Here is a 72,089-nt window from a genome sequence, read left to right on the forward strand (position 1 = left end):
TGCCAGTGCCTCACCCACCCAGTGCCGGTCCTACCACTAGGCAAACTAGGCGACCGCCTGGGGCGGCATTGATTTGGGGGCGCCAGATTTTTAGATATTCTAGCAAATTTCTGCTGATCAGTGTGATGATCAGTGATTCAGTATGCTTAAGGGGTGCTGTTAATAAATGTGAGCTCTACGATTAAAATCTTTTGTAGAAGCCAGTAACTTGTAATAGTAGAATAGGAATTTATTGGAAGAGTATTTAAGGAAGAGGAAATTATTGGAACATTTTTTGGTTGGACTTAAAAGCACTTTAGAGAAGGCATGAAATAATTTCGAAACTATAATAAATAGGTTTGCAGTAATATGTGTACTATATAGTTAATTACACTATATTTAAGCTCCAAAACTTTACTATTCTAGTTATTATTTTCGTACATTCTTTCGAAGGTGGATTTCGTGAGTTTGCTGTATTACGGGCAGGCCATGATGCGAAATGGTGGTCTGCTAAGGTTAGACAAGATTCACCAGCACTGCAGAGGCGTGAAGAGTAACGGGACTCGGGAGTTAGTGTTTCGTCATTTGTGTTGGTTTGCAACCCCAGACTCTACTGTATTGGTGAGTTTTTAACATTTTATTTTCAACTGCTAGGACATAAGATGAAACTTTTGTGTTGCGATTGTTTGTCGTGGTGTGTGGGGATTGGGTTCGGGCTGAGCCATTGTTGTGTTTTGTGCAACCTGTTTAAGGCCACTACCATAGTTAATATTTTACCAATTGTGATTTAAGCATTATATATTTCTGATTCTGAGCAGTCCTATGGTGTATCGCGAAAAATTTAAAGAGGAATTGCACAAATTGTATTAATACTTATGTTTGGAATAGGCTATCTCCAAATTTAAAGATTTATGTTACAAAAGGGAGATGAATATTGGAGTGTTTTAGGTGTACATTTACAATTACAGTGAATTGTAAATAGGTGTTTTTTTTTTTTTTTAGAATTACAGAATAAAACCAGTTATACGAGGCAAACAATTATTGTTTAATTAATTCTCATCTCTTCCACAGCCTAATCAGTGATGAACAAGGTAAAATGGCTACTAGAAGAAAACCGTCTGGGGCTGAGAGTCGTAAAAGAAAAGCGAAGAAAGAGGAAGAACAAGCCAAGCTAGAGGGATCTTTCCTGAAGTATCTTAAGCATCATTCGAAGGAAGAGGAAATAATATTCCCACAGCATCATCAGCATGTTGAAGATACCCCACAGCGTATTCAGACTACTGCTGACTTTTCTTGTGCTAGTAGATCAAAAGACTCAGTGAATTTTATCCACGGTGAAAGATTATTGACGGGTGAGGGCAGTTCACAGCAACAAACGGATCAACATGACATAAAAATACCCTCTGACAGCACATCCCCAAAGGCAGATACAGAAAATACAGAAAGCGATGTTAAAGAATTAAGTAGCAAGATTTATGATTATGTCAGTTTTCAAGTAACCGAAACAGAAACGGCAAATACCCTGAATTATGGTGACCCAGCTACTTGGCCAAAATGTGATGATAACGTCCGATGTTTGTTGGTTGAGCATGGCGTGGATCAAATACAAATTTATGATTTTCCCAAGGACGAAACAGGCAGGAAATTCTCTACACATCACTACACAAGAACACTACCCAATGGTGAAACACTTCAACGAAGCTGGCTGCAGTATTCCGTCTCCAAAAATAAGGTGTTTTGTTTTTGTTGCAAAGTATTTAAAAGTAAAATTAATGTTTCTTCACTAGCACAAAATGGCTCAAATGATTGGAAAAACATAGCAGCTATTCTCTCTTCTCACGAGAAAAGTATTGACCATCTAGAGAATTTTCATCAGTGGAAAGAAGTTGAAAAACGATTGAAAACTGGGACACCTATTGATGAACAAAACATTAGAGCACTGAAGCAAGAAGAAGAGTACTGCCGTCAAGTACTAGATAGACTGATTTCATTAGTGAGAGTTCTTGGTGAGCAAAACCTCGCATTTCGTGGAAGTCATGAAAAATTATACACTCCTCATAATGGTAACCTTTTAAAATTTGTGGAATGGCTAGGTGAGTATGACCCTGTTATGAAGGAACATCTTCGCAAAGTAAGAAATCAAGAGACACACGTCCATTACCTTGGGAAACATATTCAAAATGAACTAATTCAGCTCTTGGCAAATGCTGTTCAGAAAAAAATTTTGGAAGCTGTTCGTAAGGCAAAGTCTATCTATCTATCTATCTATTGCCAGACGCCTCAGTCCCGTTTGGGGTGGCCACAAACAAATCGCCTCCAAGTCGCCCTGTCCCCCGCCATTTCACTGCCCTGCTCCCAACTCACACCCCCCTCTCTCATATACCTCTCCACCCCATCCCTCCATCTCATCCTCGGCCTCCCCCTCCCTCTTTCCCCCTCCACCTCACTCACATACACTCTCTTCGTCAGTCTTTCACCCTCCATCCTCTCCACATGGCCAAACCACCTCAGTATCTTCCTCATAACGCTCCTATCACATCCACATCAACACCACAACGCTCCTTTATATCCTCATTCGTCAGCCTGTCTCTCCATGTGACTCCACAGGCTCCTCTTAAATAACTCATTTCCACTGCTCTCACTCTTGACTTGTGTCCTTCCAACAACGTCCAAGCTTCACTTCCGTACGTTAGAGCTGGTATCACAATACTGTCATGTAGTAACTTTTTCACTTCCATGCTCACTTCCCTGTTTCTTATCACTGCTTTCAAAGAACCAGCAACCTTTCTTCCCTGCTGTACCCTTTCAAGCACTTCACCCTCCAAACCTCCATCCTTACTCATCACACTACCCAAGTACTTAAACGTACTCACATTTTCCAATTCCTCACCATCCAACCTCGCTGTACATTCACTGACTTCACCTCTCTCAAAGACCATCACTTTACTCTTCCCTACATTCACCTTTAGATTCCGTTTCCTACACACTCTCCCAAACTCATCCACCAAGCCTTGCAGCTCCCCTTCGTCTTCACTCAACAACACAGTATCATCTGCAAACAACAGCACAGGGAGTTTCCAAACACTATCCTCTCTCACCAAGGCCACTCCAACATCCACTACCCTACCTTGTTTCTCTTTTATTACCCCATCCATGTACAGATTGAACAACCATGGAGACATGACACATCCCTGTTTCAACCCAACTTTCAAAGAGAAAAATTCACTTAGTTCACCATTCACACGCACTGCAGCCTTCGCACCATCGTACATACTCTTCACAGCATTCAACAACTTCCCATCTACTCCATATATTCTTAACACTTTCCACAATCCTAGTCTATCCACCCTGTCATATGCTTTCTCCAAATCCATGAAAGCCGCATACAACTTCTTTCCCTTCTCTAGAAACTTTTCCACTAAATATTTGAGAATGAATATCTGATCTACACAACCTTTTCCCTTCCTAAAGCCTCCCTGTTCTTCTCCAACTAATACCTCTGTTCTTTCTCTAACTCTGTCAATAAGTATCCTACCATACACTTTTCCTATTATACTAAGAAGACAAATGCCCCTATGATTACCACACACTTCTTTTTCCCCTTTTCCTTTGTACAAGGGAATAATTATACCTGACTTCCAATCCTCCGGGACTCTACCTTCCTCCCAGGCCAATCTGCACATCTTCCACATCCATTCTACTACTATCTCTCCCCCATGCTTCAGCATTTCACCACACACTCCATCAATTCCTGGGGCTTTCCCTGATTTAACTTTTTTCATTGCTTCCACAACTTCTATCCTACTGATTTCTTCCTGTCTTCTCACCTCCCTCCTTCTCCCAGCCATTCCCCAGCCACTTATACTCGCATTACTTCCATCCTCCACGTTCAACAATTCCTTAAAGTGTTCTCTCCATCTGCTCACTTTTTCTCCCTTCTCCACTAGTAATCTACCATTTTTATCTTTCACTCCCCTGATAACTTCACTTCCACCCTGTCTTACTCTTTTCACCTCTCTCCAGAACATTTTCTTACAGTCCCTCCACTTTACACTCAAATTCCTTCCAAATTCCTCATCCACTCTCTTCTTACTCTCTCTTACTAATCTTTTCACCTCTCTTTCTTTCTACATATAACTCTCTCTTCCGCCTCTCAACCTCTTCCACGCCCCTATTCCTCATCCATTCATTGTATGCTTTCTTCTTTTGTGCCACAGCCTGTTTCACCTCTTCAGTCCACCACGCTGTTCCTTGCACCCCCCTCCGTCTTCTCTTCCTTCCACACACCACATCACATGCTGCACATATTTCTTCTGTAAATATTCTACACACACCTTCCACGTCCCCCATCTGCTCCAATTCATATTTGCCCAATCGTTCCTCCACTTCTCTCTTATACTCTGTCTTTTCTCACTCTTGTAACCTTTCCACTCTCTTTGCAACTACTCCTTCCTCTCGTCTTTCCCTTCTTCTGTTCCTCCATCTTACTTGGACTTTAATTCTGGCCACCACCAAGTAGTGGTCAGAAAGTCCACTCCCCCCAATCTCTATAAACTCTTGCATCCTTTACACATCTTCGCATCCTTTCATCCACTCATAATCAATCATTGCCTTTCATTCAGTTCACCACCCACCCTTCTCATCACTCGCCATGTATACCTGTGGATCATTTTATGCCTGAAGAGGGTATTGGCTATCGCCAAGCCCCTCCCAGCACCAATGTCAACTAACGCACTGCCATTCTCATCTATCTCAGCAGGCACACCCCACTCACCAACTATTCCATCCACCTTCACATTCCCAACTTTACCATTCATATCACCAATCAAAAACACTCTCTCATTCCTTCCAAACTTTTCCATGCACACTTCTACATTTGTCCAGAACTCTTCTCTCACTCTTCTAGCACGATCTTGCGTTGGTGCATACACACACACAATCGCCCACATTTGTATTCCAACTTTCAACTTTACCCACACAATCCTTGATCCAACTGATCCATACTGTCTTATGCTCTTCTTCCATCTTTTACTCACAACTATACAAACTCCTTCCTTTGCCCTCTCATTCTCACCTACTCCTGCACATATACCCCATCCATACTCCCATTCTCTCACACTTTCTCCTCTCCATTTTGTTTCAGTTATTCCACATACATCCACTTTCGCATCCTCAAGCACCTGGACAATCTCTCTCTCTTTCACCTCATCATTCGCTCCCCTTACATTCCACGTTCCAATTGCAATGTCCTTTGTCCGGTCCTTGGTCGTCATCGTTTGGTCAGTCCTTGTCCGAGGCTTATTGTTTGTTTTTTTAGTTAGTTGTTTTCCGGGGAGGGGCACTAACCCTCCGCCAACCCTTTTAGTCGCCTTTTATGACAAGCAGGGATACTGGGGGAGTATTCTTGAAAACCCCCCCTACCCCCAGGGGGTAGTATTTTTCGATTATTCTAGATTGTACACCTGACGTAAGTCATGTGGAACAGATGACACTGATAGTTCGTTATGTGGACATTGCCAAACCAGATATGGAAGGTAATGAGATGCAAGATTCACTGGTGAAAATAAAAGAAAATTTCTTGGGTTTCATACCATTAAAGGAAACTACTGGTTCTTTCATGACGGAAACTATTTTGCAAAAACTAGATGAATTGTCACTGTCAGTTGAAAATTTACGAGGTCAAGGTTATGATAATGGGAGTAACATGAGAGGCAAGGAAAACGGAGTACAGCGTAGAATACTGAACATTAATCCCAGGGCATATTTTGTTCCATGTAGTGCACATAGTTTGAATTTGATTGTTAATGATGCTGCAAGATGCTGTTTGGATGCTACTAAATTTTTTGACCTCGTGCAACATATTTATGTCTACTTCTTTGCATCAACTCGCCGTTGGAACGTTCTTACATCGCATGTACCTTCACTAGTTGTTAAACAATTGAGTGTAACAAGATGGGAGAGTAGAATTGATGCTCTGAAGCCCCTTAGGTATGAGCTTGGTAAAGTTCTTGATGCATTAACTGAAATAGCCAATGACTCTACCCTCATAGGATCAAGTGGTACGTCTACACGTGCAGAAGCTGAATCTCTCGCAAATAGCATTTCTAAGTTCAAATTTGTTGCCTCATTGATTGTTTGGTACAACATTCTTTTTGAAATTAACTTAGTAAGCAAGCATCTGCAGTTAACAAATGCGACATTGGACTCAGCCATTAAACAACTGGAGCATTCTAAAAAGTACCTTACTGACTGCAGAAGTGATAAAGCTTTTGAAGAGATGCTCGTAGATGCTCGTGATTTAGCTGATAATCTAGAACTATCAAGCGAATTTGAACCTGAGCCAATCCGCATCATAAGAAAAAAACAGCAGTTCTCATATGAAGCAAGAGATGAACCTATCCAGGACCCCAAACAGAATTTCAAGGTGAACTTCTATTTTGCTGTTATAGACACAGCAATTCACTCACTTTCAGAACGATTTAAACAAATTTCACACCTTGAATCTGTGTTCGGCTTTCTTTACGATATCCATTCTCTAAGGGACAAGTCAACACAACAACTAATGGATATGTGCCAGAAGATGGAGTCTGCTTTGCAGGGAAAAGATTCTAAAAATATAGATGCTCAAGATTTATGTAATGAATTGAAGGTCATTGCAAGAAGACTCGAAAAAAGCTGTGGGCCTCTGAACGTACTAAAGGATATTTGTGAACAGAAACAGGTAGACAGTTTTCCAAATACCTATGTTGCTCTTCGGATACTCATGACTCTACCTGTTAGCGTTGCTAGTGGAGAACGAAGCTTCTCAAAACTTAAATTAATAAAGACATACCTAAGATCCACAATATCACAGGAGAGACTTTCTGGACTAGCCACTCTTTCAATTGAGCATGACATTGCTCAAAGACTATGTGTAAAGGAACTGATAACAGATTTTGCAAAGCAAAAAGCTCGCAAAGTTAATTTCTGAGAAAGATAAATTGTCATTGCAAAGGTTTATTTTTAGTTCATGTGCAGTTGCTTTTCATTTTCATGTCAGCAAATAGATAAAGTGTTATGGATCTTGATGATAAATAATAAGTTTTATTATGAGAATAAAAACATACTTTTTTTTATACTTTTATGTATATAGATATTGTACATCAGTTTTATCACAATTAGCTTCAAACTAATGTGTACAGGAATGTTAACAAAACGTCACATCATTCACATGTCTGCTATGCAGAGGGGAAATGAGATGTACTACGTACATGTTTATTAATATTGCAATAAAAATGCACCATAGTCATGTTTTTCTCTTCCAAGCTTGTGTGCATAAAAATTCAAGATGGGTGGGAGGGTGGGGGGCGACACCACCAGTTTGCTTAGGGCGTCAGATGTCCTAGGACCGGCACTGCACCCACCTTCGCACAGTGGTGACGCTTGTTCTCATCCTCTTCGTTATCATTCGGAACGACAGCCCGCTCAGCCACAGCAGTATAAACATCTCGTTCAGCAATAACGGTTTTTCTATGGGTGCGGCAGTGTAACATCCCCGTCTGTGTAAACCAAAGCACGTGCACTCGAAATTGTTACTGAACAGATGACTCGGACGTAAAACTTATTTGCAGATGTATAATATATTAAGGTATCCCGTGGAAAGCATAAGTTATCAAGCATAAGCCGGTTTTTAACTATAATGATACTGTAACAGCCACATGAGGTTTGCTTCAGGGCCAAAGCTGGTCGAAGGAAGAGTGGAAGCCAAACGTTTCTCATTCCAATGCAGGACAAGTGAGAAAGGAGACTTAGTGTCTGTAATGAGAATCGTACATGTGAAAATTTTCCGAAATAGCGGTGTGTGTGTGTGTGTGTGTGTGTGTGTGTGTGTGTGTGTGTGTGTGTGTGTGTGTGTGTGTGTGTGTGTGTGTGTGATCAGTATGAAACAACAGAGTGGGAACGCATACATGCATTTGAAAAGACAAACTACCATTACACACTTTTAATGACAGTCGAGGCTTACATTTCTAACCTTAGAGTCAGTATTGACATAGAACGAGAGAAACACTCACCCACCTCGCTGTTGTAGCTACTAATTTTGAGTGATAAATCCTATATTAGTATCAATCCCAAATTGCTATTAGGGAGCTACAGTTACTGATTGCCTTATGGAGAAAAAGTTTAATGTTACTCATAATTCCCCAGTTCACTCATCAGGAGAACAAGAACTGTCATCTGGCAAAAGATTAACGTTACTGTGTAAATGGCAAGGAAGTCACCAATCAAACATCCCTTTCTACAACACGCAAACACTGGCTTATAAACTAGATCCCCTTTTTAATTGTAGGTTCTGACAGGGTAAGATAAAGAGACTCTGCCGAATAGAATGTTACTGTGGAGGAAACGCTCACCAAAATTATTGCTAGGCTTGCCGTTATATTGCAATGTCGAAATGGGTTAGAAGAAGAGTTAGTTGGATAGGAAGTGATTTTCATGACAGAGGACGAGTGTCAGACCTTAACTCCACTTGTGCTGAGAACATTTTGTGGATAAGGAGCATTCACACACAATTACATAGTAGTGTGTGTGAAAAGGAATGCACTCAAAAACCATTCCCTCAGACTACAATACACAAACGTTCCTTTACAAATCCATGTACATTTTCATTTCTAAGTCCGAACAGCCTAGGCTAAGAAGAGTCTGCTCAGTGGACTGGTTAACCGCGACATCATACTAGGAACCATTGTGTTTCGGACTACGACCCATTTTATCACAGGATTTAGGATGGACTTTAGCATCTATAACTAAGCGATGAATATTTTGATTATCGCCATACTTTCCATAAATATCGTGTATCTATCTATCTATCTATTGCCAGACGCCATAATCCAGTAAGGGGTGGCCATTTGACTTTGAGTTATTTGTTTTACAGGGAGGGGCACTAACCCTTCACCAACCCACTTGTTGACACGTAGGGAGCACGTATGGTTTGGTTATATGATTACCACCCAGCGTTGTAAATGGATTCTTGGCTTACAGGAAACCATTTGGCTTGTCACTCAATGTAAAGCCACCTATAAAGGAAAGAAAAGCAATAAGAAGTGACAGGAAAGATGGGAGAAATAGGCAGAGAGGAGGACAGGCACAGAAAAAGAATGATAAAGGCTAAGGAAGAAGTAGGCAGCAATACATCGTGTGTGGATGATAGTCGCCACCACTTACCACGATAAATATCGTACCAAAGGATACTAACTAGCCATAATCAAAAGCAAATTACTAAGGAGGAGGTATTTGGAAGTTTCCTTAGCCGTCGAGAATACGAACCTACGTGTGCTCGCGATTACACCACCGTTGCTGTTTCTGAGAAGGATAGCCCCAGCAGCCAAGAATGAAGGAAGGAATGAGGAGGCCATGGGAAGAACTAGGTTTATTGCCCTTATATGCCTGTGCAGTATTTTGTGGGTCAGGCACAAACACAAACCACATAAGTAAGACTGACAAGGAAAACATGAAAACATTTCCCCAGATTAAGACACGCAACTGGCGCTATACATCTAGGTCCCTAATTCATCTATAGATACAACAGACTAGAATAAAGGCAACCGTGTCTCAAGGTCTCGTGATTCTCCGGGAATCGAACTTTGGACTTCTTTCCTGCGATGAAGTATGGTTCTGATATCACAAACACCACTCATCACAGTGGCCATGATAATTCATTACTATGGTTATGAATCAGGCGAAGAAATCTTTCTCATAATTTATCCATAATGCCACCAGTAAAAGTAGCTCTCCTCATAAGTGAACCATTATGTGTTCATAGAATTGTACTCCAAAGCAGTCGTAGAATAAGTTCCAAATGTTTTACACTTTTTGTGAGGCACTCTATATTTTCGATATTGATCACTAACACATTTTACTATACCCTTGTTATTCAAATCTGGCCTAAAACTGCCCTCTCTCCATCTGGACTGCTGACACGTAGTAAGAAATAAACACAAAAAAACAGCGCGAGTCAGATGTATTGAAAGAACGTAGAGCCGTAATATTATCTTTTTAGGCTTCTGGGTTTTGTGAATTAAACTGCAAAGGTACGAAAATCTGCGATAGAGTAAAAAGAGTATATTGACAATCATCTACGCTATTGTCAGTGAGCTTTGAATCAGATGCATTTGTTTATTCTGAGGAATAAATTTCTCTGTTCTGCTACTTGTATTTATACGCAGCTGGTAAAAATTTGAAAAAATAATAACAAGAATAAATAATATTAATTTGTGATTCAAATGTGCTTTTGCTAAGCAATGTATCTTGACCACAAACGTAATTAATAACTTAAATGTTCCAAAGATACTCCAAGCCATATCAGTATTACATAACAGCTTTTTCATACTAAAGCCACACCACCACCACACTAACACCGACAGCCAAACCAGCACCATACTAACACCGTCAGCCACACCACCACCACACTAACACCGACAGCCAAACCAGCACCACACTAACACCGTCAGCCACACCAGCACCACACTAACACCATCAGCCACACCAGCACCACACTAACACCGTCAGCCACACCAGCACGGCACCACACACTTAAGACTTACCAGCAGAGAGGCGATGGTCAGGCAGTCGGCCGGGCAGGGTCAGGCGGCCAGTGAGGGGGACAGGCCAGAGGCTCATTATTTGTCTGTGTCAGCACACCCACACTCCCCTACCGCACAGCCAACACGCAGCCGTCAACAATGCATCACTGTATATTGACAATTTTCGATTTTCCTAAAAATCATACCTTTCACACACACACACACACACACTTCTGTGCTTTTTACATGGTTTTTATATTGATATACTGTGCATCAGTGACGTACAAGAGATAATGGGGTGTAAGGTGCGGAACAAATCGCTGAGTATAACTTATTACGAAACCAACAATGTCATGTAGGCCAGTAGTCCCGTCCGGTAAGGGAGCTTCCTAACACCTCTTCCTGTGCAATTTATTTTGCCTATTACACTTTAAAGCCCTATTCTGTGGTACATAAATCCTTCTAATATCGCCATGCGTCATTGACGGAAAACATGTCGATTTAGAAAGTGATATAATCTGCACCGACAAGACTTTTTGGGTGTAATAAGTAAAATAAATCGCTTAGGCAGAGGCGCTATGATGCCTCTTGACTTACTACACGACCCTTAAACACCAACACTAATACTTTTTCCCTATTAATTCAAACAAACCTTGTACAAAATTGGAGTCCATAAAATGTAGTTACTCATATTACCTTTATATATAATGATTGACTTAACTTTTGTATGAAGGTATATATAATGATTGACTTCACTTTTGTATGAAGGTATATTGAATAGCCGAGGAAAACAGCGGGATCAAGCCGTGTATTCGGTTTTGCAATGTTTACTGAATATACAGAAACTTAATTTTTTGCTAGACTACTCTGTAAACAAACTGATGCTTGATGAGAGGCCTATGTCTGAAGTCAATGATTCTGTTTGAAGAAGTCGTCTTGCTGAGTCTATTTTCCTTGTTATTTGTGATCCATAACTAGATGACTATGTATAATATCCTCTCTGGTAGTCGGAGTACAGTATATTAAAGATGTTCGTGTGTGTGTGTGTGTGTGTGTGTGTGTGTGTGTGTGTGTGTGTGTGTGTGTGTACTTACCTTACCTACTTACCTAATTGTATCTTAACAGGAATGAGTGAAGCTCGTACTGTCCCCTGTCTTAAACCATATTTATCGTACATATCCTTAAATTTGTGAATTGTTTTGGCACACACTATTTCATTTGGTAGTGCATTCCATTGATCAATTGCTCTGTTTGGGAAACTGAATTTCCTTACGTCTTTATCACCTCTCTTCTTATGCAGTTTTTTGCAGTGTCCTCTTGCTGATGCTTCTCCATATGTTAAGTAATCATTTATGTCTATTTTCTCCTTCCCATATATGCACTTATATAGCATTATCATGTCACCTCTTTTCCTTCTCTTCTGTAGTGTTGGTAGATTCAGTTTATTTAGTCTTTCTTCGTAGGTTAGGTCCCTTAAGGTTGGTATCCATCTTGTAGCGGCCCTTTGAACTTTTTCAATCTTGTCTATGTGCTTTTTGAGATGAGGACTCCAGACTACTGATGCATATTCCAGGGTTGGTCTAATGAATGATGTTACATGTTCCGTACCTTCTTGCTGATGTGGTCAGCCGGAGATAGTCTGTTATTGAAAATCACACCTAGGTCTTTCTCTCTTTCTGATGTGTATAAGGTTTTATTTCCTAACTCATAATCCCAATCAGGTCTTTTTCCACTTTTACCAAACTTCATTACATGACACTTGTTCACATTGAATTCCTTTTGCCATTTACTACTCCATTCATGAAGTTTATTTAATTCTTGTCGTAGCTCTCTACAAGAGTCTGTGTTAGTAATTCTCCTTTGTATTTTTGCATCATCTGCAAACATATTCAGATAGCTCTCATTTCCAGTGTTACTATTTATATCATTTATATACACTAAAAACATGATTGGTGCCAGCACTGAACCCTGTGGTACTCCACTAGTCACTTCTTTCCATGATGAGTAGTTTCCTTTTAGTACTGTTCTCATTTCTCTTTTTATGAGAAAGTCTTGCATCCAACAAAACATTTTGCCTCGAATTCCTCCTTGATGGTACAATTTCCATAAAAGTCTTTGGTGTGGTACTGTGTCAAAAGCTTTCTTGAAATTTAAATACATACTGTCCACCCATCCTTCCCTTTCCTGTATTGTGTTTGTTACTCTGTCATAGTAGCTGAACAGATTAGTAACACATGATTTTCCTTTTCTGAAACCAAACTGTCTTTCTGTTATCATACTGTGTTCTTCTAGATGATTTACCCAAGCTTTTCTTATAAGCTTTTCTAATACCTTGCTTACAACACTGGTCAGTGATATTGGTTGGTAGTTGAGTGGATTTTGTCTATTTCCTTTCTTGAATAAGGGGACAATATTTGCTTTTTTCCAAATATCAGGTAGTTTACCTTGACTCAAGGATTTCTTGAAAATTAAAAATAATGGTTTACTTAACTTCTTTGCACATTCTCGTAGTACCCAATATGAAATTTCATCAGGACCACTTGCTTTTCCTCTGTCTAATCTACTTAACTCCTCCTGTATTACTTTTTCTGCTATTTGTATAACTGGTAGTATGTGTGGACATGCATGTTCCACATACTCCCTCTCAAATTTTTTTTCTTCTGTAAAAACTAATTGGAAACTCTTATTTAGTGCTTCACAAATATCTTTCTCTTGTGTATATGTGATTCCCTCGTCCGTAATGGATTGTATTATATCTTTTACTTTGGTTTTGCTTCTGATATAGCTGTAAAACAGCTTTGGTTGATCACTACTTTTATTGATTATATCCTCCTCAAACTGTTTTTGGGCTTCCCTCCTTATTTTTGAATAATCGTTTCTTGCCTGTTTTTAATTATTATACGCCCTTTCACTATTATGTCTTCTGTATCTATTCAACAACAAAATCTCTTCTTTCTTTTGATTTTTTACATTCTGTATTGAACCATTTCTGTATTTTCTTATCTCCTTCTTTGTGCTGTGGGATGTACTTCTGGACTCCTATTTCATAATATTCACAGAATTTTTTATATACAGCATTTAAATCTTGTCCTCTAAGCTCATTTTCCCAATCAGCTTCTAAGAAATACTTCTTTAGGTCTTCATAATTTCCCTTTTTATAGTTTAGGCTCTTTTTGTAACTGTCATTGCTGTTTACTATGTCATATCCTATCCTGAAGTTATAATTTAGTACTGCATGATCCCTTTTGGCGAGTGGAGGGTGATATATTGAACTGTCAATATCATTTTCTTGCCTAGTAAATATTAGATCTAGCACTGAAGGTACATCAAGTCCTCTTTTTCTGGTGGTTTCCCTCACATGTTGCGTTAGGAAGAACTCTTGTACGAGATCCAGGAGCTTTTGGTCCCAACAGCTTTCTTGGCTAATTATATCTAGAGTATTCCAATTTATATTTGTATTGAAATCCCCAGTTAGTATAAATCTTTCTGATTTCTCTTCCATTTTATGTAGTAATGATCTTAAATTCTGAATTGTACTCTCTGCCAGGTCCTCATATTCATCTCTTTCCCATGTGTTTGATCTCGGTGGCATGTACAAATTGGCTACAATTACTTTACCTTCAGAAGTGTTGATCTCTACTGCAATCTGTTCTACCTGTGATGGTATATCTAGTTTTATTTCATTGACTTTTAGATTTTTCTTACTTAATATTATAATTCCTCCTCCTTTTTTTAAATTTCTGTCTCTTCTCCATATATTGTATTCCTCTAAGTTTAGTATGTCATTGGATATCCTTGGTGTTAATTTTGTTTCAGTTAGGCAAATTATTTGTGGTTCATTTTCTCTGACATAATCATTTATCTCTGGTAATTTAGATACCATTCCATCCACATTTGAGTACATCAACTTTATCATCTTCTTTATATACTTGTCATGACATGGTTCCTCTACCTTCCTCCTTTTTATTCCATCCTGTTTGTGTACCACTTTCGTACATGCAATCCTATTACTTTGTAAAAAAATTTATTCTTCTCCTCATCTGATCTTCTCTCATTTTTTGTTTTTGCTTCCTCCCTTTTCTCTTTCAGTAATTCCAGTTCCTCTTGTGTTAGGCATCTTTTTATCCATACATTTTTGAACTCCTCTTTTTCCATAAGATTCTTTGCATTTTTTAGTATCTCTTCCACGGTGTTTACACTCTGGAAAGTCATCTTCAGAGGTCTTGTCTTGCTTTTCTCATATTTCCCTAACCTTTTGTGTTCCTCTATGTCTTTACTACAGATTTCCTCTGATACTTCTTTCAGTAAGCTCATTACATTTGCCATCTCCTTTTTGTCTCTTGTGATCTTGTTTTTTACTTCTTCCTCTTCTATACCAGTGATTACTATAGATTTGTTTATATCTACTGAATATCTGACTAACTTTCGATTGTTTTGGATTATTCTTTTCACTTCCTTTTTAATGCTTTTTTCCTCCACCCTTGTTTCTAATTCTTTCTTTACTTTCACCATTTCAGCATACATGGTTTCCACATCATTTTTGTAGCTTTGCACAGCTTCATTCACCTGTGTTATCTTCTCCTCAATATCACTGCTCTGGTCAATAAGACTGCTTACTTGCCTAATTGTCTCTGTGTCATTTTTGAACTCTTCCATAACACTCTCGTGTTTGACTACTGTACTTGCCATTTCACTCATTTTCTTCCTAAGTGTACTCAATTCCACTGTTAGTTCACTGATGGTTGTGTCTTTCTTATTGGCCTCCCTTCCTACTTTTTCTGTTTCTTCCTTTTGCAAGTGCATCTGCTTCTTTATTTCATCAATTTCATTTTTGAAAGCCATTTCTAGTTTGTTTACACGTTCAACGAGTCTATTGTGAGTCTCCACTTCAACCAGTTCTTGGTAGAAATCATTATTTTGCCTTTTACCTTTATCCCTTTTCTTTTCCAAATTTGCTTTACTAAAGTATGTTTCCATTTTGCAATACTAAAAGTACAGAGTATGTACTTCCAATCCCCGTGTTGTTGTAGTCTAAACAAACCTCAGATGACTCAGCATATTCTTTCATCTTGGTTCTCTTTCCTGTTTGAACAAGTCTTGTTTAAACCTATTATTTTTTTCCTTTTAATAATGAAAAATCATTTAGTCTAACCTGGTACAGAGCTTGACTCATACAAAGATACTAATTTAGGTAATGCCACTGGCCGTGTTGGTTCTGTACGGAGCGCCGATGTCGCACGTCCGCCTCGATTGAATCCCTGTGTGTGTGTGTGTGTGTGTGTGTGTGTTTCGGCATTCTGAACCTATTAGAAATAATTAACGGTATATATAAGGAAACAACCCAAGAAAATATAAAAATTCAATGAAAACATTCAAAAGTAGTTACAGTACAATTTTACTCTTCGCCATAGCAAAGCAATGAAGGGTACCAGAGTACTTGAGTTTTCAGCATGCGATTAATTTTCACAGTTTATTCTTTCCCTTTCCAGATGCTTTCATGCAGCATAGCAATGGATTCCTTTGCTGGACAGGAAAATGCTCTGAGTTTATTAGGAAATACAATGACATGCCGATATTTTTTAGTGTATCCTTTGTTACTGTCAAGGGAATGGTGAATGAGCAACTTAGAAGTGTGTATGCGAGTGAGGTGGTTTGCGAGAGGAGGAGGGGGAGAACAGGGATGAGATGGAGGAATGGAGCATAGAGATATATTTGAGAGGGGGTCACGAGATGGAGGAAGAACAGCCGGATGGCAGAGGACAGGAAGACTTAGAGGTGATTTGTTTGTGGTCACCTCTTACTGGAATGAGGCGTCTGGCAATTGATAGGTAGATTGATAGATGGACAGAGAGACATAGATAGTAGATCCTTACTCTGTCGAGGCTGTTTTGTAAAGTTTAAGACAGTTCTCGTATAGAAGGGATTATAAAGAATCTCAAGTATCCTTTTCTTTGTTAAGGAATCTTTGATTAAATGTTTGTTATTATTAGACGATTTTATTTAGCTAAGAATATACAGCTTTTCTTGTACTAAAGACGTTCCAAAAAAACACCCATTAGCTTTTTAACCTATTCAGACCGGTGACATTTTATTCTATTTTATTCCTGCTATCACTAGGCAATTTAATTCCGCTTCCGGGAGACGTGGTGAAGATCAAGTGATAAATGAAGGTCATATGTAACCAGCTTCATTTCGAGAAGCTTGTTTTAAGGTAAATAAATCATCTGTAGCAAGGATGAATATGAACTGGTTAAATACATTAATACCTCTCCTATTTTGCCTTTGCCGTTTCTAGACGGTTTCCTTCAGCTCAGAAGAGTTTCAGAATGTATTCAATCCCATTTCAGATCCTCCGCGTCTCCCAGTGAAAGCTTCTTTAACAGCAAAAATTTCGTAAAATAAAAATAATGCTTGAGCTGAAGAAATTAGTTTTTCTTTTCTTTCTTCTTACAAACTCGATCTCGCAACATTAGTAATTCAGTCCGCAAAATATCTAGTATACAACTTGGTCTGTAACTTACAATGTGAAACCCCAAACGCAGGTGGATAACTGATTCGACTCTGCCACTCCAACAGCCTCCCATCCTTCATCACGGACACATTACCGGAGGTGTGAGTAGATGAGCTCGAAGCAGAACACGTGAAAACTAATTGCCAGGCCAGCCACGTAAACCACCAGTGTTCCCTGCAATGCGAGAGAATATACTTTTAGGAAACTGCATCATATTTAGTACATGTATTACCAGTTCACTTAATATATATGGAGAGAGAGAGAGAGAGAGAGAGAGAGAGAGAGAGAGAGAGAGAGAGGCAGACAGACAGGCAGACAGACAGACAGACACAGGCAGACAGACAGACAGACAGACAGAGATGGATACGTGGATGGATAGATGGATGGAACGACAGACAGATAGACAGATGGATGAATGAGTAGAAAGTATGTTTCACGAAAGCACAGTGAGGAAGTTACCCATATATTGGAGAGGCTGAGTGAGGATTTGACGGCCATGGTTGTGGGTGGGTTGAGGCAGGTGGTCATGTTGGGGGTGTAGCTGTTGATCCAGTGGTCGTACATACCTGCTTCTCTCACTGTTATGATCCTGGAAACACGTGATTATAAATATGTTACCATAAATTTTTAACTTGGCCCAGATTTTCTACTTTTTGTAGCTTTGTTCACGTAAATATTCCCTCATGACTTGCACAATTCTAGTGATAAGCAGCGATTACAATTCCTCATTAAAAATGCAGAGATGGCAATGTTAGGCTAAGTTAAGGCACAAACAGAATACCAAAGTGATAACCTATTCAACCAAATAAACTTTTTAAATATTAATTTTGATAAAGCCGAATGATGGTAATCACCTCAGGAGTAACCAGATCAAGAAGATACGGTAAAACTGATGTATAATAGCTTACCTGCGGCTGACAGCGTTGATAAGTGGGCTGTCTTTGGGCCCCGCCATGGCTGGCATTGAGTTTAGGAACTTCTCACGTGCTATATAGAAGTCACACTTTCCTGTTGACACAAAGAAAATAGTTAAACATAGGCAAAATTAGTGCCATGAATATTCTATATGATCTATTTGGTATATCTGTTACCGGTCTGACGATATATGAAGTAAAATTATCGTAAAATACTGGATGATAAAAAATGTAATCATGGTCAACAAAATACAAGCCGGACTGACGCTGCATCTACCAAACATTGTCTCGGAATAATGCTGACTACAGTTCTTTTATTATGGGGTCCATTTTCTTAATAGTAAAAAACAAAGGATCACAAGTATATTTCCAGGCCAAGGTCAACCTAAAAATTGTCTGACGTCTCACATATAAGAAAAGAAAAAGCAATGTTTTTATTCTACGGCAATAGGGTTAAGAGGACCCTTTTTTCGATTGTTTCTGATACTGCTGAGCCATTTTTTTGGAATTTAGGTGAGTCCCTAGTTCACTGTGTGGGTGTTCTGAGGTACATGACACTCCCATCACCTCATATAGATATGTTAGTGTAAGGGCGAATTAATGATACACACACACACAAACACACGCACACACACACACACACACACACACACACACACACACACACACACACACACACACACACACACACACACACACACACACTCTCTCTCTCTCTCTCTCTCTAACCCACCTGTCACTGAAAAGTCCTGTGCCATCATCATCTTGAGCACGTCGTCCACGTCCATTAGGGTGTGGTCCCCCCTCCTCACTTTGACATCCAGGTTCTCCGCCAAATCAGAGGCGTCGAAGGTTTGAAATCTACCTTCCTTCTTCAGATTACTTATGTCTCGGAAAGCGCCACTCTCAGCTGTCTGCAGGTAGCAAAATGACTGTCTTAAAGGCTGTGTTTATATGGCCGTTCTTTACAAGGCTAGAACTTGACATAATTTTCACGCAAAGTGGTCGTTCGTGTTTTATGTCGCGGAATGCACCAATGTTAACCATCTGGAAGTAAAGGATGAATGTCTTACAGTGTGGTTTATATAGCCTTTCTACAATTACCCCAGAACCAGATATACTGTGACATAAATTCCTCAACAGTGTATGTTTATATAAAAACTGGAGGAATAACCCGTATAATCTGTTTGTGTTGTTGGCATATGGCTTCACATTGTCCCCTGCAGTAAGTCTGGTACTGACCTATTGATGCGGAGTATCTTTAATTTTCTATCTTTATCGTGTCCTGCATGATCAGACAATTTACCTCAGAATATGTCCGAGCCTGGCCATAGTCATAGTAGGTCCGTTGACTTAGAGAGCCAATAAATACATCAATGGCCAATAACATTATGTGCTACTATACGAGCCTTTATGGGATAAATACTAACCTGAATAGTGTAAGCCTGACTAGTTCCCTTCGGCACTAAAAATGTAATAGGATTATCGACCACATCCATGCGTGACTGTATGGGCATTGGGATGTATCTGACGGCCAGGAGGGACACCAGGTTGCCCGAATAACTACGTGACAGCACCACAGTTGTCAACATCCACACACCCAACAGCACACGCTCCCATAACCACCATGTCCTGACAGGAGTGACTCCTGAAATAAGCACAAGAATTTATTCCAAATTAAGGTATTACTGAATTATTACTTCACCCTGATAGTTCTCTCATGTGGTATCGTGTTTCCTATCTGTTTTTGTAAACATACTTAATAGGATTATTTTGATAGCTATATGCACCAAAATATTGTTTTGCTCTCACGTACCCTTCCTACATTGCCTTCAGCGACAACTTTATTTAGAGTGCTTGGGTTTGTCTTGAATGGTAAATATAAAGAACCTATTGAAAATTGATAATATATGTTTGTATATTAGTTGTGATGTACTCCAACCGTTAACAGTCAGCATGAGACAAATCAACGTGATATTATTATTTAAGGAAATGATATCCCAGCTTCGGAAATGCAATTGCAAAATTTTTCTTATGGGTGCTTTACCACAAATTTTGTCACAAGTTTTGTCCTGCTGCACTGCTGAGTAGTAACCATAAATCAAGGCTGGCTCGCAACTCATTATGGTCATTTGCAGCACAACGAACAGTTTCTTTATAATATTGATCTCAGGAGTCCACACAGTGTGAATAACAGCTACCAGTGTTACCTACGAAACCATCACGAGTGTTTTCATGGGGGGATGTCTTTCATTCTCAGTAAGATAATGTGGTGATAGAAGTTGTTTTTATAATAATAATAATTAGTACTGCTTACATATGTATGTAAATTACTGCATTATAGTTATTCATGATACCTATTCTATCTCTGCCACCACGTGAAATCAAAACAAAACAAAATGCTGGAATGAGATTTTATAATTAAAACACGGAAGTGCTACACCTTGATGCAATAGTGCAAGTAAAGAGATATTGTTGTTAAGACTTTGTTGCAAGGGACCGAGCAAATGCAATTAGATGCTTTGATCAATTTGTCCAATATAACTGTACGACCACACATGGTGGTAAAATGGCAATACTACCCTAAAAGTGACGACTTCCACCATAACATATAGGACAAGCTGGAGGTCTAACCTTGTTGTAACAGCACTCGAACGCAGCTGGATGCCTTCACCATTAGACCTGTACGATGAGAGGCCTGGGTTTGAAGGCAGGAGGGAAATATTGTCATTACTGCAAGGACAACAAGCAAAGCCGTCAAAAGCGCTGCCCAAACACGAGGACCCAGCGGTAGTAGGAAGCTCCAGGGGCTCACCTCAGGCTTGCCACGACCCACGAGCATCCTGTTATACATGATGTCGACGGGGAAGGTGAAGTCCACTACCTTGGCTCTCGCGGGTGTGGTGTCAAAGAGGCCAAGGCTGATGTCCACTTCCTGAAGTTAATCAGTATCTGAAGTGCAGTTTTATTCTTTTTTGTGAACTACTCTGGGCATAGGCTTCACAGCCTGCTCCCAAGGCCCGGTAATCCTCCTACATACCATACACCTCTGCATGTCACCAGTTCGGCGCTAACACCCACCGTACATATTGAATACATGCTAGGGCTGTCTCGTACAGGACTGGTGTATTGGTATTAGCGGGGATATTTTTACATGTCGGCGGGTCTTCTGGTAGATCAGTAAAGCCTGATTTTATGAAATTTAAATCCTTAAACTGTTCCCTGCCCCACCGGGGATCTCAACCTGGGTCCGGTAGGACTGCAGGTCACCGGTTGAGCCACCGCCTCCCCACTGTGAGATACCTCAAAATCACACATATCTTCGAACCTACCTGTCTTTATTACAGTCTATGAGGGCTGTTTTGTGCTGGCCGTTTTATCTATCTAGCCTTCTTTCAGACTGTGTATGTATCGTTAGTAACAGTTTAGACAAGCTGACCTTCAATGAACTAAGTTAATAGCAAAATATAAAGAAAAATAACGTGATTTAATCCACATTCGATGCATAATGATACAAGACCGTAAATGGACCTACTTCCCGCATTGACATTCCTATCATGCCGGTCCAGGACCCGTCAGGCTGTTCCACTCCCCACGCTCTGTCAGCGGGAGTCACATAGTCGTATCTGCAAAGTTAGTGACAGGGAATGAATCTAACACCACTCCCAATTTAATTTCATATATATATATATATATATAATATGGATATAGATAGATAACAATAATGATAGTGTAGGAGCGTGCGTATGTGTGTGTGAATGTGTGTGTTGTACTTACCTAATTGTACATACGTAATTGTATCTTTACAGGAATGAGTCAAGCTCGTACTGTCCCGTGTCTTAAACCATATTTATCGTCCATATCCTTAAATTTATGAATTGTTTGGCACACTATTTCATTCGGTAGTGCATTCCACAGATCAAATGCTCTGTTTGGGAAACTGAATTTCCTTACGTCTTTATCACCTCCCTCCTAACGCAGTTTTTTGCAGTGTCCTCTTGCTGATACTTCCCCATATGTTAAGTAATCATTTAAGTCTATTATCTCCTTCCCTGATATGCATTTATATAGCATTATCATGTCACCTCTTTTCCTTCTCTCCTGTAGTGTTGGTAGATTCTTTTTATTTAGTCTTTCTTCGTAGCTTAGATCCCTTAAGCTTGGTATCCATCTTGTAGCGGTCTTTTGAACTTTTTCAATCTTATCTATGTGTTTCTTGAGATGAGGACTCCAGACTACTGATGCATACTCCAGGGTTGGTCTGATGAATGATGTTATTATCCCTCTTAGCATGTCTTCATTTATGTATGTGAATGCTATTCTCATATTTCCAAGCAATGTATACATGTTCTGTACCTTCTCACTAATGTGGTCAGCAGGAGATAGTCTGTTATTGTTAATCACACCTAGGTCCTTCTCTCTTTCTGATGTGTGTAGGGTTTTATTTCCTAATGTATAATCCCAGTCAGGTCTTTTTCCACTTTTACCAAACTTGATTACATGACACTTGTTCACACTGAATACCATTTGCCATGTATTACTCCATTCATGATGTTTAATTCTTCTTGTAGCTCTTTACAAGAGTCTGTTTTAGCAATTCTCATTTGTATTTTTGCATCATCTGCAAACATATTTAGATAGCTTTCATTTCCAGTGTTTCTATTTATATCATTTATATACACTAAAAACATGATTGGTGCCGGCACTGAAACCTGTGGTACTCCACCAGTCACTTCTTTCCATGATGAGTAGTTTCCCCTTAGTACTGTTCTCATTTCTCTTTTTATGAGAAAATCGTGCATCCAACAAATCAGTTTTCCTCGAATTCCTCCTTGATGGTACAGTTTCCATAAAAATATTTGGTGTGGTACTGTGTCAAATGCTTTCTTGAAATCTAAATGGATACTGTCCACCCATCCTTCTCTTTCCTGTATTATGTCTGTTACTGTCATAGTAGCTGAACAGATTAGTAACACATGCTTTTCCTTTTCTGAAACCAAACTGTCTTTCTGTTATCATATTGTGTTCTTCTAGATGATTTACCCAAGCTTTTCTTATAAGCTTTTCTAATACCATGCTTACAACACTGGTCAGTGATACTGGTCGGTAGTTGAGTGGATTTTGTCTATTCCCTTTCTTGAATAAGGGGATAATATTTGCTTTCTTCCAAATATCAGGTAGTTTACCTTGACTCAAGGATTTCTTGAAAATTAAATATAATGGTTTACTTAACTCCTCTGCACATTCGCGTAGCACCCAACATAAAATTTCATCAGGACCATTTGCTTTTCCTCTGTCTAATTTACTTAACTCCTCCTGTATTTCTTTTTCTGATATTTGTTTATCTAGTAGTATGTGTGGACATGCATGTTCCACATAATCCCTCTCAAAATTTTTTTCTTCTGTAGAAACTGATTGGAAATTCTTATTTAGTGTTTCACAAATATCTTTCTCTTGAGTATAGGTGGTTCCCTTGTCCGTAATGGATTGTATTATATCTTTTACTTTGGTTTTGCTTCTGATGTAGCTGTAAAATAGCTTGGGTTGATCACTACTTATATTGATTATATCCTCCTCAAACTGTTTTTGGGCTTCCCTCCTTATCCTTGTATAATCGTTTTTTGCCTGATTGTAATTATTATATGCCATTTCACTATTGTGTCTTCTGTATCTATTTCACAACAAATCTCTTCTTTCTTTTGATTTTTTACATTCTGTATTGAACCATTTCTGTATTTTCTTATCTGCTTCTTTGTGCTGTGGGATGTACTTCTGGACTCCTATTTCATAAAATTCACAGAATTTTTTATATACAGCATTTAAGTCTTGTCCTCTAAGCTCTTTTTCCCAACCAACTTCTAAGAAATACTTCTATAGGTCTTGATAATTTCCCTTTTTATAGTTTAGGCTCTTTTTGTAACTTTCATTGCTGTTAACTATGTCATATGCTATCCTGAAGTTGCAATTTAGTACTGCATGATCGCTTTTGCCGAGTGGAGGGTGATATATTAAACTGTCAATATCATTTTCTTGCTTAGTAAATATGAGATCTAGCATTGAAGGTACATCGAGTCCTCTTTTTCTGTTGGTTTCCCTCACATGTTGCGTTAGGAAAATCTCTTGCACGAGATCCAGGAGCTTTTGGTCCCAACAGCTTTCTTGGCTAATTATATCTAGAGTATTCCAATTTATATTTGTATTAAAATCTCCAGTTAGTATAATTCTTTCCGATTTCTCTTCCATTTTATGTAGTAATGATCTTAAACTCTGAATTGTACTCTTTGCCAGGTCCTCATATTCGTCTCTTTCCCATGTGTTTGATCTGGGTGGCATGTACATATTGGCTACAATTACTTTCCCTTCAAATGTGTTGATCTCTACTGCAATCAGTTCTACTTGTGATGGTATATGTAGTTTTATTTCATTGACTTTTATATCTTTTTTAGTTACTGTTATAATTCCTCGTCCTTTTTTTAAGTTTCTATCTCTTCTCCATATATTGTATTCCTTTAAGTTTACTATGTCATTGGATATCCTTGGTGTTAATTTTGTTTCGGTTAGGCATATTATATATGGTTCATTTTCTCTGACATAATCATTCATCTCTAATAATTAAGATACCATTCCATCCACATTTGAGTACATCAACTTTATCATCTTGCTTATATACTTGTCATGACATGGTTCTACTACCTTCCTCCTTTTTAATCCCTCCTGTTTATGTATCACTTTCGTACCTGTAATCCTATTACTTTGTAAAAAAATGTGTTCTTCTCCTCTTCTAATCTTCCCTCATTTTTTGTTTTTGCTTCCTCCCTCTTCTCTTTCAGTAATTCCAGTTCCTCTTGTGTTAGGCATCTTTTTATCCATACATTTTTGAACTCCTCTTTTTCCATAAGATTTTTTGCATTTTTTAGTATCTCCTCCACGGTGATTACACTCTGGAAATTTACCTTTAGAGGTCTTGATTTGCTTTTCTCGTATTTCCCTAACCTTTTGTGTTCCTGTATGTCTTTACTACAGATTTCCTCTGATACCTTTCAATAAGCTCATTACATTTGCCATCTCCTTTTTGTCTCTTGAGATCTTGTTTTTAACTTCTTCCTCTTCTATACCAATTATTACTATATATTTGTTGATATCTACTGAATCTCTGACTAACTTTGGATTGTTTTGGATTATTCTTTTCACTTCCTTTTTAATGCTTTTTTCTTCCACGCTTGTTTCTGTCTTTCTTTACTTTCACCATTTCAGCATACGTGGTTTCCACATCATTTTTGTAGCTTTGCACAGCTTCATTCACCTGTGTTATCTTCTCTTCAATATCACTGCTCTGGTCTATCAGACTGCTTACTTGCCTAATTGTCTCTGTATCATTTTTGAACTCTTCCATAATACTCTCGTGGTTGACTACGGTACTTGCCATTTCACTCATTTTCCTCCTAAGTGTACTCAATTCCACTGTCAGTTCACATATGGTTGTGTCTTTCTTGTTGACCTCCCATCCTAGTTTTTCCATTTCTTCCTTTTGCAAGTGCATCTGCTTTTTTATTTCATCAATTTGATTCTGGAAAGCCATCTCCAGTTTGTGTACACGTTCAACTAGTCTATTGTGAGTCTCCATTTCAACCAGTTCTTGGTAGAAATCATCATCTTGCTTTCTACCTTTATCCCTTTCTTTTTCAAATTTGCTTTACTAATGTATGTGGCCATTTTGCAGTACTAAAAGCACAGAGTACTTAAATTCCCTGGGGCAGTTGTAGTCTAAACAAACATCAGCTGACCGAGCTCATTCTTTCGCTGCTCGGTTGTGTGTGTGTGTGTGTGTGTGTGTGTGTGTGTGTGTTTGTCTGTGCGTGTGTTTGTGTCTGTGTGTGCCCACGCTCTAATGTTAAACAGTAAGGTCACTGATTGGCAATTCATGATTTTGAATTTGACACCAGGTTCCTTACACAATAGCCTCCTAAGCGATAGGTAGGGGCGCTCACCATTCACACACATAATAAAATTATAAGAGGAAAATGTGTGCGCAGATATCCATGCTTGGACCATGTACGAAACATTGTCTTGATTACATTCGCATGCACGATCGAAGCACCATTGTCATGGACATTATCATAACGTTGTATAGAAGCATGTTGGCAACCGTGGCTTGAACGATTCCTGCACGGGGCATGAATGTTGCTGGCTAGAAAGTTAACTAAGTACAACAGATGGTGAGTGGGGATTGCCTCATCATCATGAAGTGGTCCAGGGATCAGGTGTTATGATTAATAGAGCTTTATCAGGCATATCATGTGTTTTGAGATATCACAGACTCAGAAAACAAACAGGAGATTAGGAAACTAGACACATGGAACGACATCAGTGACACTGTCGGTGGATCTTGCCGATGTCATGAAGATCAATATTTTGATTGGACGGTTCAAATAATAGAGCATATAAACAGAAAATCGTGGCAAGATGCAGACAACGAATATAGGGGCTCATGGATTGCTTGAAAAGCCAGAGCTTCCTGCTGGACAAAAATAAGCCATGCACCACAATAGTTGCTGAACTTCCATTAAAAAATATCCTGTGCAGCAGAAGTCCTGTATCATCGTGTATTATATCATTGATTACAATCTGTCTATGCCCACTCCTCTTTTCATGAAGGGCATAATTAATATTGGCCCAGAAGTTTTGCTTCCTGTCCACAAATCACCATTGATGCAGCTGCAGCAAGGAAGAGAATTTCTTCTGCCGATAAAATGGAAGCAGTGCTACAGACATGTGTCTGTGTGGACTGCATGTCAGCTTCGAACATGCTGAAGCTGTTGCCACGAAATTTGTAGTGGAATATTGCTACGGACATGTTTGCAGTATGTTCAGCATCAAGATTCTAGCATGTTGATAAATGTTTGTTTCAGTATTTCTAACAATTTAGACAGTGTGGGCGTCCAAGCAAGAAAAGCATGTAAGGAAGCTGAACAACGAAGAAACTACTGTACAAAGGATCAACTTGCATGGCGGAAATAGGTAAAGAGAAACATGTTCCCGACTTTAGTGTCTGCTGCCACAGTGCCACGGAGATTGGTGGTGATGAGCCTCTGAAAGAGGAGCAAGGTAGCATGCAGGTGAATCAGAAAAACTGGAGCAGGTGTGTTTCTCCATCTTTATGATGTCACAGAAAAGTACAGCTGCGACAGGAGAGACAACAACAGAAAAGAGCGTCTCCCTCTGACGAGAGGTAAAAGTAATCTGATCTGCCTCGCTGCCCGCCCTGGGAACCAGTGCAGTTCAGCAAAATTTAGAGATGCCACTGTGTTTCAGACATAGGTGATATGTACATGAGTAGGTGTAAGTTACAACTCTACCATGCACATAATACATCTCAATAAGGCAGTATTAAATGCATATGCAGTATTAACAGGTATGTATATATTTCCCCAAGACTTAGACATATACAGAATTTATAGCCTTCTCTCATCCTCCTTTACTTTCCGTGTACGTCTGAAAGTGCTGGTCTTTGCATATCTGGCCACTCATCTCTCTCCCACTCCACACTCACAGTGAAGTTGTATTTGGTTATTCATTTCAACACTATAATACATATTCTTTAATTATGAATAAACATCCCAGTACTTAATAAGTAAAAATACTGTGAGACTCATAACTCATTAGTGAAAGTGATGCCAGAACAAGTATATTGCTTGGCTACACCTTTTTGACGTCCCTGTCGACATTGTAGTCCCAACTACCATGTAGCCTAACCAGTGTGTAGGGTAGCTAACTACTCACGCATATCCACTTGTAATCCGTGGGAACGGACCCATGGTTTTAGTGGGTTTCCCTTTTTAATGCCTTTCAGGTAATAGCCCCCAAAACAAACACAGGACAAGAACATAAGCAGTAGAAGGCCAATGCCAGGACCAAAACAGGAAGGAGAAAGATATGAAGAAAGATAGGACAGTACATATGGTTTTAAATCAGTCTTGTTCAGGTAACAAACTCCATTCCGATTAACACATGAAACAGCCTGTTCACATTCAACAAACATTGAATGAAGGTAGAAAGAGTCGTAACTGGGACAAGAAATTCACCGACAAAGCTTGATGTTGCTTGTTAGGTAGAATTACCATCTCTTTACTATACAGCTCACTAAAATCGGGTGCAACATAGTATCCGACTACCTTAACCCCTATCCCCCGGCTGACGTGTATGCATGACAGGATTCAGGGCGTGGAGGGCCGCCATTTGACTTGATATACCGCACTCACCTTCCTGCCACTGTTTGAGTGAGGGACCATTTTCTGTGATACCTACGGGGTAGGTAGGACCCCCATGTACTATGCGGTTGCACAGTTCAGTTTGTACTCAGCAGTGGTAGTGAGAGGAGCCATGTCATCTTCCTTGACATTGTCCGATTCCGTCCCACCACATGAAGGGCCGATTGCCTCATCAATCCCCACGAAAGTTCAGCCCTTAGTGCCAGGTAAAGGACTTAGTGATAGTGCCATTGGATGTGCCCTTGATGATACTGTCTCCTCTTGTACACTCAGCAAGAGTAAGTCCTCTGAGGAGAAAAAAACCTACCACGTGGAGAGTGAGCTCTCTCGCCCTCCAACCCCTACTTGCTCTCCGATGCCAGAGAGGGCTCTCCGACTTCTCCAGGAGGAAGGGACAGTCTACGAGAGTGATGATTTCGGCGACGAGGAGGCGCAAGATGACCCAGGACATCGGGAAAGTGACCGAGGACCTGGCGGTCATCTGCGGAAAAAAGCGCCACAGAGCCGTTTCCCCCACACTCTCGCCGCCTGCTTGCCGACGTATCTTCCTCCAGCACTCCCCCACACCTCAGCCTATCACTTCAAGGGCAGGATCTGCACAACCAGGCCCTTCAGGAGTGGTATGAGTACTGAGCAGGTGTGTGGGGATGTGTAAGCAGTGTACAGCAGTGCAGAAGTTTGTGTATTTTCATAAATGAGTGAAATGTGTGATAATATAAGAGAATTATAGAAAGAGCTAAGAGGTAGGTCTTTTATAAGTTCTACAAGTGCATATAAGTGATTTATAGTAAGTGCAATACAGGAGTTGATACTGTTTATTGGATACTGGTTAGAAAATTATTGCATATACCTTGAGTTTGCCTACCTGTTACCTGAAAGAAAACCACTTGTGAGCGGGCCATAATGAACAATTCCTACCTAAATTATTTCACTCAGTACTCAGGGGGAATGTGTCAAATACGAGCATCAGCGAATCTGTGATGTGAAGTACAAATAATGTTGTGTAAAACATTTATATGATTTTCACTCTAAACCTGGTTAGTACAATCAATGTGATTTACAGTACAAATAATTACCTCATGCTTTACGGTCATGCGTGAAAGAGCAACAGCACTTACTTGTCAAAGTGCAATTACCCATAATCGTGATATAAAGTGTAGTTCTAAGTGTCTTAGTAAAGGAGAAATATGATTATTTACGGAAGAAGTGAGTGCAGAAAAACGACGAGATATTTCCTTTCCCACACACCTACGGGGCTTAGTGGTATGGTGGTGTGGGCGGTAAATCCTTGGGTGAGCCACATGAACCGGGTGATGACTCATTTTCACAGCGGTGAGTAAGGAGGAGTAGAAAAAACGAGTGGAATCTTCCGCATTCCAAGGACGCTCGGGCAGTGTTACAGTCACCACTCCAGTCAGTGCTGCCAACGCTAGCCGGCCGGGTCGCGAAATTTTTTTTCCTGCCCAGTTCCGTCACTTTGCACATATTCCCTGTGTTTAGTTTGGCAACGCCGCGCAGCAGTGAGCCATATCGGATGCCAGGTTTAGTATTCATCACAATTATTTATTTTTTTTATGCTTGACTATAAATATAATACCTGACTATCTATATTTTACATGGATTGAAAGAATAATAGAGAGAGACATAGAGGTCATATAGTTTTCGCTGCCTTAGCTTAAATAAATATAAAAAGGGGCCATACCACTGTCTTTACTTCGTCACTCGTCTGCTGAGAGAGAGAGAGAGAGAGAAGATACTCTCTACACTTTGCTAAAATTAGTTATATGTTGATTTAATGAAAATGCGGTACGTCTTAGGGGTGGTACATGACTGCTCGTTGAGAACACTTATCAGTAACATATGTTGTAGACCTATACTACTTTCCCTGTCATTTCTTGTCATTGCTCCCAGACGTACGATTCAATCAGCTGTGTTTACAATCGGCAATGGCGCATCACTGAGTTTATTTTTTTAATTCCTTGTTTCCCTTGATTTACTTATTTTGCACACAATGGTCTATAATGTCTCATGTCTGACCCATTGCCTGTCATCAGCACATGGGAAATAGCATATGGTGCCTGGTGCTGTGTAATATTTAATAAAGATTATACCGTAACAAATAAAGCTTTGCATTTCATCAAATACAAAAACGCTTCAAGCATACTTAACATGAAATAAAGGACATGAGAACATGAAAATAATCTGAAATCTAACCTGACAAATGATTTTACTAATATAGCCTACCTAAGAAAAACAAGAAAATAATCTGAAATCTAACCTGACATATATACCTAAGAAAATGTCTAATGAAACTTTGATATTCAGGCATCATTGATACCAATATTTCCCAGCTTGCAGCAGAAATTACCAAGGTTAACCCTTAAGAATGATCATGAAAAGCGTTTTAGGTGATAAAATATTATGGGTCATTAACCTCTCTCTCTCTCTCTCTCTCTCTCTCTCTCTCTCTCTCTCTCTCTCTCTCTCTCTCTCTCTCTCCTGTAAACACAGCTGATTGAATCGTACGTCTGGGAGCAATGACAAGAAATGACAGGTAAAGTAGTATAGGCCTACAACATATGTTACTGATAAGTGTTCTCAACGAACAGTCATGTACAGTCTCGGCCAGGTGTAAGTATCCAGCCTCTCCCAGTTAAATCAGGCATGTGGCAGCGTCGCATCCATGGATTCGAAAGGTGAAGCAGGGAGAGACATATCAACCTGAGTCGAATCAGTTACTTGAGCTATAGCTAGCGAAACGATAATGGAAGGTGGTGTTTTTCATTGTTACATTATTGTTCCAAAATACTGGTATAATTTCATTGTCAGCTTTACAATATTTAAAAGCACCATATTTATGTGCTTTACACGTCATGCCATCTTTGTAGCAGATGGAATCATGTAAAATGCATCGTGTTCAGGCGCATCATTTACTATATTTTGTCTGTAAGTTCCCATATTGTAGAGCCTCGACGAATGTCGGTCAAAGCGATAACACTGATTGGTAATGGTTCCTTTAATGAACTGTCGCGTTTCAGTTAATTCCCTTAATACAAACACCTGTGTGTGTGTGTGTGTGTGTGTGTGTTGCTCCATCATTCCAACACGAATAGATGACATGGAAATGAATTCCACAGAGGTTGGCATCAGAGGCCATGTAGCCCTACTAGGGTTATTACGGATGGGCACTACCCACATCTCGAGACAACACAGCGGTACCGGGATTCGAACGCATCACCACCAGGTCGCCAGTCGGAAGTGCTACCAACTGCGCTACTAGCCTACTCGCCTCACACGAACTGATGGGGTGACTATGATGCACGCTGTGGATCAGACTGTTCCCCTCTTTGTCATGAACACATCCCATGAGAGATTAGCACGTCGGGGCCGTATAGTCGGTATGCGAGACGCAGGCATGTCTATTTCTGCCATAGCTCACGAGCTTGGAACAACACGAAAAACAGTGAGGATGTGGTTGAACAGATGGGAAGAAAGTGGCAGCCTACTTGAACATCCGAAAAGAGGAGGACCACGAAAAACAACAGAGGAACAAGACAGACAAATAGTGGAAGAGGCAAGGCGTAATCCCATCACAAACGCTGTATTAATTCGTGATCGGCTGCAGTTTGATGTGTCGGCTAGAACTGTCAGACGCAGGCTACACGAACGCGGGTATCATCATCGGTCCCCAGCTGTGAAGGAGAAGTTAGAGGAGAGGCACCGAGAGGGTCGGCTACGATTTGCTGAGACCTATGTGCAAGAGGATCTTTCATACTGGGGTAGAGTCGTCTTCTCTGACGAGAAAACCTTTGCCAGCAACACCCACGGACTTTTACGATGTTGGCGGTTGAACAACACCAGGTAGGCCTATAAATGTTTTGCATGTCTTAATGTTCTCATAGTTATGTTAATCAAACCATTATCTCGTATTCTGTAACTGATTTTTTTCCACTCTGTTCCCTTTCTGCTTACGTCCCACATCTGTCACCTACTCGCCCTACAAATACTGTTTAGGAGTAAGGGGCTTTTCCTTTCATTGACATTAACCATTTATAATGAATATCAGTGTATAACAATTCACTATATTCTAGGTATTCCCGCCAAAATATTTTCGAATCACAACGGAGTGGCCATGTGACCTGCAATGTGTGGGGCTAGCTACATCTCTACGGCCTAGGCGAGCTGACAGAAATTCATGGGCGATTTACTGCTGACCAGTATCTCGAGATTTTGGAAGAGGTGATGTTGCCATCTGTTCGGGCAATGGCTCTCCCCTATCCTGAGCGGATTATCTTCATGCAGGTAGGTGAATGAATTTTGTGTTTACGTTACGTTATCTTATAGGACACTGTGTGTATGAAGCACCTTTTCTGAATATGGGACACAGGGTTGGGTGTCCATAAACTGCGTTTAGAGTATGCGACACTTTGGTGACGTGTTTTTTTCCTGTTACTTTATAATTACTTTTATTCGTACTCTTTTCTGCGGACTGAGGCGATAAAGTATGCAATAAGTTTGTAAAATGAGTGCATGTGTTAATAATTACTTTATCCATATTCAATTGTAATGGAAAATATCATTTTTTTTTTTTCCTTTTATTTAGAATGCCCTCTTATGTCCTGTTTCATTTGGTGGTTTCTTGCTCTAATATATAAATCAGTATCTATAATCCGGAACATGCAACTACCATACATAAATGTAAGCAGCTGCAACTCCATTATCATGCGTTCATACGTAAATATCAATAATAATAGTAATGTCTAAGAGACGTCATTTCATTCTACTTTTACATCTTCACTATCCATTAATCACTGTTTCTAACTAACATTGCATCTTAATATATATCAATTCTATATGTCACTATTGATAACTGCTACAAAGAAGAAAACTAATATGGTATGTTGCTTCAACAGGATAACTGCCCAGTCCACACCGCGCGAATTGTTAAACGGTGGTTTGAGGATCAACGCGATGTAGACCTCCTTGAATGGCCAAGTAAAGGCTGTGATCTAAACCCAATAGAGAACATCTGGGCGAACATAGTGAATTCGTGGGTTCCACAACACGAACGGAGGTCAAACCAGCTGCTGTGTCACACGAATGCAGAATGGGAAGCATATCGGAACAACCACGATGTGATATACAAAATCGTGGCGTCCGTTCCAGACAGACTGCGCGAAGTCATTGCCAGCGGTGGAGGGTGGACCCATTACTGAGTTCCGGTTTACTGTTAGGGCTCCAGTGTTTGTAGGAGTTGAAGGTGAAGGGAAGATAATTGTAATGAATAATATATGTATGCATCACTCACTTGCTAATAACAAATCATGTTGCTTCCTTTCAGAGTTTCTCTTTATTCCATAAGCAAATGAGGCCTCATTTACGGTGAGTAAAACGTTGTGGGCTCTAGTATGAAATGTTTTTTTTTTTTCTATCACTGTATGATATGGCAACGTTATGACATACTTTTAAAAACATATATTTTATTGGCAAGTGTGGAGAGAAGGTCACATTCCCGTGAACTGATACATGGAAAATCAGTATGATGCTGGGATGGGTGGGTGGAGGTGGACGAGATAAACTGAGTGGAGGTGCGGTTGAGAGAGAGAGAGAGAGAGAGAGAGAGAGAGAGAGAGAGAGAGCACACACACAGGTGTTTGTATGAAGGGAATTAACTGATAACGCGACAGGAGTTCATTAAAGGAACCATTACCAATCAGTGTTATCGCTTTGACCGACATTCGTCGAGGCTCTACAATATGGGAACTTACAAGACAAAATATAGTAAATGATGCGCCTGAACACGATGCATTTTACATGATTCCATCTGCTACAAAGATGGCATGACGTGTAAAGCACATAAATATGGTGCTTTTAAATATTGTAAAGCTGACAATGAAATTATACCAGTATTTTGGAACAATAATGTAACAATGAAAAACACCACCTTCCATTATCGTTTCGCTAGCTATAGCTCAAGTAACTGATTCGACTCAGGTTGATATGTCTCTCCCTGCTTCACCTTTCGAATCCATGGATGCGACGCTGCCACATGCCTGATTTAGCTGGGAGAGGCTGGATACTTACACCTGGCCGAGACTGTACCACCCCTAAGACGTACCGCATTTTCATTAAATCAACATATAACTAATTTTAGCAAAGTGTAGAGAGTATCTTCCTTGCATACTCACTTTTTATTGATGACCCTGCATGTTATTATTTTATACTGTTTCAAGCTCTCTCTCTCTCTCTCTCTCTCTCTCTCTCTCTCAGCAGACGAGTGACGAAGTAAAGACAGTGGTATGGCCCCTTTTTATATTTATTTAAGCTAAGGCAGCGAAAACTATATGACCTCTGTATCTCTATTATTCTTTCAATCCAGGTAAAATATAGATAGTCAGGTATTATATTTATAGTCAAGCATAAAAAAGGTAAATAATTGTGATGATGGCTCACTGCTGCGCGGCGTTGCCAAACTAAACACAGGGCAACGTTGCCATATGTGCAAAGTGACGGAACTGGGCAGGAAAAAAAATTTCGCGGCCGGGTCAAGGCCATGGCCAGTGGCGCGTGCTCGGAGCCTTGCACCAAAACGTGAAAAACCACTCGTCTTCAAGTCATCCTTACTCATCGACGGGAAACCTAGAGACCTCGAGATACCTTCATTGGAAAGAGGAAGAGTTGATGAGTCTTATGAACTTTCATTTGATTCCTTAGCTATTGTAGTTTGGCAGATATAAGGGTTTGAAGTAAGGGTATTTTTTCCAAAATATCGGAAATCGCCCGTAGGGAGGAGTGTGATGCAGCCGGGAGCCCCCAGCTGCTAAGGGTTAAGAAACTGGTGTTGTGATGCACAAGTCAGTGTTGCATCCTCTGTCTCAGGATAGAAGTACTGTTTCACATGTACATGAGCATGGAAAACTGACTTCAGTTGGATGGGTTGGAAAATGCACCGCTGCAGTGTAGAGGAATTGTTTGTGTCCAGCAAGGCCATTTTACATTCCTCTACGTCTGACGGTATAAAGACAAAATGGAAAGCAGGACATACATGAAGATCGAGCAAGGGAGCCTTGCACTTCTCAAACCCATCCACGGTTGTTTCTGCTGTGTACCTTTAGTCATCAGACACAACTAACACTTCTAGGCCCTCGCTCAAAATGACAAGTGTATTGTTAGTAGTAGGAAAAGGGAAAGGAATGAACTGCCAGGTATGTTATAGCATTCCTCGTAGATAAAGTCATAAGAAAAAGTATCGTTACCCCAGGAATGTTCGATGTTAAACGAACGTTAGCTGGGCTATGTGGGAGGGTCCTTGCTGTTCGCCCCTCCTCTATCTAGTGTTTCCATATCACAATCCCATTATAAAAGTTGGAATAATGAACAAGAATGACCCATATGTCGGGGAAATATACAGGACATGTTTGCGTTTCCCTGAGCGCCCCGCCGGGGATTAATAATAAAACTCGGCAGGTTTATTGTTTTCTTACTATTCAACACTTATTACCTAAAGACTAGAACAAATAAATTATTTTGGAGAGTATTAAATCTATAGGCATTGACTGTATTTTTTTTTTTTTATGATAGTCTAGCAGGGGTGAACGAGTTCATTTGTTTGCTTTAGATGGGTGGTTAAATGCTTGAGATGGATGCTTCAGACGTCTAGAGGCTGTTTTGGATGCAGGGGATGGGTATACAAACTATAAAAGCAGTGAGACTGAACATGTATTATTATTTTCTTTCTACTCAGCATTTATTATGTGTGGAAAGGAATACATATCATTATTACATTGAAATTTACTAACTTGGCTTGAATCGGCTGAAGTACTATCATACGTCTGGCATGGGTGCACATACTCATTGCCCGTCTGCATGTGTGTTGCCGACTTCAGACTATTCGGTTATATTTTTATTTAATGAATTTTGTGCCGGATACTAAAGTGTATTGTCTCTATGCACAGAGGCCAAACGATCTAATTAGGTTTTATTACTTCTAGCACAAATTCTAATATCTGTCTCACATAACCGACATTGACGGGTTTGAGGTACAAACTCTCCCATCCCGTCATTCCACAACACTTTGTCGTTGTGTCATAGTGCATAGCTCTGAAGGGTAATGATAGTTTTTCTTATGACTGTACCAATATCAGGATGCCATCATGAGTCAACTGGGCCTCTAATAGTGGATAATAATACTCCAGCTGATTTATACCGAAAATTGGCGTAAGTCCATGCTTCACCATAGCTACGTCAAGAGCATTGCTTAAAATATGAGAGGAAGCAATAAAGGATTAACCCTATTCAAACTTGCATCGACTAAACCGTCCACCATATTGGCTGCATGCAACTCCCAAGAGTTGACTGACTCATCAAGAGCATGTAGATACTCAGTGATTAAAACTAAGTTAGTTAAGGTTGGTAGTTTAGTTTGAATATTGTTCACAACTCCTACGAGTTGGTTGGTATCATAATTATCTCGTTAGCCTTGTTAGTGAACTCACCTAGTTGTTCATACGTGTGTACGATTAGCCTGTTATTTGCCTTAGCTGCCAATGCCAAATCATGGATCTGTCTGCCCAATTCCATTACGTCCTTATCTAGCGCCGTACCAAAGAGCTTTTGAGACAGGATACTTAGAAAGTCCACAAGTCCCCTCTTAGCACGTGCATGGACATGCAAGGAAAGATCAGAATCTGCATTAGGTAAAGCGACATGCAATTTAGTAAGCCTGTCTAAGAGCCTATCTATATGTTCAGTCTGAAGCTCAACTAATCCATGCAAGGCTTGTACTCTTTCCATAGCTGTACATGGTCTGTGTAACTTAGGGTTGAACTTGGAAGTTCTTACAGGATTCTGGACAATCACCTTCTGGCCTACCTCCAGCATCTTTTCTTAACTACCTTTGTGTTGTTTCGCCATCATCTCCGCTCTTCAGACTTTTAATCTTTTCCGTACTTCACTATGTATGCATTGAAATTTTGCAAGTTGGAACTTGTTGTAATAATTGGGATTGTAGATTGGAGTAGGAGGTCCAGCTAGCATTTCATAGGGCAATATTTTCTCTTCTCCATAAAGGATGTAATGAGGAGATTTTCCAGTTGATGAACTGTCTGAGGAGTTTATGGTAGCTGCTAGATGTGGTAACCAGTCTTGCCAGTCATTCTCCATCGAATGATCGCTGGCCTCAGGACTTCCAACATTTTCCTGTTTGTTCTCTCCACAAGGCCATTGCTCTTCGGACCATAAGGCATAACAAAGACTTGCCTTACCCGATACATTTGACAGATTTCCAGTAACATCTGGTTACGAAATTCACTGCCATTATCACTGAGCAATATCCTGGGTATTGAGTATGGACAAATCGCGGAGGTTACAAAAGCGTGCGCCGCCTCGTCTGCAGTTTTCGTCTATAAAGGTGCTAAAACAGTGAATCGTGACAAATGGTCCACTGCCACGAACACATAGTGTGAGCCTTGATGACTTCTTGGAAACACCAATAGACCAATAGAAACTTTATCCCATGGTTTTTCTGGCAGGGGATACTCCAAGATGGGAGTTGGACGTCTAGTCGTTCCTTGTATTTCCGCACACTTGACACATTGACTAACGTGGGCTTCTATATCCTTCCTCATGGTCAGCCAATAGTACTTCTTTCTTGACTCACATATGCACCTGTCGTGTCTGGGATGACCCCCTTGAGGTACATCGTGAACAAACTGTAACAAGGCTTGCTGCAGAGTAGCAGGAACAACCAAATGATACACAGTGCACTTCCCCGGTGGTTTCTTATACAAGAGACCTTGTTGAAGGTGGAAGTGAGTCGTCAGTACCAGAAGTTGAGGTAGACATGTCTTGTTGCCAGACTCCAAGGCATAGATGACTTGAGACCACATCACATCCTTATGTTGTTCTGCTTTTACTGTGTCCGGGGAATACCCAGTGAGAGGGATATCCTCAGATATGGCAGCAGCAATGTTTCTACTCAGCACGTCGGCAACTACATTTTGATGACCCAGTAAATATCTGACTTCTGGGTCAAACTATTACCTTGCTGTACCAATGCGCAACCTTACTGTGCAGGTTCTTCCCTTTGAACAAGTCACGTATGGGTGCATGGTCAGTTAAAACAATTATACGGTAGCCGAAGATGATATCCTGAAAATATCCTAATGCCCACACGACTGCTAATGTCTCCAGGTGTGTCACTGAGTAATTCTTTTCTGAGGGTCTTGGTGCCCTACTGGCATACGCAGTGGTCTGCTCTTTGCCTTGCTTGTCCTTCTGCTGTAACACCGCTCCCAGACCCGAACCTGAGGCATCCATGCACAGGTAAAACGGTTGAGTATAATCAGGAAATGCTAAAATAGGTGCTTCAATCATGGCTTTCTTGAGGTCACTGAAGCTTTTCTCTTCCGATGATCACCATTTCCATGCTGCACCCTTCTTGAGTAGTGCCACTAACGGTGATGCGATAGCAGCATACCTGTGGACAAAGCTCCTATAGAAGCCAGTGATCCTGAGAAACGAGCAAACGTCATCCTTGGACTAGGGTGTAGGGAAATTTATCATGGAAGTAACCTTATCTGGATGAGCCTTGATGCCATCACTGTCAACTAAGTGCCCCAGAAATCTAACACATGACTTCAGGAACTCACACTTTGACAGCTAGATTTTCAGACCCACAGACCTTAAGGTTTCCATCACTCATTTTAACTTATTAATGTAAGTGTCCATGTCCTTGCTCACAATTATCAAGTCATCTAGATACGCCAAGATGTCCTGCCCTAGCATGTCACCAAACAACTGATTTATCATCCTCTGAAAAGTCAAAGGAGTATTATTCAATCCAAAAGGCATCCAGAGAAATTCAAAGTGCCCACGGTTAGTGCTAAAGGCAGTGATGGGACGAGGCTCTTTGGTCATTTCCATCTGCCAATACCCTGACACTAGATCCAGACAGGTGAATATGGTACTTCCATTACCCAGGGACTGTAATAAGTCTCTGAGATGCGAAATCAGAAAATGATCCGGTACAGTTACCTTGTTCACTTGCTGGAAATCCACAACAGGTCTCACACCACCGTCCTTTTTAGGCACCAGAAAGAGCGGTGCATTCCAAGGTGAGGAAGAAGGCTAAATGACAGTCATGAAGCATCTTTTCAACTTCCTCTTCCACTGCTTTCCTTTGGCTGTGTGGTAGATGGTATGCAGGCACAGATATCGGATTTGTACCAGGGCACAAAGTAATATGATGTTTCACCCTACCAGTCCTACCCACCAGTTCTCCTGGAAGTGACACCATGTTGGAGAATTCTTTAAGAAGTGCTGGTAATTGTGCTTTATGGTTAACATTGTCTGTTACCTTGTTCTAGCAAACTTCCTCTTCCCAGACGTGTAGGTTCCGACTGAGTCGTTGTTTGCAATGTAACTACTGGAGAGATCACCGGTACATCGTTGACTTCCCTTACAGGTGCACCATAGCATATCAAGTCACCTACACAACAACCATCTCTGAGCTTAAATACGCCACCACTCATATTTGCGATGAAGAGGGGCATCGTCCAATCCTGTCCGACACTGCTCTGGGTGGATTCCAGCTACAATGCCTTATGTTTTACAGTCTCCATTAAGCATGCCACGTCAGTTCCCACCGACACATCAGGTACTTGGACAGGAATTTTTCAGACAGTCTAACTGGGCAAGTGGTGATTCCCACTCACTACAGCCTTAACCTGCTTCCAGCCCATACCCTCTGTTTTGTGTTCGTCTGGCGATTCCCTTGACACTACACCTGTCGGGGCAACAACTGGTTGAATGGCTCCTTGTTGGACGCCAGTATCTCCGGCTTTGGTTGCTGAGGGAACAAGGCCCATGAACTCCTTCCCATTAAAGGAAATGGAATGTCTCTGAGGGTGTATAATCACATTATACTCCTCCATGGACTCAAAGCCTAATAACCCATCAGCTGGCAGAGGGAAGTCCTCAGCCACATAGAATGTAGCATGTAATACAGCAGATCGTTTATCTGCCCTCAGTGTCAATGGTACCTGACTTACGATCTTCATTTTACTCTTGTCACACCTATCAAATCACGTCGGATGCTGACAACGTCCAGAGTGAATGGGGCATCAGATGTTTTAGACTTTCTAGCACTTTGCTAGAAATAACGTTTGCACATGCCCTGGTGTCAACTATCAAGGACACCTGGCCTTTCCCTATAATTCAAGGACTTGACAATAAATCCACCTTTTTTATAGTTGCCACACACGCATCGGTGGACTGTACGACCTTTCGAGTTATTTCTGTATCAGGCTCTGAGCTTCCTTTCGACCTCGTCATGTTACCCAGTTGCTCCCTATTGGCAATGACAATGTGGCAAGTGTCCGAGGAATGAGGACACTGACCGTGAATAGTAGCTGCCATATTACGTACATGCCATACAGGAGTATAAACATGGGTTTGCATGCCAAAACTGTTATTGTTCAGGCCCCAAGGATTAGCATAAGGAGCATTAGGAAATAAATGATACTGCCCCTGCTTTCCAAAAGCCTGTGAGGTGCTAAACATGCTTGAGGTGAAAGTGAGTATGTAAGTGGTTGGATTAACTTCAGAGCTTAGTGGAATTTGTGGACTTGTTAGAGTGTCCAAGGGTGTTGCTGCAGCCTGTTCTCCAATGATTACAGTCTCCTCTGCACTAGGAGTGCCTTCTTCGGTAAGACCAGTGGCCATTTCAGAACTAGGCTGACAATCAGGCACTGTCTTTTATGTACGTCCTGAATGCAAACGCAAAGCGTTCAAGTCTTCTTCACTGCCTAGTTGCCTAGAAGTGTCCTGGCTACCATCAAAATCCCCAAGATTTCCTTCACTCTTATCATCCAAAATTTGTATAATTTTATCTAACTTCTCTACTCTCCATTCACGCAAGTCTAACTCTGATTTTGATTCTAAGTCTGATTCACCAGACTCTAATTCCCACGATTCCTGCTCTAAAGAGACAGCTCCTTCCTCAGTTGATGGTTGTTTCATATCTCCTTTAATCGTTTGCCCCAACCTTTTCAACTTATCCATCTAATCTTTGCCAGCAAATATTCCCTTCCTAGTCACAGGAAGTATAGACTTACATAAATAGATTAGTTATGACTTAGCAATACACAACGGGACACAGACAAGACACACAGAAAACAACACCTTTAACCCGCCCCATCCCGGCCGATTTTCCATTACTGACCCCTCCCAATCCCGGCAGGTTTGGTATTTTTTTTTGGGGGGGTCTCAAACCTCCGCTTTTGGTGAGAAGTGATGGAAGATCACAGAGAAAGTGCTTACCTGATATTAGAAATGGTCAAAACATGTGAGTCACCGCTCACCTGGTATTGTATTCTGTAAAGGCGCTCGGCTGCTGTCCCGTTTTCTATGGTTGAAGTAAATATTGGAAATCACTTAGAATTGGTAGGTATTTATTAATCTGGAACAAAATAACATGTAGTACAAGAATATATTGGTTTTCATACAAAAATATAGGCGAAATAACCATAGTTCCATTGAGTGAGCATAGCGAAATCACTCAAATCGGTCACATATAATTCGCTATGACTGTTGTTTCAACATACATTTCATTTTCTCTACTTACATAATACTTTTCCACTAACATTAAACAGTTTCCACTTTATGCAACTGTTATCACATATTAACAGGCCTTACGATTATATTTAGCATAAAATTAGCGCATATTTATATAGTGAATGAACTCGCTATGACTTTTGTTTCAACTTACATACGCCTTTCTCAACTTATATAATACTGTTCAACTAACATTACACCCACTTCCACTTTACAGAACTGTAATCACATATTTACAGGCCTTACGATTATATTTACCGTAATATTATCGCATATGTATAATGAAAGACAAAACTATTTTCCCAGTTCCGTCCAAAGATAATTTACACCTGGCAAAATACAGTGAAAGCCCAATCTCTACTACTGCGTGTTGCAAATGGTTCGATTTTTCCACTATATGTTCGTCAAGCTTTGGGAAGATATTTGTGTCTTTGTACATAGTGAGTGAACTCGTTATGGCTGTTGTTTGAACTAACACTCAATTTTTCAACTTATATAATACTTTTCCACTGACATTACACCCGTTTCCACTTTATGTAATTGTTATCACATATTTACCGGCCTTACTATTATATTGAGTGTCATATTATCGCATATGTACAAAGTGAACTCGCTGTGACTTGTTTCAACTTGCACTCTATTTTTTAACTTATATAATACTTTTCCACTAACATTACACCCGTTTCCACTTTATATAATTGTTATCACATACTTACAGGGCTTACTATTATATTGAGTGTCATATTATCGCATATGTACAGGCCTTATTTTTACAGTGAGCATCATATTATCGGAAGCACACACAGTATCAGTAATGTAACAAGGTGTGATATTCCCTGTCAGGATGGGGAGGAGAGAGTGGTGGAAGAAGTTGGCGAGGTGGAGAGTGGCACCCTTCTCCACTCGCGCTCCTCTTCCCTCTCCTTTTTCCTTTCCCTTTGCCTTCCCTTCCCTTCCTTTCCCCACATCACAGGGCCGTGGGGAGGAAGTGCGGGAATACTGCAAGGCGAAAGACATGCTAGGGAGCAGCTCCTTCTCATCTGCCTGCTGCCCACGTACACCATGTGCTCGCACTGCATCCCTCTCACCACCACTTTCTCATTCACCATTCACTCCTGCCACACCACTTTCCTTTTCACCTCTTACTCCCACCACACCACTCGTGCCTTCCCCAGATGACACAGAAGGACCATACCTTATTTTCCTTCTTGCCACACCATGTCTGCGTATACGTACCAAAAATCACATGCAAAATTTGAAAAATGTGCAAATGATCAACCTCACAGTTCCAAAATGTATGGATACGTCATTGGGTGTCACCGTTACAAAATGTGGCAAGATATCCATACGTCACTGGGACACCTCGGGTGAAGGGGGGACTGAGAAACATTTATCTTCACACATTTCCTGACTACCATATGCTGATCGGAGAATGTATGTCTTGTGGAATAATATGCATGTACACTAACCTAGGTGTATTTAGATGATGATGGAATCCAGGTAAATCCGCACTGGAACTCCAGGGGAATCGCACACACTCGCCAGGTCTCATCCCTTCCAGCCACACTAAGACATTGCCTCCCTGCTCACCTCGAGGTAACTGCAGCTCGTGTGGCTCGCCTCTCTCTAGCACCTCATCAAGGTTGCTAGATGCCCTCGGATGACGCCACCCCTCTCCGCGCTGGCCTCGGTCTCTCCCTCCTAACAAAGAGAGAGATATCTCGCCGAGATCTCACAAGAGACAGAGATGTAGATCTTGAGAGAATGAGTTCACTAATCCAATTTTTCTGCTGTCACTGTTCTATCCTTAATCTCACTCCGCAGTTAGTCCCTTTGCAAAAGTGAACTTGGATTTCCGCTATTCACCTGTGATTTAGATACAACACGAGTGGTTCCAAGGGTTACTCACATCACTACGTTAAGAGTACCTTATGGCACCTTTTGTATCCCAGCACTAGGCCACCAAATAATGTTCCCGACTTTAGTCTCCGACGCCACGGTACCGCCGAGATCGGTGGTGATGAGCCCGTGAAACAGGAGCAAGGTAGCATGCAGGTGAATCAGAAAAACTGGAGCAGGTGTGTTTCACCCTCTTTATTATGCTACAGAGAAGTACAGCTGCGACATGAGTGAAAGCAATAGAATAGAGAGTCACCCTCTGATGAAAGGTAAAAGTGATCCGATTTGCCTTGCTGCCTGGTCTGGGAACCAATGCAGTTCAGCAAAATTTAGAGATGCCACTGTGTTTCAGACATAGGGAATATGTACATGAGTAGGCGTAAGTTACAACTCTACCAAGAACGAAATACATCTCAGTAAGGCAGTATTAATTGCATATGCAGCATTACCAAATATATGAATTTCCCCAAGACTTTGATATTTACAGAATTTATATCCTTCTCTCACCCTTCTTTACTCTTCCTGTCTACGTCCGAAAGTGCTGGTCTTACAGTAGCATCCCTCTCCCACTCCACACTCACTGTGAAGTTGTATTTGGTTATTCATCTCAACACTATAATACATATTGTATAATTATGAATAAACATCCAAGTATCTAATATGTAAGAATAGTTTGAGACGTAACTCATTTGTGGAAGTAATGCCAGAATCAAAACAAACACTTGAAGGGTGTTGCATCAAATTTTAAATTTGGTTGTCATGGGGATGCTTATTTCGCAGGTGTGTGTGAAGCTGTTTTATAAATAATAATTCAAAAATATATGTGTAATTTTTAATTCAAAGATTTCAGTATGTCAATATTGGTGCTTTTCATTTCAGTCTCCATGTTCTTGATAGTTTTACTTTTGTGGTTTCTCTTTAATAGTTCTGAATATTATTTCACCTCAACTCTTTGGTGGGAATTAAGTTCGGAATGATGATGATGATGATGATTTTTTTTACCTGATTCCATGTCAACATTTAAATAAAAGCACACACATGCGAATGCAAAATGAAAGACACATTAAATTTATTTGTTGAAGGTGAAGGTTTCTAAAACAGTTCGACCTGCTGATATGAGTGTGTTTTCATGTACAACAATTGTTAAAATTTACGTATTTCTATCAGAAAGAGATAATGTATTCATGCCATTACATTAACACACACACACACACACACACACACACACACACACACACACACACACACACACAGTCAAACTTTGGCTCACATCCACACTCACGCCCATACTCACACTCAAACTCACAACACAGTCACAGTCACCGTCACACTCACACTCACTTGCACACACTTGACTGCAAGTCAGATTTCCTACGTGTAGTTCATAGCCTCTGACACAGTTTCGAGCAGTGTGGCTCTGGGGTTCAAGATGATGACCCGCTTCCCCCCAGGCGCATTAGGGTCGTCGACCACCTTTGTTTTGAACACCGACTTTAGAACATGAGCCACCAGCAGACGCGGACCTTTTGCCAACCTGGAAAACTTAGATTTATGGTTCGACTGCACAAGGGACATTAAGGAAAAGGATCAGTATTTGTCATGTCCAGCCAAATGCTGCCAAATTCTGATCGACCTTTAGAATCCTGTCACCAATTTGATAAATATGTTTCAGATTTATGCCTATAGACTACATTATTGATTAAGGAAGTCAGTTTTTATTATCCTAATATTCCCTTAAGAAGCACTTACCAATTTCTCGCATATGTAATCTCAACTACTGACCTCTAATTGCACAAATAATTTCTTCATAATTGGATTTATATTATTATACACAAGAGTTCTTCCTGACTCCATCTTATCCACCACTTTGCCTTCAAGTTTGTTGAACATACTAGCATGACATCTCAAATGCCTTAAAGAAAAAAAAAGTCTGCTAAACTGAAGAATATGTCTTTAGTGACATGAATATGTATAATGGCCATTCCTTAATGATTTTAAGTTAATCTGACTAAAACTCCTGGCCATTCGTTATAACACGTTCACAATGATGACATAAATTTGTATCGTATTCTGGCCATCTTCAGGCAGCTGAAACACAGAAGGTGATGGACTGTACTGTCTTTCATAGTTGTTTGGATATGATGCCTGTGCTATGGGTGGGAGAACGTTCTTCTTTGTGGAGTCACCCACATTCCTTAGTAAGATATAATGCCTACTGGTTTTAGTGTTTTACTTTTACCCCTTTATCTTATGGTATTGTCGCCTTTTGTTCTTTATATTGTCGCCTTTTTCACAATTATCGGCTACAGAAGACCTTGGCAGTTTTGCCACCAGTTTTTATTGACGTGATTCACTTGCTCATCCACATGCTTTTTTATCCCGTTTTGGAAAATTGGGGGGGGTTCCTCGTTGAAGGGTCGGTTATAGCTTTTTCACTGGCCTCCTTATACCAAAGTGGAATTCCTCAGCTGAATAAATTTGCCTGAAGGTATAAAAGAAGACTTCAGTGTACTGAAAAGGTTAAATTTGTTACTGAAACCAGCTGATGTTAGTTTCTTCTCTAATTTAGGAAAAGAAAACTGGTAATGAAGAGAACGCAGTCAGTACACTTACTCCTTATACCAAAGTGGAATTCCTCAGCTGAATAAATTTGCCTGAAGGTATAAAACAAGACTTCAGTGTACTGAAAAGGTTAAATTTGTTACTGAAACCAGCTGATGTTAGTTTCTTCTCTAATTTAGGAAAAGAAAACTGGTAATGAAGAGAACGCAGTCAGTACACTTACCTGTAAAACTTGTCCGGAAAAACTGGGAGGAGGAATGTGGGAGCCAGACCACCTGAATGAGTCCACCAGGCAACTTTCTGTGGTTGTGAGTCTCCCGAGCTGTAGGGCAACTCCACAAACACGCTCCACCTTCAAAAGTAAATACAAATATTTAATTATTCGGCTATGCTCATGTTCCCTAAGCAGAACGGAACTTTGTCTTCTTGGCTTGAGTGGGAGAAGGGATGGAGTGGATAGTTATTTGAGAGGGGGTTGTGAATTGGAGGGATGGAAGCCAAAGGGCAAAGGAAAAGGCGACGTGGAGTTGATTTGTTTTTGTCCATTCCTTGCGAGATTAAGGTGTCTGGGAATAAAGAACCAAAAGCTGCAAAAATTAATTTGTATTTTTTTATCCTTAACATAAGAATATTGACAGTTTTTACGTGTTGGGTGTGTATATCTTTTCCTTGAGTATAGTTTTGTTAAGTCCTCTGACACTTAGCAGTTAAAGGGTGGACTGAAGACTTTATCCTTTACGCATATCGAAACTATCTTTTTAAATATTCCTCCATCCCATTCAAGATATCCCTTTAGTATATCGAGTAGACAGATATCAGAAAAGGAAGATATGCAATAATGAATAGTTAATCAATACGATACTGTGATGTCTTTTGTATTCTACCCTACCAATAATCAAATGACTTTTTTTCATCGTAGGCAATGCTCCAACATGATGTGTATCTCCAAAGCTACAGGCTGGCAGTAATGTGAGTGTACTATTATATGTTTAACCCTTAGCAACCAGGGTGTTCCCGGCCGCCGCACACTCCTCCCTATGGGCGATTCCTGAGATTATGGGGAAAATACCCTTACTTCAAACCCTTATATCCGACAAACTATAATAGCTAGAGATTCAGATCAAAGTTCATAAGACTCAACAACTTTTCCTCTTTCCAATGAAGGTATCTCGAGGTCTCTAGGTGGTCTCGTCGATGAGTAAGGATGAGTTGAATACGTGTGTTTTTTCATGTTTTGGCGCACTGCTCTGAGTGGGAGCCACAGCTGCCACTGGCTGTGACTTTGGCCCAGCCGGCTAGTGTAGGCAGCACTGCCCTCAATGGTGATTGTAATACTGCCCGTGCGTCCTTGGATGGAACGCAGAAGATTCTACTCGTTTTTTCTACTCCTTACTCACCGCAGTGAAAATGAGTCATCACTCGGTTCATGTGGCTCACCTAAGGATTTACCGCCTGCTCCATTATGCCTCTATGCCCCATAGGTGTGTGGGAAAGGAAATATCTCGTCGTTTTTCTGTTCTCACTTCTTCCGTAAATAATCATATTTCTCCTTTACTATGACAGAACCGCACTGTACATCGCCATTATGCGTAATTACACTTTGACAAGTAAATATTGTTGCTCTTTCACGCATTATCGTAGAGTATGAGGTAATTATTTGTACTGTAAATCAGACTGCTTTGTACTAATCAGGGTTATAGTGAAAATAATATAAATGTTTCACACAACTAAAATTATTTGTACTTCACATCACAGATACACTGATGCTCATATTTGGCACAATCTCCCTGAGTATTGAGTGAAATAATTTAGGTATAGCAAAGCAGGTATTTTTCTTTGGGGCTCGCTCACAAGTGGTTTTCTTTCAGGTAACACGTAGGCAAACGCAAAGTATTTTCAATAATTTTCTAAGCAATATTCAATACACAGTATCAATTTCTGTATTGCACTTACTATAAATCACTTATATGCACTTGTAGAACTTAATATAAATGACTTTCATCTTAGCACTTACTATACTTCAGTCATACTATCTCACTTTTCACTCATTTATGAAAATACACAAACTTGTGCATTGCTGTTCATTATTTACACTTCCCCACACACCTGCTCAGTACTCACGCTTGGAGTGATACTCTGAGATGCATTTGGGACATAGGGGGACCTTGCATTCTGCACATTGGTACGAGGTCTCTTTTCGTGCTGGGTGACGGCGTTTGGTTGTACGGCAGACGTGGCACTGCCTGTATGCCAGACAACCTGCTGCTGTTCTCCCGATCTCCACGATCTTGTGCCAACGGAAATACTCAGCACAGCTGAGCCTGTCCACTTGAGCCGCTGTCCCCCACCTAGCACCTGTCACCTTAGCAGTTGAATATTGCTCAAGGAGTTTGCGTGCCAGCTCTCTCTCAATCCTTCGTAAAGAGAGAGGTTTCCTGACAAGCTCCTTGAACAGTATGAAACTGTTCAGGATGGCGATATCAAGAAGGTGTAAGAACGCCTTCTTGTACCACCTGCAGGACTTAAGTAGGTAATCGACCTCACCAATTTGCATGTCCTATTTATCAACCAGCTGCATGTTGATATTGTAATCATTGATCGCATCTGGCATTACCACAGGTTCCCTGGTCCTGTAGTCTGTTTTACAAGTTTCCTCCAGCACACCCTTATGAACTGTAGACATGTTAATCCGTCTCTTGTCATGACAGAGAAGGGCTAACATGTTCCCACATTTCCTTGTCAGAAGGGCTCGTTTCTCAGTATCTGCCAGAAATACTGGGACATTCTTTCTGTTGGCCTTAACAGTTCCACAGGACCCAGTACCATGGTCAAGCAAATACTTTGTCAACGCCGGAGCTGTGTAATAATTATCAGTATACAGAATGTGGTGCCTGTTGAAATACCTTTCCATCAGCATTTTCACTACTGATGCAGAAAATCCGTGAGGATCATTGCTAGGTATATCAACATCTGTTGACGAGTAAACTATTACATCCAGCACATATCCAGTTTTACAGTCACAAATCACAAAGAATTTGAGGCCAAATCTGTGATGCTTTGATGGCACATACTGAATAAATGCAAGCCTGCCCCTAAATAACACCAGCGACTCGTCAATAACCACTTTCTGGAACGGACGGAAAACCCTGGAGAATGGCTCCTTCAGCATTGTCAGGATTGGTCTTATTTTCCATAACCTGTCATTTGGTGCAGGCCTGTAATTCCGATTGAAGTGTAGGAACCTTAGGATTGCCAGGTACCTATCATGGGCCATGTACTTGCCGAAGATAGATGTGCCAACCAGTTCATCCACCGACCAATAGTCGTGGAGCACATGTTTTTTTACAAGCACCATCAGGATGGTCAGGGCGCACCACACAAACATCTCCCCCACCTCAACAGGTATCCATTCATGCATGTGCATGCTCTCGCTTGCAGGTATGTCCAGCCAACATATGCACATGGCCTGGTGGAAATTTATTTCATCCACCAGGTACTGCTTAATTGCAGTCGTGAAAATTGCCTTGAATAGACTATCAATAGTCCAGAGCCTGGGGGGAAGTGCATCCTCTTGCACACCTGCACCCTCCTCATCAAATGCCGGCACAGATGGCCCAAAGCCGGCACCATCCTCCCACACAAATGTATCCACTCTATCCACATGTGGTAGAGCAGGCCGTCTGGCAGTTGCACTGTGTTTTCTCATCATTCGTGCATGACCACGTGCACGGCCACCAGCAGAGGGAAGGGGAAGAGAGGGAGATGGAGAGGGAGAGGTGAGGTAGTAAGTGGGTGATGACTCAGCTGAAGCTCAGCGCTGCGTATCATCACGTGGCTATCGTCTAGGCAATACTACTCCTGAAGGGCCTGGTTGAGGCGATTCTGCCCTTGAAGTGGCAGGCTGAGGTGTGGGGGAGCGGTGGAGGAAGATACGTCGGCGAGCAGGCAGGGAGAGTGTGGGGGAAATGGCTCTGCAGTGTTTTTTCCGCAGGTGTCTGCCAGGTCCACGGCCACTTTCCCAATCTCCTGGGTCATCTTGCTCCTCCTCATCACCAAAATCATCGCTTTCGTAGGCACTCCCTTCCTCCTGTTGAAGTCGGAGAGCCCTCTCTGGTGTTGGAGAGCAAGTAAGGGTTGCAGGGCGAGAGAGCTCACTCCCCACATGGTAGCTCTCTTTACCCTCTGATTACATACTTTCACTAAGTGTCCTAGATGACACAGTTTCGTCTAGGGCAATTCCTATGACACTATCACTATGCCCTTTCTCGGGCACAAAGGGCATGACTTTAGCAGGGATCAATAAGGCGACCGGCCCTTCACGCGGTAGAATGGAATCGGATGACATCGAGGAAGATGACATGGCTCCTCTCACTACCACTGCCGAGTACAAACTGAACCGCGCAACTGCAGGGTACCTGTGGGTTCCGTACTCCGTAGGTATCACAGAAAATGGTCCCGCACTCAAACAGTGGTGGGAAGGAGAGTACGGTATAGGAATTAAACCGGCGGCCCTGGGCACCCTGAATCCTGTCATGCATACATGTCAACTGGCGGATAAGGGTTAAGAGGTTAAGTATGGAATGCCCAGGGGCAATTTTCTTCATGTTAGGGAGGCTTCCAATCTGATGTGTATCTTCTAAACTACCGTCTATATGTGGTGTAAATATACTACTATAAAATATCACAGGATTGAAGACGTTAACATCGGAATGCCCAGAGATGAAGTCCAAAACCTCTCAGCCTAGCCTAGAAATTTCTTAGTATCACTAAAAGAACAACCCACTTTGCAAAGCTCCTACTTACACCTCTTCCAAATCGTTTTGACATGGGAGACTCTATTAACCCGCCCCATCCTGACGTTTTCTGGGTAGTGGTATGCCCCAGTCCCGACATTTTTGGACTTTTTTTTTTTTTTTGCTCAAACATCTGCTTTTGGTGAGAAACATCGAAAATTCATAGAGAAATCGCTCACCTGAGTTTTAAAATACTCGATCTAGGTATGAGTACCTCCTTACCTGACTGGGTTGTCTAACAGGCTGGCACCAAAGAAAACGAGTTCTATGGGAGGGTAACTATTTTATCCACTCATAAACAGTATTAATGTATTTACTTGGTATGAATTTATATGTAGTACAAGAGTATATTGGTTTTCAAACAGTAATATAGGCATTATAAGCATTGTTTCACTCACTAACTCATCACCATTCATGACCTTTTTTTCCCACATTACCTGATCATCATTTCTGACTGTTTCTTCCTCTAATGCTATGTAAACTTTGTCCTCCACATTGTCATCGATTGGGGAGTCACTCTGGCCCTGAATGTCTTTATTGGCCAGGTCACTGGTAATAGGTGAATTGCCGAGACAATGGCGTGCAGGGGGGGGGGAGAGGTTATGGGGTGTTAGGCATTGTCCCTGCTTGGCATCTTGTAGAGGAATAGAGGAAGGTGTCCCGTGTATACCTGCCAAAAATCACTTGCAAAAATTGAAAATTGTGCAAATTAGAGACCTTGCAATGTTGCCGCGTTAATTCACGTCTCCGGGACATGAGTGCACATCATGTGAGGACGTGAATTCACGTCTCCGGGACACGGCGGGTTAAACTCTCCTCATGCTAGCTCTCATACTTCACAAGTTTTGCAAGCACCACGGTTGTTAATCACGTGTATTTTAATCATATAAAAGTCAGGTACAATTGTGCATCTTCCCTTGTCCCGTGCACTTGCCTACTCTTGTCCCACAGAGAGATTGATTGGCTTTTGTGGCTAAACAGTTATGTGAGAGAATAGTTAAACACTCACAAAATTTGGCCTGTCCCTACTAAATATGCACTATTTCCTCTAGGTTCACAGTTAAATGCATTTAAGAAAAAGAAGAAACAAATCACTGGATCCTTGATGTCGTTCCAATTTTATCTTTAATCATGTTCAGTCTTTTCATTTCTTGATACAGGTTGTGATGTTTGGTGAAATTATTTTGCCACAATTTGTCATCTGTGTCTTAAGACATCTAATATACTATAGCACTAACTGCATATGTGTGTGTGTGTGTGTGTGTGTGTGTGTGTGTGTGTATTTTGGGCAGCTGAAACTACACATTCAAATTGCACCAAGATTGGCATAACAAATTGCAAAAAATTTGCTGATGTGAAAGAACTTGATCCCATCACAATTGAAAAACTTTTACTACATTCTTAATGAGCGATCACAGTTTGACCAAAAAACGCTGCTCTCGGCGCCCAGCATAGGTTCTCCGTAGAACTGTTGCTTTAGCTATGGGCAATAATTCTGTACTGGCCAGGTCACTGGTAACAGGCGAATTGCTGAGACAGTGGCATGCGGGGGAGGGGGGGGAGGTCATGCAGGGTAAGGCATTGTCCCTGCCTGGCATCTTGTAGAGGAAGGTGTCCCGTGTATACATACCAAAAATCACGCACAAAATTTGAAAATTGTGCAAATTAGTGACCTTGCAATTTCTGTGCATTTATATACTTCAACAGAAGTCACAGTGACAAATTGTGTGGACGTATATATATACGTCAACGGAGTCGGCGGGTTAAGCTCAAGACTTCCTTTAACATGTAAAACTGAAGTGATATCAATAGAGAGGACTACACTCTGATAACATGTTTATATGAAAAGACAATTTAAGTAATGCATTCTTTCCCTTATGTTACAGTCGAACAAGGAACAGACATAAAAGTGTAGATTTGGCTCCCCTCCCTGGTTAACACTAGACCTGAACCTTTCAGACACAACGAGTGAACCGAGTCGAAGGGTTCATTTGTTACCATTAGCGGGAGGGAGAATGAATGCTGAAGTGCTACTGAATATTTAAGAGAACAAGAGGGTAAGGGTAAAGCAGGGGGAAAGCATTGTGTTACTCATATCCTTTATAACACACACACACAGCAGGGGGAAAGCATTGTGTTACTCATATCCTTTATAACACACACACACACACACACACACACACACATACATTAATACCATTTTTTCCCTATCCACCCCTGGAACTTGCTTTGATTTGTGATGGTGTGGTATTTATGTAAGAATATATATAGGTCAGATATTGATGTAGAGAAGGAATTCAGGTGTTACACCAAACACCATTTATGGAGGTTTATTAACCAGGAGTTTTCATAGGATGTGGATCAAGCTTTGTGCAAGGCATGAGGGTCAGGGAAGGATATAGTAATTCTACTCTCAGAGAATCTGTCGAAGATCTTGGCCACAAAACAATATCAAATATTCAACCCTTAGATTATATAGCTGACTGGTGTTCGACTCTCCGAATGATCCTTCTAGGTTAAATATTTAAGGCCTATACAGTGTCTCTTGAATACTGACTACAGTATGCCACTTAATGAACAGATATAGAATAATTACAGACCTGTAATAGATTTACAGCATGATTTTACAGGTTAATACCAGGCCCTGCCTGGGAGGGGCTCGGGGACGGGTATTGTTATATATATATATATATATATATATATATATATATATATATATATATATATATATATATATATATATATATATATATATATATATATATATATATATATATATATATATATATATATATATATATATATATATATATATATATATATATATATATATATATATATATATATATATATATATATATATATATATATATATATATATATATATATATATATATATATATATAATTTTATACGGGGAAAGAAAAAAATAGTTTTTTCGACATAACTCCTTTCAATTACCAGTACACCAGTCCTGTATGAGACAGCCCTAGCATATATTCAATATGGATGGCGGGTGTTAGTGCCGAAGTGGTGACATGTGGAGATGTAGGAGGACTAGTGGGCCCCAAGGAGGACTGCTGGGATAGGCCCTGAAGCCTTTGCCCAGAGTCAGAAACGTTAAAAATGAAATTGACATATCGACATGAAACCAAAACCTAAAGGAGCATCTTTCATATATGCATCCTATTACTTGCTTCATTACATCAGGGGGTCACTCCCTAGTTAGTGGTACGAGGGGGGAGGGTCAGTATCACGTGGGTTGAGCTGAAATTTCAAATGGGCGTAAGATCGTCAATTTTCTCCATATTTACTGCAAATATGATATGTGGCAATTTGACTAGTACCCTGTTGTGTTTATACGTCAGCACTAAAATGACTACCGGAGACGGGTTTGTTGTGGCTTCAGGCATAACTTTACTTGACCCCGATGGACTACAGTCTAAACTTGCCCCTTCTCCTTCAGGCCAACACCTTCTTTTTACAGGACAGGAAGGGAACTAACTGATTTTTTAATAACAGTTCCGTAGCTTCGTTATGTGGATGCCACTGAGGGAAGGCTTCCACTCCAGCACTGAACTTACTCTCAAGGGTTTTGTTTTGCAATTATTCAAGAAATGGCATGGGGGGGAGGGACCTCATGCTTGACAGAATCTTATAAAATGACAATCGTTTAATATTGTTATTCAGCATCAAATGAGTGTTCAATTTTTATTACTAAATTCACTCTAACTCCAAATTATTTCTAGGGAACTCGTAACCAAAGAAAGGGTTAGTCGTAGGTTATATTTTGGCAACTGGAGTGTAAAATATTATTTTTTCTTTTTGCTGTCAATTACTATGCACAATTTTGCAGCTTCGATGGGACAGTTTTAATTGTGGAACTTAAATACAGCAATCAGTAACTCTGATAATTATTAAAAACATCCTCAAAGCTTGATAATATTATGGAGCCGGGAAGGAAGTGAAGCAGTCTTCAGCTATGAAACTTTAAAGTTTTGCTCTAACACCAGGCAATAGCATCCTACAAAGGAAAAGAGATTCGTGATACCGTCGTATGATTTTACACGTTATGGGGAATTTATTTGCCGAACAATTAAATGAGCCATATTTTGGCAAACGACAGAGGACTTACTCATTACAGGAGTAATTATCACATGACATAAAAAATGTGAGATTTATTCAGGTTAACACCAGATGATTTTGTTATAGAGAGAGAAAAACCTAAGTCTACTAATACCAAGTCGGATCACTTCCATCTAAAATGGGTCCAAGCTGGCGCAGGGGGCGAAGCATCGGAGTGACGTCAGCTTGCACGAAACGCAAGTTCAGTTGACGCCTGACCGTGGTGGTGAGTGGATGTAGGTTACGCTCTCCAGATCATGACACATTTTCAGTCCGAACTGCGGGGAGGGACTGAAATGTGTGAGGGAAGGTATGGGGGTGTGAGAGAAGGCGTTAGGGTGAGTGAACCTACTGCTATGTTATACACTTAAACGAGTTTACACTTCTTCCCTTTCTTCGTTTTCCCTTATTATAAATGTTTATTTTTCTTTTTTTATGCGAGGAAGAAGGAACCAAAGGCCATGAGCCCGGAATAACAGTTCCCTCCAAGAGAAAAACAAAATACAATAGAGAGCCAAATTCAAGATCCGATCATTTTGAGATGCCTGGACACACTGCATTTGAAAGACTGGAGATCATAGGCAGTAGGAAATACAGACAGAGGGAGACAGTTCCAGAGTTGACCTGTTGCATAAATGAAAGACTGGGAGTAACGGTTAACTCTTGCATTAGAGAGTTGGACAGAAAAATGATGAGAGTTTGCTGCCAGACGGGTGCTACGCGCCCATCGTAGAAGTGGAGGAATGCAAGGAGACAGTTCAGAGGAGCAGTGACCATTAAAGTAGCGATAGAAAAGAGATAAAGATGCAACAGTGCGGTGAAGAGACAGAGGTTGAAGGGAGTCAGTAAGAGGAGGAGAGTAAATGAGACAAAAAGCCTTTGACTCCACCCTATTGAGAAGAGCTGTATGTGGGGAGCCTCCTCACACATGAGAGTTGTGCTCCACACAGGGGCGGATAAAACCCCTGTATAGAGTCAACAATTGTGCAGGGATAAAGAAAGAGTGGAGTCGGCTTAGCACACCCAATCTCTTGGAAGCAGATTTTACAAGAGATGTAATATGATCTTTCCAAGATAAGTCCCGAGTAAATGAAACCCCAAGCATGTTCAAGGATGATGCAGGATTAAGCTGAATATTATTAAACATTAGTGGGTATACCTGTGGAAGATTTTGTCGGGTTGATAGGTGTAAGAACTGAGTTTTAGATGCATTAAAAACAACCATATTATTTTTACCCCAGTCAGAGATACGAGCCAAGTCAGACATTAGGTGTGCCATAGCCTCATCCCTTGTTTGTTGAAGTAACTGTTGAGATGGGCGTTGAGGGAACAGAATGGAAAGGTGAAGGGTGGAGTCATCAGCGTATGAGTGGATAGGGTTATATGTACAGCTTAGAAGGTCATTGATAAATAAAAGGAAGAGAATTGGTGATAGGACAGAGCCCTGAAGAACACCACTGTTGATAGATCTAGGAGAAGAACGATGGCCGTCTATAACAGCGGCTATAGAACGACCAGAAAGGAAGCTAGTGATGAAGGCACAGATAGAAGGATAGAAACCGTAGGAGGGCAGTTTGGAAATTGAAGATTTATGCCAGACTCGATCGAAAGCCTTTGAGATGTCAAGTGCAATGGCAAAGCTTTCGCCTAAGTCCCAAAAGGAGGATGATCAGGAGTTTGAAAGGTAGGTGAGAAGATCGACAGTGGACCGTCCCTGACGGAACCCATACTGACGATCAGAAAGAAGGTTGTGATAGGAAAGATGCCTTGAAATTTTTCTATTGAGAATTGACTAGAAAACTTTTGAAATACAGGATGTTAAAGCAATTGGACGATAGTTGGAGCATTGGGAGTGGTCACCCTTCTTTGGGAGTGGCTGAATGAGAGCAAACTTTCAGCAAGAAGGAAAGGTACAAGTTGACAGACAAAGGCGAAAGAGTTTGCCTAGGCAGGGTGTAAGCACAGAAGCACAGTTCTTGAGAACAGCAGGAGGGACCCCATCAGGCCCATATGCCTTGTTAGTACTGAGGCCAGTGATGGCAGAAAATACATCAGCTGAAGAAATTTTAATGTCAGGCATGAGGAAGTCAGAGGGGGGGAAGTGATGGAGGAACAGCACCGGAATCGTCTAAGGTGGAATTGGAGGAGAAAGTCTGTGTGAAGAGATCTGCTTTATCAGTAGAAGAAATAGCTACAGAACCATCAGAGTAGAAAAGAGGAGGGAAGGATGATGAGGTAAAGTTGCTAGAAAGGTTTTTGGCAAGGTGCCAGAAGGAGCAGGATGAATTCGAGTTGGAGAGTTAAGAGCATTTAGTACGGATGAAATTATTCTTAGCAGAGCGAAGAACAGACTTAGCACGATTCCGGGCAGAAACGTAAAGATGATGTGATTCAGGGGTGGGTTGGCTCCGATACCTTTTATAGGCCCTCTCCTTGTTGCAGACAGCATTAGAACAAGCGTGATTAAACCAAGGCTTTCTTGCGTTAGTCAAAGGATATGAGAAAGGAATGTATGCTTCCATGCCCAAGAGAATAACCTCCATAATGCGCAAGGCACACTCAGATGGCTCACGGCCATGGAAGCAATAATCATTCCAGGGAAAATCAAAGAAGTACTGCCTGAGGGCCTCCCAGTCTGCGGCTCCAAAATGCCACAGACGACGTTTCCCTGGAGGGTCCACAGGCCGTACCGGAGTGAATGGACAGGTTAAGGTGATGAGGTTATGATCGGAGGAGCCCAACGGAGAGAAAAGATTAACATAGTAAGCAGAAGGATTAGTTGTGAGGAAGAGGTCAAGTATGTTGGAGCTCTCTCCAAGGCGGTCAGGGATACAGGTAGGGTGCTGTACAAGCTGCTCTAGGTCATTAAGGATAGAAAAGATATAGGCTTGTTCACCAGGTGGATCAGTGAAAGGAGAGGAGAGCCAAAGGTGGTGGTGAACGTTGAAATCTCCTAGAATGGAGATTTCAGAGAAAGGAGAAATGGATAGAATGTGTTCCATCGTAGAAGTAAGATAGTCGAAGAATTTTTGATAGTCAGTAGAATTAGGGGATAAGTAAACAGCACAGATATATTTAGTCAGAGAATGACAGGAAAGCCGAAGCCAGAGTGTGGAGAATTCAGAAGAATCGAGTTCAGGAACACGAGAGCAAGATAAGTCGTTGCGTATATACACACCACAGCTACCTTTGGCTTTGAAATGAGTATAGAGAAAGTAGGAGGATACAGAAAAGGGTTTGCTGTCAGTTGTCTCAGACAGCTGAGTCTCAGTTAGAAAAAGAAGGTGAGGTTTAGAGGAGGAGAGGTGGTGCTCAACAGAGCGAAAGTTAGAGGAAAGGCCGCGAATGTTGCAGAAATGAAGAAGAGAGTCAGACAGTGGTTCCAGGCACCTCGAGTGTTACTTAAGTCAACTGACGTCACACACATGCCACGACTCCCTGCGCCGTGATGGAAAGTGAACCGACTTGGTGTTAGTAGACTTAGGGAAAAACCATACTTGTCCAAGATTAATAAACCTTAATAAAAAGGGTATGGTTTAAAGTATGAGTTTTTGCTCTGGCAAACACCAGACGAGTTCGGCTAACTTCTGAATATTTTACACGTTCAATAGATATCCCTCGTGGAAAAATGAGTCAAAAATAACTTTCATCCGCCATATGCTTTTATTTTTGTCTAAATCGCTTCCCTTCCTTCTTACATCAATATCCGACCAATAGAAATTTTTACATAAAATACCATTCCATCACAAATCAAGACAAGTTCCAGGGGGAGATAGGGAAGAAATTAAATTGAGGTGTGTGTGTGTGTGTGTGTGTGTGTGTGTGTGTGTGTGTGTGTGTGTGTGTGTGTGTGTGTGTGTGTGTGTGTGTGTATCAAGGATTGAGTAATACAATGGTTTACCCCCTGCTTTACCCTTACCCTCTTGATTTCCTAAATATTCAGTAGCACTTCAGCATTCACTCTCCCTCCCGTTAATGGTGGCAAATGAACCCTTCGACGCGGCTCATTCGTTGTGTCTGAAAGGTTCAGCTCTAGTGGTAACCAGGGAGGGGAGCCGAATCTACTCTTTTATGTCTGTTCGTTGTCCGACTGTAGTATAAGTGAAAGAATGCATTATTTAAACTTTCTTTTCATGTAATCACGTCACCAGAGTCTAGTTCTCTGTATTGATATTACTTCAGTTTTTCATGTTAAAGTATGTCTTGAGCCGTAAAAGAGGGAAATGTGTAACAGGCAATTGTGATGACCACGACTGCGGAGCTGCCACATTCACAGGTTTGCTGGAGGTGGGTGGATAACTACACCTTGCCGCAATAATGCAGGGAAGCTACGTGTGCTAAATTTTTTGTTTTTGGTGTGCTCCACCCTGTTTCCCCAACATTGTCATCCTAGCTCGCCGTGCGTAATCTTTTCAACTCATGCCACTCTTTACGACCCGCGTTGCGAAGCGAGTGGAGTGATAATGTACTCAGTTATGAGATTGCCTGGCTTGCGCTGTTGTGTGTGGATAAACAAGATATATATATCTCATGAACGGCTTGAGCTATCAACATGAAACATTCAGAGTAACAAGATGTGGCCAAAATCTTGAAGGAGATCGACAATGGGAGCTCAGGGTCAAGCGCAAGGTCACCAAAAAAATGCCTAACGTCAACCTTTTGACCTCTGTTGACCTTCACCTTAATCCCAAGTGCCCATTTTCCAACTTGTCCATTATTTTGGCAATATCTTGATACCCTGAAAGTTTCATGGTGACAGTTAAAGTCGCTCATGAGATATCTCATTTACCCATACACAATGCCAGCCAGAGAACCTCACAACTGAAATGAAAACATTACCACTCCTCTCACTTACCACCCGCACTGTGAAGGGAGTGGAGTCGTGATGTTCTCAGTTATGAGGCTGGCTGGCTGGCTTTCTTTGAATATTCTGAATCAGCGTCAAATCAGAAATGGAGGTGCAAACTTATGTGCCGAGGAAAAACTTTCCAGCTGCGTGCGTGATGAGATCCGATTGGCAGATGGCTTCAAGTGTCCTACTCAAACACCACTCTTAACATCCCTACTGTTCCCAACATTACTCTATATCTTCATATTACTATCGTCTTTAAAGGGCATGCTCGTGCCACACTAAGCACCACCACCACACTCATGCTATATCACCCACACCTTTCCATCCAACCCTAATTATTGACCTGCACTTTACTGGCTAACGTACAGCACACATTTTCACATGATAGCCAATAAATAACTTGTATTTAATTGTGCTTGTGACACAAGATGGTAACACGGGCAGAACACTTATCAAGTAATATATTATGTTTTCTGCTACAATATTCATTCATTTCTGAGCCTGCTGCAATTAATGATCAGCATTGTGAGAACCATGCATAAGTATTACACGCAAAATAGTATGTACGACAAAAGACATACTTCGGAGAGGGTTCATGGTTCATGATGATCAGCATGGAGTTGGTCTTTGCCAGGGTGCTGCGCAAGTGTTGGAGGCGGTTGAGAGGAAGGCGGGTGAGGACAAGGAACCTCGTCGACCACACCAGGAGGCGGCCCTTGAAAGACCACTTGATGAAGGCGGCAAGGAAGGCTGGGTCATCACTCACCACCACCACCGTTATGGATCCTGAAGTTTTCCTTATCTGCAAAAGGACGATATATATGCAAGTGTGTGTACATATTTATATTTACTCACACTCACTGAGAGAGAGAGAGAGAGAGAGAGAGAGAGAGAGAGAGAGAGAGAGAGAGAGAGAGAGAGAGCATTATTTATGTATTATTAATGTATGAATACTGACAGCAATGTCCAGTAATGCAGAATAAATTTCAGAAATCTATGCTCAGGACACATTTCCAAATCGCGATCCAGTCCAAACAGTTGTGTAAAATGGCAAACATCTGAAAGAATAATATAATGAAACATAAAAACAGAAAAATTTCAAGGTGATTTGGAATGTATGACGTGATGGTGTTGCAGTAATATAATATGACAGGTGGTGAAGGGTTGACTGGGTAAGTCTGCCATTCCCAAAACCAGATATGAGTATCCATAGACAAAGTATAGTCTTTGAAGCAGGTAGTTGGCAATGAATCAGGAATTGAGAGGTAATATCAGCTATTAAAGAATGTTTCAAGCCTCAGATGATGAATAAGGTTCTTATTAATATATCTGAGCTTACTGATGACACTTTTGGCTTCAAGAGACTGATTGCGAACAGGGCCAGTTATAGTATGTGATCAAGGATGTAAATAAAATTGGAATGGTCAAGTATTGATGTAATGGTTTGCTTTTGTGTGCCTAAGGAAATGCCATTGGACCCTTGCTCAAAAACTTTAAAAATGTACATAAATAGTTGTAATTCAAGCACAAACTTGCACAGTGGTGACCTAGCTGGAAAAACAATATTTAAGTATAATCTAACATTTCTTTGTATATATACAGTACATACATGTACACATATACGTTCATATATCAGACATAAACCACAATTAGTTCCAAAACAGATACATTATAGCATGTCATCACGACGGATGTGGCAAGTCATGCTTATGTCTGCTCTTAAGCTCTTCCCAGTTCGTTCACTCGTTCGTTTATTAAGGCTTCAGGATGCTTGCATGCTTCGGCCTTGGTCACCTAACGGCGGCTATCCAAGCTACTCGATCACTACCAGTCATTCCCAATAATATTCGTTAGCTGCAAGTTGCCCCATAGCAAAGCTACTTTACCCGTAAGTACATATCTGAGCTGACTCGGAGATACACTCTTAGAATTATTCGTCATCATCCACTGCTATCCCAGGGAGGCACTATGGATGTGAAAATGGCAACTGTTATGTGGATGCTTGTGTCTTGATGAGGTTTGCCAGACAGTGCTATAATGTACTAGTGATTTCGGGGGTGAGAAGTCTGGCTGGTCAGTCCTGAAAGTGGTGAGTGCAGTGGGGTCTTTGGAGGTAAAAAAGGGAGTCGGCTGCTTTGTCCCCCTCATGAGGCACCATGTTGTCAGTGCCAGTGAAGTCAGTGGGTCTGAAGGGGTTTTGTTTGATGTTACCAGAAACTCCTTCTAACACCTCTTTCAGGAGGTGTTTTAGTGTACTGAATGATGTCTTGTTGTGGTCATTCTCCGAGAACTCAGTTAAACTTATCCATGCAGTTAACTCTGAAATGGTTTGGTCTCGGCCAAAATGCTATTGAAAGAGTAGGAACAGGGAAGCCTTGTAGAATGGCTGGTGGGTTTGTTTATTGTGCCTTGTGTGTCTTCTTGGGTCATTTGTGAAATCCAGTACCTGATTCCAAATCTACAGTGAGGTTGATTTCCCTACTGATGACGTAAGACTGACCCACCCTCCTCAGCAATAAAATGTGAACGTTAACTTACAAAGCCCGCCTGGCCAACCACTTCAGCGAGCTGTGCATGGGTCACGTTAGCGTGCTGACCACTAGCCGCCACTTTGAACACACCCACACCCCTTGGCGCTGCCACTTGACTTACACCAGTGAACTGTAAATCATTAGAACACTGCAATTTCTCATCCTCCTGCTCATATCGTAACGGATTGCAAATTCGTATTGAATCATGAAAGTACAGTAGACCATTATCAAATTCAGCTACAGTATAATAAGAACATTCGTACAGTAGACCATCATCAAATGCACCTACAGTATAATAAGAAAATTCGTACCGAGTAATATTCTGTAATAAAGACAGTGGAATAATTCCATTCATTTGCAGCTCCAAGTATCGCATTCAGAATTTCGATTACTAGTCCTTCCTCCTCGGTCGCATCTGGATATGTTTAACGTGAATTACAGAAGTGGTACTGGAAGGCATAAGAATCTGGTGATTGGAAAGAAAATACAATGAAAACAAAAACAATTACTTACATTCGGCTACTTCAGATAGTGCACATTCTGTAAACAGTGTTACACAAAGAAGCAGGAACATCAGGTCAGTGTCCCGTGCCAACCCAAACCACAGTAATTTTAGACACTTTTGTGCTCTGTTTGGATTGTTACTAATTACTTTCACATAATTGAGCACACAGGCCACACAGACCTTATAGTTCAATGTGCTGGTCCAACATTTATAATTTAGAGAGAACTAAAAGACATAGAGTAAAATTCAGCGTGAAAACTCTCCGTGCACCATAAATAGCCTACCCATTAGCGATACAGGGAGAAAATACCAGATGAATCTTGCATGACAAAGGCAAAACAAAAATTAAAAGTATTTTCCTGCTGTCTAAACATTCACATAACTTTAGAAGACTGCATTTCCTTTTTACCATAAAATGCAAATTTGGATACTGTATTGCTTAACCCTAAGCCTATATCCCTTCCTCTGTTCAAATACTTTAGAATTAAAGTCTAAGTCTTGTGGAACCTCACTGCTTGAGGTCATCCAGGGATAATCCTCTCTTTTAGCCAGTTTGTTAACAATTTATGTACTTTACTGGTAGTTTCCAAGCTCCTTCCTCAGCCGATTACTTTTATAATACCTTATCAAGTATCTTGGAATCTTATTTATAAGTTGTTATGAACATGAGATATTCGAGCAGATCACTCAGATTGTATCTCCTTCTTGTTCTGGTTCTGGCATCATTTCCACATTGAGTTATGCCTCACAGTACTTTTACATGTTATATACATAGGTGTGTTTATTCATATTTAATGGATATGTAGTGTTAAGATGAATAACCACATATACCCTCACTGTTGAGTGTGGTATGGGAGAGAGAAGAGGCCAGACATGCTAACACTAGTGCTTTTAGACGTAAACAGGGAGAGTAAAGGAGGGGTGAGGGAATGGAATAAATTCTGTATATATCTCAGTCTTGGGGAAAGTTATATGTGTTAATAATACATATACAGCTGAAACTGGCTTATTGAGATGTATGATGTGCAGGGTAGAGTTGTAACTCACACCTAGGCTACTCGTGTACATATCTCCAAATGTCTGAGAGATAGTGACATCTCTTAATTTTGCTGACCTGTGCTGGTTCCCAGGACTGGGCAGCAAGGCAGTCAGATCACTTCTAGCTCCTGTCAGAAGGAGACGCTTTATTCCATTATTCTCTCTTCTCACAGCTGTGTCTTTCTGTTGCATAATAAAGAGGGAGAAACACACCTGCTCCTGTTTTTCTGATGCACCTGACACACTACCTGCTCTTGATCACGGGTTCATCATCATCATGAGTCTCAGTGGCTAACTGTGAAATACAGCAGAGACTATGCTGGGAACATTAAATTTATCCCACCGTTGCCACCAATTTAATGTTCCCAGCACAGTCTCTGCTGTATTTCACAGTTAGCCGCCGAGACTGATGATGATGATGAACCTGCGGTCAGGAGCAGGTAGCGTGTCAGGTGAATCAGAAAAACAGGAGCAGGTGTGTTTCTTCCTCTTTAATATGCCAGAGAAAGATTCAGCTGTGACAAGAGAGAATAATGGAATAGAGTGTCTCCTTCTGACGGGAACTAGAAGTGATCTCACTGCCTCGCTGCCCAGCCCTGGGAACCAGCACAGGTAAGCAAAATTAAGAGATGCCACTATCTCTCAGACCTAGGGAGATATGTAGACAAGTAGGTGTGAGTTACAACTCTACCATTCACATCATACATCACAATAAGGCAGTATTAACTGTATATACTGTATAGTATTAACACATATATATTTCCCCAAGAATGAGATATATACAGAATTTATTCCCTTCCCTCACCCCTCCTTTACTCTCCCTGTTGACGTCTAAAAGCACTAGCGTTAGCATGTCTGGCCTCTTCTCCCTCGCACACCACACTCAACAGTGAAGGTGTATATGGTTATTCATCTCAACACCACAATACATATCCATTAAATATGAATAAACACATCTATGTATATAACATGTAACAGTAGTGTGAGACAACTCATTGTGGAAGTGATGCCAGAACCAGAACATTCCGAGGCTATTTTGGATACCCTTAGTTAGTTTCAGGGATTCTAGGCATAACATCTTTGTATCTCTCAGTAATGGATTAAACATTATTCATACAACTGACAAACTACCTGGTTTGAGCTTTTAAGTTTAAACTTTCCCACTCTTTCTGAAAACTGATGGAACATTTACCAGTTTTCAGTCCTGCGGCACCACCATTTGGTGAAGTGATTCCTCAACTTCTGAATGAGATTTTTCACTACATGTCCACAACAAATAGTTTCAACTACAACAATGGTGCAAATCTGTTATGCCTTGAAGTTTAATAAAATTAAGTATCTGCTATATTTCCCAATCCGTCATTATTTAAAATCCACCTGTTTTCATTCTGTGCTTCTATCTGTGATATAACGACTAGTCATGACAATTGATATTATTAATAATAACACACACAGACTATTGATAATATATTCACTAATATCTACAGGCTCGTCTGTTTTTAATTAGAGGTCATATTTCACTCCTGTGGTGTTCACAAACTTAGTTTATGTTTACTTGTGACTTAACATTCTGTTGTTTAGCCATTTTAAGAAAACTTCAAAGACTATATGTGTTATAGGTCAGTACTGGCAAGAATATCACTGTTCTCTGCAGCCTGTATGTCACGATAGAAAAAAAATTATACATACTTTTTGAGAGCAATTCTTAGAGATGATACTTCAGTGTGTGGATTGACAGGCCCTCCCCCCTCCCCCAAGACATAATGGAACTTGATGGTGGGATGACGGTGTAGAAGCTGCAATTAAGGAGAAAAAAAAGGCTTCTCTGGAGATGGAAACGGAATGGAAACAAGGAGGAATACTCGGCTGCCAAGCATAGGGCTAGAAAATAGGTAAAAATGCATTATTTGAGTTTCAGAGACTTTTACTGGATAACCTAATTAGTATGGGAAGGAAGAGTATGATATCTAAGGTGGTAAGTCAGATGAAGAGGGAAAACAGGGATATCACAGGTAAGCAATGTATGAAAAATGATGAAGGAAAGGTAATGGTGAAAAGTGGGGATAATAAAGATGCCTGGAGAGTCATTATAATCGGTTCTTCAATAAGGAGTTTGACTGGAATAGGGAAGGTTTGGAGTCAGTGGATCCAGTGTTTGGCCCTTGGCCATTAATTGATTGATGCTTCTACTGTAAGGTAGGCAATAGGAAAGATGCAGGTGGGGAAGGCGGCTGGTGTGTTTGGATTGACTACTGAAATGCTTAAAGGCTCAGGAAGTATGAAAGTGAGGTCAGTTACAGACTGAATAAATACGATTACGGTATATGTTAGTGTCTTGTCCCAGATAACTGGCTGTAGAGTGTGAGTGTAAATCTGTGCAACGGAAAGGGTAATGTCCTGGAAAGAGAAAATTATAGAGGCATAAACCTTTTGGACCAGATAATGAAGGTAATGGAGGGAGTTCGAGAATGTATGATTCGAGAAAGAAAGACTATTGATGGGATGCAGTTTGGATTTTTGCTGTGAAAAGGGACCACTAAAGTCCCATTCATTGTTCAATAGCTTCAGCAAAAGTACATGGGAAAGAAAAGGGATCTATCCTTTGCTTTTGTTGATTTCCAGGAGGCCTTTGATAGAGTCCGTAAGGAGGTGAAGTGGACAATGAGAAAACTTGGGATCGATATTAGCTGGTTAGTGTCGTAATTGGTTGTATGTGGGTGCTCGCACCCAGGAAGAGTGAATGGAGATTTGAGTGATGAGTTTCCGTGAACGTTGGTGTGCATTTGGGGGCAGCCATGACTATTGAGCCCTTGTTCTTTATCATGGTGCTTGAAGCCCTTTCACGTGACTTCAAAAATGGACTCCCGTGAAAGATGTTGTATCCCGATGATTTGGCACTGATTGCAGAAATGAAATGGTGACGGAGAAATTATTTACGAAGTGGAAAGATGATATACAGTTGGTCACATGGGCATGAAAGTAATGCAGATAAAACTAGAAAGCATTAAGAGAGGGCATACCTCAGCCAATGCCATTGCTATTAAAAAGAATTCGGATCCGTGAAGATGGGATCCTAATCCAATTCCACCCGAATTTTAACATATTCTTTATTAGTCCGTGGGTCCCCATCCACAAAATTTCATTGAAATTCATTGAGAACTTTTGGAGACATCGTCTAGACAAAAAGACAGACAGACAGAGAGAAAACATAAGCGAATACAAAACCTCCTCCAACTTCGTTGACGGAGTAACAAAGGTGATGGCATCTAGGTTTGGTGGCAATATTGTCCAATAAGTTGGGGGATGGCTATGTGCAGTTTGCTACAAGGGCGTGGGAAAAAAATTCCACCTTGTGCATTGTTTGTGATAAATAGGTGCATAAGAGGTGTAGTGATATTAGTGGCAGACAGAGGTAATGTTGATTTCATGTGTGTGGTCTGTCAGGCAGAGCATGTGGTGATTGCCAGGTGTGAAGGGATTGATGCTGCTGGTGAGTCTGTCATGTATATGGAAGTCTTTTGTTATTTGGGAGAGATGTGTGCTTAAGAAAGGTGGGGCTGGATCTAGCTATGTGACTGGAAGGAGGAGTGGTTGGAAGAAATCCAGGGAGCTGTTGTCCCTCAGGACAGTTTGAGGGCTCTACCTCCGTGCTAAGGGATCCTTGTTTAGGGCATGTATTAGGAGTGTAATGGTCTATGGAAGGGAGACCTGAACAGTAAAGCAAGAGGATATTCCCAGGCTCAAACGTACGGAAATTACAATGATTAGGTTGATGTCCAATACGTCCTTGAATGCGAAACCTGGGGGGGCTAAGTTTACGATGGAGAGTTAAGTGGAAGATAAAGGATAAAATCAAGCAAAAACTTCTGTATCTTCATCATACGACAATATCAATTTGTGGGTACCGTTTTTCAGTTAAAGTATTCACGGTACTTTCAAAATACGACCTGCAATATTCAATGTTGTGCCTGAGAATGTAGCCGAAAACGAAATATAGTAGTTTTTACTTTTGTCATATTATATGCACTACCATGCAAGACAATTTAGCTGAAAGTGAAGTAGATTTTTACGGGTTTAGTGATAATGAAATGAATTAGGAAAAAATCGTCTCATGTACTGGTATGTGTACTAATGCTAACCTGGATACAGGTGATCACCATCCACAGTCTTTAACGCCGCCATAACAAAAATAAACCAAAGAGCAACTGCTGCTGCCACGATCCTCTGCATTTGCATACTGTTTTCTGGAAAAATAAAAATGTATATGAGACACTAAAACGGTTAATGTTTTCATTATAAAGACTTGATTTATTATAATTATTATTATTATTATTATTATTATTATTATTAATGTTAGGTACCTCCAGCTACTTCTGTACACCTCTGTAAAAACCCTTCAAAATGATACGGATGAGAGTCCATTAACTTTACAACGATTAGTATCAGACATTAGCTAGAGCAAACTGAAAAGATGACCTCTGCTGAATGAATTTCTTGAGATACCAAACTACTGTAGCACTAGTAGAGCAGGGCAGTACTTCCAAGGTGGATGGAAAGCCGATGACAGGGTGAGATGGAGCACTCGTATCATCAGCCCTCAGGACTAGTTCCTGATCATCCCCTTTTGCTGAACTTTTTCATTGTTTCAGTAACGCAGAGAGTAGGCTAGCTTGCTCTCCAGTACAAGTTTCTCTAACTGTCAACACCAAACTACATGCACAGTGCACACTACACTTCCTTTACAAAATGAAAAATGAAAAATGACAGTAAATCAGGCCTCGGAGTCCCCAGGGGGAGGGGACCATAAATTCCCCCACCATCCGCCGCTCTCCCGGTAACGACTCAGAGAGATGCCTGGAACCACTGTCTGACTCAATTCTTCTTCTCTGCAACATTCGCTGCCTTTCCTCTAACTTTCGCTATGTTGAACACCACCTCACCTTCTCTTCTTGACAGAGACTCAGCAGTCTGAGGCAAATGACAGCAAACCCTTTTCTGTTTCCTCCTACTTCCTCTATACTCATTTCAGAGTCCAATGTGCCTGTTGTATATATGTTTGCAACGATTTATCTTGCTCTTGTGTTCCTAAACTTGATTCTTCTGAATTCTCTATTCTCTGGCTTCGGCATTCTTGTCATTCTCTGACTAAATAAATCTGCATTGCTTACTTATCTCCTATTTCTTCTGACCACGAAAAATTCTTTGACTATCTTACTTCTATGATGGAGCACATTCTATCCATTTCTCCCCTCTCTGAAATCTCCATTCTAGGAGACTTCAATGCTCATAACCACCTTTGGCTCTCTTCTCCTTTCAGTGATTCACCTGGTGAACAAGCCTACATCTTTTCTATCCTTAATGACCTAGAGCAGCTTGTACAGCTCCCTACCTGTATCCCTGACTGCCTTCGAGAGAGCTCCAACATTCTTGACCTCTTCCTTACAACTAATCCTTCTACTTACACTGTTAATCTTTCCTCTCCATTGGGCTTCTCCAATCACAACCTTATTTCCTTGACCTATCCTATTGCTCTGGTATGACCTGCAGACCCTCCAAAGAAACGTCGACTGTGGCACTTTGGAGCTGTGAATTGGGAGGTCCTCAGGCAGTACTTCTTTGATTTTCCCTGGAATAAGTACTGTTTCCATGGTCGGGCACCTTCTGAGTGTGCATTGCGCATTATGGAGGTTATTCTCTTGGGCATTGAAGCATACATTCCCTTCTCATATCCATTGACTAATGCAAGAAAGCCTTGGTTTAACCCGCGGCGTCCCGTCGACGTACTTCCACGTCCTCACGTTATGTCACTGCCAATCCCGTTGACGTACTTCAACGTCCTGCAATTGCAAGGTTCATAATTTCCACAATTTTCAAAATTCGCGCGAGATTTTTGATTCGCCCACGTACCCAAGCCTCCCCTACCTGCCGCCAAGCAGGCAGCGTCCCAGACCCCGCGTGACCTGCGCTCGCCCTTGTCTCGGTCACTCACCTGTTAGCAGTGACCCAGGTCAGACATGGCGAGTAAAGGTCTCTCAGATGACGAAATACAATCCGCCCTGGATGCCTTCACTGAAGATAGTGATTCTCCACTTGATGATGATGTGGTGGATCGAGATTATGTGCAGCCTGAGGAGGAAATAACAAGCAGTGATGAGGAGCTCCCTTCGCCCCGGAAAAAGCGGTATGTCACGTATCGTAAGGCAAGGGAAGGCCACCCTGCACCCAAAACACCTGCATGGACCTCTCTCCATCCCCTAGAGAGAGATTCTGATGAGGACAAGGATGAGGACGATGACGATGACGGCGGCTTAGGACGTGATGTTGCCTCGTGGTTGGGGAAGGAAAAAATCTCACCCTGAGGATCAGAAGGTGGGGCGAGAATGGCCTAGTGTTTTGTCTGGGGAAGGCGAAAGTGGTGTGGTGGGAGTGCGGGGTGAAAGGGAAAGTGGTGTGAGGGAGGCAGCATGAGCACGTGGTGCATGTAGGCCTAAGGGAGAGGAGGTGGAGCCACTCCCCAGCACGTCTTTCGCCATACAATATTCCCAAACTTCCTCCACACAGCCCGAGGATGTGGGGAAAGGAAGGAAAGGGAAGGGAAAGGGTAAAGGAAAAGGGAGAGGGAAGAGAAGTGCGAGTGATGAAAGGCGCCGCTCTCCACCTCCCCCACCACCACCAATGTTGTGTTGTGCCTTCAGCCCTGTTTCAGAGAGTACCATAACTTCCTACACTACTGAAACTGTATGGGATGGCGATATGACGCTCAGTATAATGGTAAGGCCAGTCAGTATGTGCTAAGTCTTATATAAACTTGAAACGGGTGTAATGTTTGCAGGAAAGTAATGTATAAGTTGAGAAATAGTGTAAGTTGAACGAAATGATATGAAAACTACACCCACTGTATAAATCTGCGAAAATATGACGCTCAGTATAACACACTGGTCAGTAAATATGTGATAGCAAGAATATAAAGTGGAAACGGGTGTAATGTTAGCATAAATAAAACGTATAAGTTGAAAAATAGTGTAAGTTGTAATAATTGATGTCACGAGTACACCCACTGTGTAAATCTGCGAAAATATTACACTCAGTAGAACATTCTGGTCAGTAAGTATGTGATAGGAATTATATAAAGTGGAATTTGTTGTAATGTTAGTAGTAAGGTAATTTATAAGTTGAATACTAGTGTAAGATGAAACAAATGATATCACTATAACACTCACTGTATAAGTACGCGCTAATATGATGCTGAGTTGAATCGTAAGGTCTGAAATTATGTGATATCAATTATATCAAGTGTAAACATGTGCAGTGTTAGTGGAGAATTATTATATAAGTACAAAAATAGGTTGTAAGTTGAAATAGTAGTCATAGCGACTTCACCGTGTGTGTTATTATGCTCTATTATTATGCTAAATATTTACTTAAGGCCTGAAATTATCTCAAAACAGTTCTATAAAGTTGAAAAGTGTATAATGTTATTAGGAAAGTATTATGTAAGTAGAAAAAACACAATACGAGTTGAAACAACAGTCACAGCGAGTTCACTCACTACGTAAATAAGCGCTAACATTACACTAAATGTTATCGAAAGGCCTGTGAATACGTAAAAACAGTTCAATAAAATGTAAAATGGTATAATGTTATTGTAGAAGTATTATGTAAGTAAAAAAAATGATATGTATCATGATTTTTGGATGTTAGCGATTCATCGTGACCAGTCTGCCCGATTTTGCTCGTTTCGCACGATGGTACAATGCTTATTTCAGCTCTATTTTTGTATAAAATCCAATTTACTCTTTTATCACATGTTTTTATGTTTGTAATAAATACATATCTACTTACTTTCATTGGTTTCCCAGACTTATAATACCATAGAAAACGTTAGAGGATCAGATCACCTACAGAGAGCACGGTGCCAGGTGTGACCAAGGCATACCTG

General features: G+C 40.9%; 2 protein-coding genes across 2 annotated transcripts; one reads left to right on the forward strand and one right to left on the reverse strand.

The window, feature by feature from the left end:
• The first annotated feature begins 5,464 nt into the window (after nucleotides 1-5,464).
• Nucleotides 5,465-6,949, forward strand: LOC145397015 (zinc finger MYM-type protein 1-like). Its single transcript, XM_080270236.1, has one exon. It carries the CDS (start codon nucleotides 5,465-5,467, stop codon nucleotides 6,947-6,949), a length of 1,485 nt encoding a protein of 494 aa, XP_080126362.1.
• Nucleotides 6,950-7,343: 394 nt separating this feature from the next.
• On the reverse strand, nucleotides 7,344-50,012 carry LOC145397016 (glutamate receptor 2-like). The gene is made up of 11 exons (XM_080270237.1): nucleotides 49,567-50,012; nucleotides 46,530-46,658; nucleotides 45,120-45,278; nucleotides 21,499-21,589; nucleotides 20,598-20,898; nucleotides 19,394-19,611; nucleotides 18,697-18,877; nucleotides 17,958-18,057; nucleotides 17,509-17,638; nucleotides 17,144-17,223; nucleotides 7,344-7,488 (listed from the first exon to the last, which is right to left on the reverse strand). Exons 1-11 carry the CDS (start codon nucleotides 50,010-50,012, stop codon nucleotides 7,344-7,346), a joined length of 1,980 nt encoding a protein of 659 aa, XP_080126363.1.
• Nucleotides 50,013-72,089: the final 22,077 nt, after the last annotated feature.

This window comes from Coenobita brevimanus, chromosome 40 (assembly GCF_032717465.1).
Source record: "Coenobita brevimanus isolate Jiangsu-jjx chromosome 40, ASM3271746v2, whole genome shotgun sequence".
Taxonomy (NCBI): Eukaryota; Metazoa; Arthropoda; class Malacostraca; order Decapoda; family Coenobitidae; genus Coenobita; species Coenobita brevimanus.

Bases quoted from the DNA above. Each gene is read 5' to 3' on its own strand.
- LOC145397015 (XM_080270236.1), top strand. From the start codon at position 5,465: ATGACACTGATAGTTCGTTATGTGGACATTGCCAAACCAGATATGGAA.
- LOC145397016 (XM_080270237.1), bottom strand. From the start codon at position 50,012: ATGAGAAAACACAGTGCAACTGCCAGACGGCCTGCTCTACCACATGTG. The intron at 20,899-21,498 runs GTAGGTCCATTT...GATTAACTTCAG, and splicing joins TAGGAATGTCAATGCGGGAA to GAAGTGGACATCAGCCTTGG. The intron at 18,058-18,696 runs GTGGGTTAGAGA...TTGTGTCAACAG, and splicing joins ACAGGACTTTTCAGTGACAG to GAAAGTGTGACTTCTATATA.